Source organism: Peromyscus eremicus, chromosome 6 (assembly GCF_949786415.1).
Source record: "Peromyscus eremicus chromosome 6, PerEre_H2_v1, whole genome shotgun sequence".
Lineage (NCBI taxonomy): Eukaryota > Metazoa > Chordata > Mammalia > Rodentia > Cricetidae > Peromyscus > Peromyscus eremicus.
The window spans coordinates 94,558,400-94,630,488 of NC_081421.1; the positions used below are offsets into that span (position 1 = coordinate 94,558,400).

A 72,089-nucleotide genomic window follows, 5' to 3' on the forward strand; every position below is an offset into this window, starting at 1 on the left:
CCTCAGAACAAGACACTAGGCTCTTCAGGGAAGCTGCACTCAGCACAATTGTCTCCACGCAGGACTGTTCTTACCTTGGAGTTAGCCATATTAGGCCCCAGCTGTGACTGTTCTGAGTCCCTTGACACTGAACAACTACAATGCCCTTGTAGAACACCCTCCCCTTAAAGTAGCCTTTGAAAGCCTTTCTCTTTACTGTTGCATCCACTGTAGCTGTGCAGCTGTATTTAACAAGCTCATCTCCTGCCTTTTTCATGATTTTTTCCCCCTATTACCCAGGTTACCAGCCTGTGAGTAGTTTGCAGGCATGGCATCATATCTGTGGACATCAGCACTTCTAGTTCTCTTAGTTCTCAGGCTTTCAGACTCTGGCCAGTCTCCCTGGTTCTCTGTCCCTAAGGTTTGAACTAGAATTCAAGCTTTTCTAGTCTTCAAGCCTACAGTGGATAGATGATAAGACTTCTGAGTCTTGATATGTAAGCCAATTCCTCATGCTAAATTAATTTCTGGCTGTCTGTCTACCTTATCTACCCTGCTCTTTCAAGAACTTTGCCACAGTAATACATAACTGATTGGCACATAAGAACAGCATGAAGGCTAAATCTCCTATTGATAACTGGATTTTTTTAGTAAACTGATGCTCACACTTTGGAAGTTACTAGAAATATGTAAATGGAACTTCAAGGCAAGCTGCAAATTTGTTCTCATCAAAGACAGCAAAAGAGTAATCTAGTAAGTTCCTTTATAATTTCACACTTGGTTTCTAAATGTGAAATAGCTTCTGACAATTCCATTTGAATGACTTAGGACTTGGAAGAAGTTTTTAGGGAGACATTAGCTTCAAGTAACTTTCACCACCTACTGCCTGTTCCAAAGGGTGGGATTGTCCCACCTTTCCCTGGTCTTGGGACTCCCCTACCTCAGTTACCAGGACCTAAGAAAAAAATTTCCCCTTAAACTTCTTAACTTTATCTTCTGCACTCCCAGCATCCTACCAAGTCCAGGTGTCTCCTCAATCTGTATCCTGGACACCTTCGAAGTGGCTAGCCCCAGAGGTCCAACCTAACAGACTGCTTCAAGTAGGCCTGAATTTTCCTAGCTTCTAGCACTGGAGTAGGTCCCACAAAGCCCGGACAGCAGTGAAACAGCCAGCTATCCCAGGACTTGGCCAATCCACAGCCAAGCACTGGGCTGAGCTAGGGGAGCCTTGAAGAAAGGGAGGAGAGATTGTACGAGCTGGGCGTGGGGTGGGTCAAGGTCATGATGGGGGAACCCACAGAGAAGCTGACCTGAGCTCCTGTGTGTAGCCAGAAGTTTTCCTGTGTCCCACCCAGTCTGCAGCTGCTCAGACCCAAGTAAACACACAGAGGCTTGTATTAATTAAAACTGTTCAGCCATTAGCTCAGGCTTATTATTGACTAGCCCTTACACTTAAACTCAGCCCATTTCTGTTCATCTATATGTCGCCACGTTTTCTGTGGTTTTCCTTGTGTGCCATTACATGCTGCTCCCTGTTTGGTGGGTTTGTGTCTCCTGACTTAGCCTTTTTCTTCCCAAAATTCTCTTTTTCTGTTTATCCTGCCTATACTTCCTGCCTGGCTACTGGCCAATCAGCTTTTTATTTATCAACCAACCAGAGTAACAAATTCACAGCATACAGAACATCCCACAGCACCTGTGAGCACATGGACTCTAGATCAACAGTTAGGGAGCCTGCCAGGGACCGACCTGGGCCCTCTGCATGTTTGTGACAGTTGTGTAGCTTGGTCTGTTTGTAAGGCTCCCAGCAGTGAGATCAGGACCTGTCCCTGGCACTTTGGAAGTTCCCCATTCTGGATTACCTCGCCCAGCCTTGATGCTGGGGAAGGAGTTAGGTCCTACCCAACTTGATGTGCCATGCTTTGTTCAAGTCCATGGGGGAGGCATGCCCCTTTCTGAATGGAGACTGAGGAGGAGACGATGGGGAAGGAGGTAGAAGGGAGTGTGTGTGTCGGGGGAGGGAGGAACACCAGGGGAAGAGGGAGGGGAAACTGGTCGGTATGTAAAATAAAAAATGTTAAATAAAAAAATAAAGACAAGTCATTTTGTCTACCACACACTTACAATTCAACACACTTAAAGAGTCCTAAAGAAAGTTCATAGACAATTTCTCTATGAAATATTCTCCCCTACTTATTTGTTGATTGTCCATTTATAATACTCTAAGGGTACATCTAATCCAATCAATATCATCCAGGTCCAGTGACAACTACAGAAAATGGAAGAATCACTCAAAACCCTTGTTTCTAAAAGGGCAATGTGAGTTTCCAGTTCTAGTCTCCTATTTGCCACGTAGTCTCTGGCACTATTACACACAATGACGGTTCTGCAAAAGAAAATATTTGTTCCTCTTTCTGTGATTTTCTCTCCTGTTTTTGAATAATATGCATCTTCACAAGAAAAGATAAAAATCTGTCCTTGTTAGAATTCTGCCCTCACTCCAGCTATATGACTGCACATGCGCACTTCAGGAGTTAAGCAAAGGGTCTTGCGTCTTACGTCATCAGTGGGTGCTGGTGACTACATGTGTGTGATGTGGTCATACAATCTGCACCTTGAAAAAGCCAGATGTAGACCCCACTCTTACCTCTGCTCTCCCCGTGCCCCCCCCATCTTCCTCTCTGCCCTCTGCACATGCTCTTTCCCAGGCCTGGTCCTTTTGTCTCTACTGTGCCCCCTGCCCCCTAATTCCTCCTAATAAAGCTCTCTGTAACTAAGCAGTTGTGGCCGTGGCTCGTGACTGTGGCTCGTGACCTTCCGCTGGTAACCCATGCCGCCACCAGCGCCATTTATCATCCTTTCAGTCCTCAGTTGCTCTTCAGACTCTCTTTAGGAAAACCCAAATGGGGGAAAAAAAGTTTTACCTATGTGATTTTTTTCATTGTGTTTGTGACCTACATACTCATTTTTCTCCTTTTTTCAATAAAACTGTATGTTTTATTTATTTTTAAAAAAAAGTTACAAGATGTAAAGAGCTCCAGGAACTAGGCCACAAACAAGAATACATTGGAGGTCAGTGCTGATAGGTGAACTGTTCTGTGACAATGTAGAGCTTAAGCGTCAAGGCCAAATATTTCTTCAAGGCTTCTTAGCCAAGAATGGATTTTGCTTTTGCTTTTACATTTTCTTTTCTGAGTCTCACTGTTTAGCCCTATACACAGGGCTTGCCTGGAACTAGCTTTACAGGCCAGGCTTGCCTTGAACTCAGAACGATTCACCTGCCTCTTCCTCAGTGCTAGGATTAAAAGTGTGTGCCACTATGCCTAGCTGATTTTTTTAAAAAACAATTTGAGCCGGGCGGTGGTGGCGCACGCCTTTAATCCCAGCACTCGGGAGGCAGAGCCAGGCGGATCTCTGTGAGTTCGAGGCCAGCCTGGGCTACCAAGTGAGTCCCAGGAAAGGCGCAAAGCTACACAGAGAAACCCTGTCTTGAAAAACCAAAAAAAAAAACCAAAAACCAAAAACCAAACAAAACAAAAAACAATTTGAAGTGACTGGAAAACAAAATAATTTCATGACACATGAAAATCACATGCAATCAGATTTTGATGCTAATAAAGTTTTATTAAAAAACAGCTGTACTCATCCATTACAAATTGCTTATGGCTGTTTTCAAACCAAAAAGCTGTGTAGTTGTTAACAGAAATTTACTGTCCACAGTCCAAATCATTTACATCTTGCCCTCTATTGAACAGCCTCTAATTTCTCTGGGAACTGTGACTCAGAATTTGCTGGGATTTAAATCTTAGGAACATCCTGGGATATTTTATGACCTTTATTATTATTTTTTTGCATTTCCCATAAAATGTGTAATGTGCGGAAGGAGACACAGTTCATAAATGCAAAAAAAAGGACCAGCTATATTAGCTTAAAATTGAGTCTCTTAATTTTTTTTTGAGCCAGAAGAAATTGATTTCACATGAAAATAAATATTCTGGAGATAACTATTTGAAACATAATTGCATTATTTAAGAAGTTACAAGCTTATAGCATGGAAACATTGATAAAAATAGGCACCAGAGAAGATATTTACACAATTGGCCAATATGTACTGAATCTATTCTGTGTTGAATCAACACATGGCTAGTTTCTACTTTGGTCAGTATTATATAATGCAGAGGGTTTTAACTAAATAGTTCATTAATTAAAGTGAGAAACAACATTTCTGTTTGCAAACCCAACTGAGTTGAAAGTACATCTATGAAACTGCTGTAAAACACAGAAATTGGTTTAATGTTTCAAATAATACATTCCCAACAGGGAATATGGACCAAATAGAAAAACTTTTTAAACTTAAAAATCTTTAATAAGCTATTAAAAATAACTGAAAATCTTTTCTAGTATTTTACAATGTTATAAAAGCAAGAATTATAAACATTGACATTTCAAATACAATTTTACAAATTTTACATTATTTACAAATTCTCTATACTAAAAGCTGTTAAAAAATAAGCTTTCTTTAAAGATCAATTTTAACTTGATATTCAAGTGTTTAAGAGAATACAAAGTAATGACACCAACTATCATGGCTGGAAAAGAGCAACAAAAACAAGTTTGGGCCAAGAATTGGTAACAGCATGAATTCAGACTTTTATAAGCAATTTTCAGTTTACCTAAAAGTACTTTTCTTAAACACATTTTGGATTTTAACAACATATGGTGGGCCTTGTCAAGCTACTGAGTTTATCAGTTTACTAAGTTTTAAAGTAATTATTACAAAACTTACTCATTTAGAGATATTATAAAGACAACTAACTTTGTAGCTGTCAATTCTCTGGAGTAGGCATTATGAAACTATTCTAAAGCCCAATCAGTTTATTGGCTTGTTACAAATTAAAATCATAACTAATAAGGCAATTCAATTAATAATGAAAAGTCCTTTCAATATAAACTCAACTCCATGGCAGTAGTGAAGATCAAATTACCATTTTTTAAGAGAAAAAATGAATAGCATTTCATCAAGATTAAACCTTTATATAAAGGCAGAAATTTAACTTAAGCATTGACAATCTTTAGCAATCTTTAAGTAGTGAAAGCAGCAGTTACAGTGACAGTCCCAGTAAGGAAGCCCAATGTTAATTGTAACACTGGTTATTAGCAGCCCAAAGTAAATCAAACCAAAGGGAAGACCTTTCACATTTCATACAAAGCTAGAAAACAATTTAACAAGATAAAGAATATACTGTAGTATTTTTATGTTTAACTTACATGACCGAAATATTTTTTAGTACAAATTATAAGGGCTGATTTATGTTAAGTAGATATTCTGAAAAGTTCTAGGAACAAATTAAGTTGAGATTTTAATTAAAAAAATGTTGATCATTAAGGCAAATGCTTTCCAGATGATAGCATAACAAATCCATGGGTATTTTTAAGACACTTGAAGGATCACACATACTAGACTATCACAGAAGTCAAAAGTATGTGGGTATAGCCATTTTTTGGTTACCCACTAGAAAGTGCTCTGCAAAAAGCAAATATTGCTTTCCCTAGACAAACTGAATTTCTTAATTAGCAAAATGCACCAACCTACATATGAATACAGGTTAGCATAATACTTATACATCTACTAGCCAAATAACAGGAGACATGGTGTTTGCTCAACTGTTATATACAGCAAAGGAATTATATACTCCCTTTCTTACTTTTCAAGGTATGCCAAGACCACTCAAAGGAAATTTCCAAAATATTTAGTAAACTGAAATATGTAAGGTTAACCTGGTTAATAATTTTTAAAATACCAGTTTTTGTTTTATATGTCTTTAGGTTTGGTCAGTTTGAATATTTTAATGGCCGGCTCATTTATCTTACAATGCATACCAAGGTTTATATCTTTGTTTAGAAGGCAGCATGAATCAAGATGACCACTATGTAATGGACCCCTCTACTTGCTCAGTCTGAGATAGTGAATTATTACAATGGCCACTGCTCTCTGGGAAACAGAGCTTGGGTCTTTGATGATATTTCAATCTGTATGTATCAGTCATGCAACTATCAACTGAAAAGTAGGTAGTTAATGAAACTGCTTCATTTGGGCACACAGAACTAGAGTATTGATCTGGTTGGCAAGGTGCATCAACTACTGCTTTTGAGTTTGCCTGAAAATCACTAGTTGCATAACTGGATGGGTAGTTGTTGGCAGCATGCTGCTTCACTTGAACAGTTTCTTTATCTCTTTCATGGATCATGTACGCACTCCCTTCTAAACTTGGTCCTGATGTAGTACTCAAACTGTGTTTTGGAAGACTGGAGGAATTAGCTTTGAACACCTCTGTAAGTCTGGCATGAGGTACAAATTCCGCTCTCTCTAATTGTGGCACACTGGTCGTAGAATATTTCTTTGGCGGCAAAGGGGGTGGGGAGCTGTGGCAATGAAGTTTTGGCATCTGACAACTACCAGTGTAGCAGGCTGACTGAAGTGTATGTTCTCTGGACAGAGAGTTCTCAGAGTTACACTGTTCTGGGATGTTTTGTTGTGGCCCAAATACAAGGGGTCCAGGTTCTGGCTTTAGCTGAGCAGTTCTCCCGTGTGAGGACAATGGAGATGGCGAGACGGTTTCATTACTGTCGACTCTCTTTCCAGGCACAGAACTATCATCAATGGGAAACAGCAAGCCTGTTGTTCCTTCACAATTTTCTACATTATGCCATTCAGAAAACTTGGTCCCATCAGATTTTTCCACTTTCTGTTCATTTGTCTGATAGACAGGCTCTCTTGCAATATGGTCCTTAAATGTTTGTGGGCTGGCTGAAGGAAACAACTTGTCATGGGTTTCACCAATATGTGACCTGAAATTTGAAAATAAAAATAAAAAATAAAGCCAAATAGCCACATAGGGAAACTAAGTATTTATCTTATAGTTTGATTTTCCCAATTTATGGTCTATAGTTTTACAACACAGCAGTAGAAATGGCGACTATTTTATAGCCATTAATACTTTCAGTTTCTCTGATCCTGGATCTATATCCCAGAATAGTATATATATGACTACCAGAAACATTCGTTACTTTTAAGAATCCATTATCTTCCTCTTTGTATGACAGGGTTGTGGAAAGAGGCTGAACCCAGGGTCTGCAGATGCTAACCACGCACTCAACCATACCACTATGTATCCAATCCCCAAATCACATTCCTAATAATTAGAAATGTGATCTTAAAAACTCATTTCAAATTAAAAACCCTGAAATTACATTTACTTATGATAAAATATAACATACAATTTAAGGGAACTGTTAAAATCAAACAATTCAATACTTTAAAACATTTCCTACCAACATTACAATGCGTATAGGCAGCAGAAGTAGAGATACTTAAATTCTGATATATAATGTAGAGACAGTATAGTAATCTTAATTTAATCAATACTATCTTGAGGTGATCAGTGATTTTAAGGTAAAGAGAAATAAAATTATTTTCTCCTATTGTAAAGCTATTTTTCTTTTATGAATTATTTGAAATTGAAACAACAGAATGGCAGGACTCCGTAGATACAACTATGACGAAATCTCAGTTCCACTGCTTTGCATATGTCAATTTATCTAAATTGCAAATTTTGTTTCTTTTGTAAATACAGTAGACCCCCTTTATTCATGGTTTTAGTTATCCAAGGTTAACTGCATTGTGAATTATTAAATGAAAAATTCCTGAAATCATCAATTCAGTTTTAAATTGTACAAAACTCTGAGTAGCATGCCACTTAGGATTTGAGCCATCCTTTGTGCAGTCCACCCATGCTGTTTCTTAGTCCTACCTACTCCTCTATAGCTATTAGACTGATTACTGTTGTGTCCTATCCAGTGCGTGTGCTCACCTAATCCTGGCCCGGAAGTGCAAGCACTGTGACTGATACCAGCTCTGAGATAACAAAGGAAGTGCTTTCTTTAAGTTCTAGACTTAGGGAAATTGGAGACTAGGCAGATGTTCTAATATCTACAATAAGAACCCAAGACCATGAAGAAGGAAAATGAAAGCTGGTTTTGTTTACACCTCAAACTGAAAAATGCCAGTGTTATAGGGTAAATAACTGCTTAGTGGAGATGGAAAAGGCATTAAGCATCTCTAGGTAAGTATAAGAAAAAACTAAGGACATTGGTACTATCTATGTGTTAAAATAATTAAGTATTGTACTCAATGGTTTGTAGGCATTCTACCTTAGGTCTACATGCTATTAAATAATACTGATAAAACAAGCATTGTAATGCTTTCAGATTAGAAATACACATGTATGCCCTTCTGCCAGAGTTTTAATTATACATGAAGTTAAGAACTGAAAATTTCTTATTTCTCAATATCTATGGTTACCTTTTTATCAAATGGCTTTTTATTTGCAGATGTGATTCTGGGTGGAGCTCATGACGTTTATCACCTGCTTCCAAGTCCTGGGTTTTTTTTCTAAAGCCTGGGGTAGGAGTGGGAGGAACACAAAATTGTTTAAATGATCTTATAGACTCTATCCCATTCATATTTACATTTATGTAAACTATCTAAAATATGCAATTCTTTTGCCAAGTAAGGAACAAAAAGTGCATTCTTCAGAACAACTGAAAATAAGACACCACCACCCCTGATACACACGCAATTGTTCTGTTTGTTTAATGAATTCTTTTATGCAAGACTACTTGTTCTTAGTATGTCAGCAATCCCAGAGCATTGTTATTCTTGGTCATGTGTATTTCCCCACTGCATGACCTTTACTGAGAAAATGTTGCAAGGGAAAAATCCTGTATCTGAAGACACTGTAACTTTAAGCAGGCCTATTACCATTTACAACTGCTGCCTTTATGTGATGAGATAAGAATCCATTTTACTTAGCTCATAGGAATGTTTAGGGACATCAATTGAGTTAAAACAGTGGGATGGTATTAAAATAGCACAGAAGACAAACTCCTATCTATCAAGGTATGTACATTAATCTTACTATATTATCATCTTCATGTAGAAACAGACTTTGCAAGGCTACATAACTTGCTCCAGATTATATAGGTAGCAAATGCAAAACCAAATCTGTATAATTTAAGCCTGTGCTTTTTCCTTTCCAGTGCTGGGGATAGAACTGAGGGCCTTCTACACACTAGGCAAGCACTCTCCTACTGAGCTATACCCAGGCTCATGTCCACACTCTTAACCATGATTCATATTTTGTCCTGTGTGACTTAACTTACCCTCAATTCTAACAATGACTCAAGTTGTTTGAATGTTAAAGGTGTATAAAAAATAACTTTATAATCTAATTTTGTTATTTTTAAGTAACACTGTAAATTTCAAATTCCAAATTCCTATTTTACTTTTTAAAAAATATTTAGTACCTAGAAGCCAATATTGTACCATGTAAAAGATAAGCTCTACCTCCCTCAACTTCCTTCTAAACATTGGTTCTTGGAAGACTGTCCACTAGACAGTCTTTAACATATTAATGTTCAGAGTAAAGCATCTGGGTATCTTTCTACATCAGATTACTTTAGAATAGCTCTAATAAAAATAACTTTCACCTCTATTCGACTGCATACTAAAAATTAGGTTTGTGATGACAGAGACTGGGACATCTGCATTTTTATAGCAGTTTACCTAAGAACATCCTGGTTCCTGATCCAAACGTTTCATGAACCTGAGAATTTGAACCACAAGAGACTTTTCTTTTGCTAAGCACAGGAGATCTCAGGCAGACAGGAAAATGTCAATAAAACCACAAGGACAAAATTATAAACAAAACACGGAAGTAACTTTGGAATTTATTTAGTAAACTGTTTTGTGAATCCCCTAACGTCAATAGCTGGAACTTGTGCTCATAGTAACCATGTCGTTCAGTTGTGATTCTTAAAAAAAAAAGTTCAATGAAGCACTGGAGGCTGGCTCAGAAGCTGACTCCCTTGACCCCAAGTCTGAGGACATGACTTTCATCCTGGGACCCATGTGGCAGAAGGAGAGAACTACCTCCCTCTGTAAGATGTTTTGTGATCTCCACATGTGGGCTGTGGCCAGGATGTGCATGCGCATGGGCAAGCACACGTGCGTGCAGACACGGCACACACACACACAATGTAAATAACAAAAATTTTCAATGCAATAGTAAAGTTTATTGTACAGATTTAATTTACATATTTTTATTGTCCATAGTTTAATTATGAGAAAATTGGATGCATAATGGCAGCATATCCAAGTATGATAGTTATTTTTAAGAAAAATAATTTCTAGGATTGAGTTTTGGGTTGAATTATCTGATCTTATCATGGAGTCATTTTTATCTGATGACAGACTGTGGTACTGAGATTTGAGTTTTGGCAGAAATAAGTCTTGAATAAAAAAACTGAACCTGTCACTTTAAGAAAAATAACTAAGGAGCTGAGATACCCCAGTTAGTAAAGTGCTGCCTTTTCAAGCATAAGGTCCTCAGTTTGCCAGGCTCAGTGGCACATGCTGGTAGTCCACTGCAGAGGCAGGCACAGGTGCATTTCTGCAGCTCACTGGCCAGCAGGCTGCCCAGCCTACCTGTGAGAACTCCAGGTCAGTGAGAGACCCTGTCTTAAGAAACAAGGTTGACAGCACATGAGGAATGATACCTGAGACTGTCCTCTAACCTCTATACACAAGTGGGTACATGTATGTGTACACACACATACACACACACACACACACACATACACACACACAGTTGGTGATGTTGTCAGTGGTAAAATTTAAGCTTTTAGATAAAATTTTGGAAAACGTTTATCTATCATGATCTTCTTTGTAACTTCCTAATACTCATACTCATGGTGATATTAATAAATAGTTATAGGATAAAAAGTATCAACAGATTAAAGATTTGAGTAACTTAGCAAAGCAGTCATTTTCCCCCCAAATGACTATGTAGATGTTACATTATCACGCTCAAATAAAATGCCCCTTTAAAGTTTAGGTATCAGTGATTTTAGTGAATGGTGTATAAAGTGTAACCTACTCTGGTTTCACATTTCATATTGCAAATATCCTTGAAGAAACCACCACTTTGGTATATAGGGCCAAAGAAGAGTGGCGGCTATTTCTAGAACAAACAAAACCTGACATTTTTCAACTTCTTATCTTTGTGAAGCTAGATTTTCTCTTCTTTTTTTTGGGGGGGAGGGGTGTTTCTGAGACAGGGTTTCTCTGTGTAGCCCTGGCTGTTCTGGATCTCACTCTGTAGACCAGGCTGGCCTCAAACTCACAGAGATCCACCTGCCTCTGCCTCCCGAGTGCTGGGATTAGAGGTGTGCGCCACCACCGCCCAGTGGATTTTTTAATACATGAAGAGACCATTAATATAACAACAGTCTGAGTGCAAACTGCTCGAAGCATGCAGCCAGGCATTACAACCACTCATTCCTTTCACTGTTCTTTTGTTTTTGGAAGCACTCTTTTAAAACTAGAAGTTCCCCCACCCCATTATCTATGTCTGCCTTTATTCATCTTCCTGAAGCTGGATCTTCTGCCTCCAAGAAGTCTTGTTTATATTAGCATGTACTAGATTTTTCTCTTTTTTTTTTTTTTTTTTTTTTGGTTTTTCGAGACAGGGTTTCTCTGTGTAGCTTTGCGCCTTTCCTGGGACTCACTTGGTAGCCCAGGCTGGCCTCGAACTCACAGAGATCCGCCTGGCTCTGCCTCCTGAGTGCTGGGATTAAAGGCGTGTGCCACCAGCACCCGGCTCTAAGTGAGTATTTTTATTAGCACAGGAAACACTGATAAAATCCTCAGAAACAAAATCCTGTTGCAGATCAGTCCTCTTTTAACATTATAAAGATGTTCCGAAACACAAAATTTGCCACATTCCCTGTCCTAGTTGATTGACAATAAATAGTGTCTCTTTTAAAAATGCCAGCCGTTAACTATTCTGTAAAACAATCCCCTTTCCCACTGAGGGGATGGGCTGTGGAAGTTAGGAAACTTAACCAATGTTACAGGGTGACAGGAGAAGCCTTGTTAGCTGGAAGCCACTGCTCTTCTCACTCCCTGTGAGCTCTCATTTGCACACACCATTAATATCTCAGCCCCAATCACCTCTCATGCTGATGAGACGGAGACATCAGTTTAAGCACGACATAACATGATCATTTTATTTATTTGTTTATATATATTTTTAAGGTGCAGCTTAGGCAGGCCTAGAACTCATGATTTTCCTGCCCTTGCCTCCTCAACACATCTCACCAGTATATGCCGCACAACAATATTCTTAAACAAGGTAATACCACAGCAAATACCCAAATACCTAGAATTACAGTTCACTGTACAACTGAAAATTCTCGTTTTCTTTTGGACTTTAGTTGACATTTCATCACCCATTTATCTGTTCCCCTTCATTCCCCGGGTTCTAATTTATCTGTACATCAGCTATATGAATTGAAGGCTACGAAGAAAGCAAAAGAAAACTAAAAGTTAAGTTTACAAATCATTGAATTGCTTTAACTTAGGTGGCCTTTTAATCCCTACATAGAACTTCTTGGTACATTATAAAACAAACAAAACCTGATCATTCTAAATTCAACTGGAAAGTACAGTGGATTAAGATAAATGTTATTCTAAAAGAGATCAATATTTATGATCAGAAAGTTTAATTTTGGAAGTGACTTAAAGGTGTGGATTAGCATAATTTAATCATTTCACACTGATTAAAATTCATTTCACTTTGTGCCCAGTAAATACAAATATTATTTGTAAATATATAATAAACATTTAAAAGAAAAAACTTAATTACTTAAAAGAAAGAACTCTTTCCTTGTACTAATCATTCACACACTAAGCAGCAGGAGGCAGCAGAGGGCTTAGAAACATATCTGAAAATTTAATATCACTGTGGCAGGCATTCAACCCAGTGGTTTGAGATCAGAATTCCAACTAACTTAAAAATAGATGTGTTATTTCTCTCTGCTGCTGACACAGACATCCACATGTCTTTACAGGGAGTTTTAACTCCAAGTTCTTTGTAAATCTGACAGTCCAATTTTAACACCCACCAAAGAAGAAACCTCAGTACTAAGGCAAGCGGCTCTAACTAATGTTAACTGATTCTGTAAGAACTCCACAACACAATATTCCAGAAATTGACACATATGCTTTGTCGGAAAAGATGGTTCGGGTTTAGAACACGTTCATGGAAAAATACTCTCAAATAAGCCAAGATAGTACAATCTTCACTCAATGTAGTGAGATTTGAAAACACAATGGTAATTATTACAGTTCTCAACTTACACACTTATTTCAACTTATAATCACAAATGGTAAGCATTCAGAACAGGAATCTAAACACTGACTTATTTACAAGTAAAATGTAATTAAATACTTCAGAAGGATCATGAAATTTTTAACTTCCTAAAAATATTTCTACCATATACTAAAAGATATTGAGATAATTTAGTATACAGCAATCTGTGCTACATCATGCCTAAATTTTGTGTGATGTTATAAACTAAAACAGTAGAAGTCAATAACTTCCTATTTCACTGGGATTACATTTTAAAGAAAAAACAAATTTTGTTATTTTGTTATAAATGAATTCCAACACTATAAGTTTAGTTTTTAAAAATGCACAGATTATATTTCAAAAAGTTCAGAAAAGATTAAAAACTAAAAGTGGCACAAAGAATACACAAATGCCCCTCACATAATCTAATATTACCATTTTACCACCCCTTTAAACACCTGAAAGTAAGTTACATACATTATTGTCTTTGACTTCTAAACACCTCAATGCTATCTCCCTCACACCATTTCTGCCATTCTCTGTTACATGACTAATGACTTACTGTAAAACCAAGCTGGTACTTTTTAAGTTCTGTTTGTGTTTGTTCTTAAAGCTCTCCCTCTCTCTGGCTCCTCTCCGTAGGGCCCTCTCCTGTTTTCTTTTATACTTTCTCAGCTACTGAGACTCGGCCATTCGGCAGCTCTCCTTCCAGAGGCTTTGACTCCCACTGTTTCTCTTACTCAGTTCCTTTGCTTTTTTGTCCTCTTGCTTTGCAGTTTCCAATTTTCCTGAATGATTTGTCCAAATATAAGGTATTCAATTCCATATGTGATGGTTTACAAAGCACAATTTTTTCATGATTTCTAGACTTCATTCTTCACTGAACAATAAAACGTGTTTACCAAGGTGATGAGCTCAACAAATTAAAAATTAGCATAGTATCCCTTCCTTCATTTCCCCACTTCTTATTTCCCATTTTAGTAAATGGTGTATCCAGTTATGGTAAGCTCAAACATGGCTTCCTTCCCTTTTTCATTATCTCTGCCTACCCACTTAAGTCATCCTTCTGCACACTGGTACTGCCTTAGTTCATGACCATACATTTGTCTTTTAGGTTAAGGCAAAATTCAAATAATTTTCTCAGTGCTTGAAATTCACCCTCTTTGCTGCTGCCACAGAGCACAAAGCTGCAGCCTGATTTAGGTCCTATCAATTCCTCTTGCAATCATCTTGTGACTTCCACATCTATATCACTCTAGCCTTGCATATGCCAAATTTCTTACATTCTTCATGTATGACCATTTCTTCTGACAGCATACTCTTAGAACATATTTCTTTTCATTGTATTGGAAAGAATTTGAAATCTCATTAGGAATTTAGAAGAGAGGCTAAAAATTTCAAATGTCACTATGGCAACTTCTGGAATATCCCTGTATTTGCAGCAGAACTCATCATATGGAGAAAGGGCTACATAGAATCTCTAGTAATAAAAAGCTGATGTCCTTTACTGGTCTTAATAGGCAACCACAACATGTGGCAGATATTCATAGACACACACAGGAACACATAAAAACGGATTTAAAAAATAAGAAAATTTTAAAAAGTGAACTACCACAGGATTTGGCAATTGCCCTCTGGATATGCACTTAAAAAACAATCGTGAAGATGTCACAGTAACTGTTTACAATAGGCAAAAGGTAACAACTCAAACATTCCATCAACAGATGAATGGATAAGCCTTAAGAAAATGAAGTTCTTGGGCAGCAACAGAATGCCATCATGCATGGGGAAAGCTTAGGAGGCCTCAACCCTACACAGAGAACTACAGGCAACTAACGAAAGCTGAGAGCTAGAGAAACAGTCTTCCCCAGGGAAGAGCATGCCAACTGGTTATCCAGTACCAAATAGTCAGCCCTGAAAACATACAAACAACATTCTGGACTCAGCAGATTGCATTTAAGTGCTTAGGAATATATATGTATATACACCTATGTTTGTAATAACTTACTGAAAAAGAGAGTCCACGAATTTGAAAAAGAGCAAGGAGGGACACATGCGAGGGCTTGGAGGGAGGAGAGGGAAATGAGAAATGATGCAATGATATTATTATCTTAAAAAATAAAAGAAAGAAAATGAAGTTCCCGTGTGTGTTACAACATGGATAATCCTTGGGGTCATTATGAATAAAATAACCAGATACAAAAAGATAAATACAAGCCTAAAAACAACTACACGAGGCACCAAGGAAAGGCAAAGCGGGTGACCAAACACACACAAGCGGAATGCCGGCAGCAGTTTAGTTTCTGGAGGGGAGAAGGGAAGAGCTGTTTGGTGGGTAGGAAGCTTTGGTTCCGATTGGAGCAGTTTGGGAGATGGAGCTGGGATACTTAATGACACAGGAACTAATCAGAATGATGTTTTGTTATGTGTTCTTTCCTGAAATAAGAAAGTAGTGGAACACACTCACACACTCACAATAAATGTGTCAACTCACTGCAAACAATGAAGTCTTCATCCTCAAAATCTCTATGACCTTGTGTTTTCATAACCACCAGGAAGCAAGGAGCACTGACTGAACTTGCAGTTATTGTTCAATTTACTGACTTCTGCTGTGATTTCTGGCCAACCTTTGACTGTTTCCTGTAATACTTGTTACTTAGACTTTTATCAGGTTTTTAAAACAAGCCAGGCATTTTAATATGGGAAGGGAAAGTTACTTCCTTAATCTAAAGTGTTTCCTCCTGATAGCATACGTTTGATGAAAACAAAATAGATTAACAAATAATCATATTCAAGGCCTGTAACCTGAAAAATAATGTCCACAGAAACCTTAAGAAGGATAAGGACTACAGTGTTTTATGCTTGGTTCTTTATGGCTGTTCACTGTGAGAAGTTACACTCTCTTTCTCTGAATTCTAAAACCTGTATTTCAACAGCACAACCCATTTTCTCCCACCACAAACCCATTTGTTTGTTTGTTTGTTTGGCTTATAAGCTGCTATATATTTTTGGCAAATCACCTATAGTAATGCCACACCATTATATTTATTTCCAAACTGAGCCTTTTCTGACGACTGCTTGTCAATTTTTCCTCCTATGGTATCACTTCAGTATTACACATACTTAATTCAGCTCTAGGTATTTGTAAAACTACACTCTCCCATTCTCCCTGTTATCATTACAGATAGTACACATACTTAACTCAGCTCTAGCATTTGTAAAACTACACTCTCCCATTCTCCCTGGTATCATTACAGATAGTACACATACTTAACTCAGCTCTAGCATTTGTAAAACTACACTCTCCCATTCTCCCTGGTATCATTACAGATAGTACACATACTTAATTTAGCTCTAGCATTTATTTGTAAAACTCACATTCCCGTGCTTAAAATTAGGCCTGCTTATAAGAGTTATCATAGACAATGAGGTATGAGTGGGGATGTATGTGCCACTTCTAGTGTGACATTTGAAGAGCCCAAAGATGATTTTCCATGCTGCATGTTCCTTTTATCCCTACAATCACAATACTGCTTGTAGGAGCCTTGACTGACACCTAGGAAACACCCCCATGTCAACCTTCACTGCACAGGTATGAACAAGGTATTCACTTGTGACAGGACACTGAAATCTTGACAATATTACCACTGTGTAAATGTGATAGTTAATACTGCCAACTGACAGCACCTACAATCAGTTAGGAAATACATCTCTCGACATGAATATTAAGATTGGTAAACTGATGTGGGGACACACATACTAAATATGGGCAGCGCATTCCACGAACTGCAGCCCTAGACTCAATACGAGCATTCATCTTTCCCCACTTCCTGGCTACAGATGCAATGTGTCTCGGTTACTTCCAGTTCCTGTGGTCATGCCATCCTTGCCATGCTGAGCTATAACACTCTCAAACTGTAAGCCAAGATAACTCAAGTTTCTTTGTCAGATATATCAGAGCACCACGAATATTAACTAATACAGTAAGCTAGAGCCTGTGTATCCTGATTGATGCTTCCCTTTCTCACTGCCTGAAGTAGCTAATCCCATTCTTTAAAAGCCTTTGAGCATGAACTTCTCTTATGGCAGGGAGCCCAGCTCTGGCTTGCCATTTGGAAAGGGTATCTGGTATCTTGATCTCCGTTCTGGTTCACAATTTAAAGCAGGGGGCCCATCTAACTTCTGGCCTCAGTTCTGGTTTGCCATCGGAGGGTAGGGAGTGCAAAGACTTGAGCCTCCACCCTAGGTCATCCAACAAGGTCAGGTAATCAGCAAAGAATCCAGTCTCTACCAGTACTTATTCCCCTCCACAGTTCTTCCCTATTCATAGACGACATAGTCACTGTGGCAGGCCACTCTGGTTCCTCACTGTTCATTTCTTCCATATCCTATCCAAACTGTCCCCTCCAAACATTACAAAGCTCAGTGAAATGACCTAGATAAAATTTCTGACGTACAATTGAAATGAACAATTTTAAATATGTTCATGTAACTCAAAGAGGACATGAATATATTCAAGAACACAAACAGCTGGATAAACTGAGGAAGTCAATTCAGGATATGAAAATAGAAGTCAATATGGAAGTAGAAATACTGAAGAAAAAAACCCTGAAATGACAGAAATGAAAAATACAATAGGTCAAATAAAAATTCAGTGGAAAGCCCAGCCAATAAAGTGGATCATGTGAAGGACAGAACTTCAGGACTTGAAGGCAAAAGAGAGGAACAGGATCACTCAGTCAAGGTCAACGATAAACATAATGTTTATGTTTATATATATAATACACATTAAACAGAAATCTTTGGGATACCATGAAAGGCAAAACTGTCGAATTATGGGTATGGAAAGAAAATAGGAAATATTATCAGTAAAATCACAGAAGAATATTTCCCAAATCTTGGGAAAGAGATGCCAATCTAGATACAAGAACATCATATAGACAGGACAAGAAAAGAAACCCCCATGTCATATAGTTAAAACAGTAAATATATAGAACAAATAAAGTATACTGAAAGCAATAAGTGATAAGGGCCTACTTACATATTAAGGCAAGCCCATTAGAATAATTGCTGACTTCTCAATGGAAACCTTAAAAGGCAGAGGACCTGGAAATATGTAATTCAAATTCTGAAAAATCACCACTGCTAACCCAGCTTAATATACCCAGCAAAGCTCTGTCTCAAATGAAGGAGAAAGGAAAATTTACCATCACAAAGGCAAGATAAGGAATTTATCATGTAAGAGCTAGCCCAGAGGATACCAGAAAGATTTATTTCAGACACAAAGGAAAGATAAAAGGCCCACAGAGAAAAACAACAAGAAGACAGCAGTTACACAAGAGGACAAACAAAAACTTCCAAACCTCCAAAATCAGAATGAAAGGAATCAATATACACTTTTAAATAATAATTAAATATTAATGGTCTCACTGTCCTAGGCAAAGACAGAATGTAGCAGACTGTGGGGCGTTTACCCAACCACTCCCACAGTTCCCCAGAGTTTTCTTGAGTGCGAGCAGCAGGAAATATTAGATAGAAGGATTTATTGCGGAGAATATCGCGGAGAGAAACAGATAGAAAATAAAGGATAGCCTCGAGAGGGCCTGGAACCTATTCCAACGGGCCCTGACTGTCTCTGCCCCAGGGTTTTTATAGAGACACCAAGGGGTGGAGCAAAAGACCTCCTCCCCCAGCACAGGCAAATGCAGACCATCTCAGACACCTGCACTCAGGCCCGTGGTCTAATCATCCTCTATGTGGACCTGCTGGGTAAAGCCACGAGGAACCCGAGAACGGGTTCCCACAGCAGACTGGATTAGAGAACAGAACCTTTCCTTTTGCTGCTTTCAAGAAACATACTTTACCATCAAAGACAGTGTCTTAGGGTAAAAGGGTGGAAGAAGTTTTTCCAAGCAATTAGGACTGAAAAACAAGCAGGCATCCCTATTCTAATACCTGCAAAAATAGACTTCAAAATCAAATCTAGTCAGAAGAGATAAATACAGTCACTTCAAAATCTGTAAAGGAAAAACCCACCAAGGATACTACAATTGTAAATGTATGCACTAAACACAGGCATACCCAATTTCATAAAACCACACACAAAGACTACAATATATAAAGACACACATTGATCCCAACACGGGAATAGTTGCTGACTTCAGTATCCAACTCTCACCATTACAGAGATCAGAGAAAAATGGGTCCCACACAGAAAGAAATGAAAGCAGCCAGGGGGCTTGTTGGAAAGAAGGCTCCACTGGAAGAGAGGGGTATAAAGGAGGGAATAAGGAGTGAAGCTGCCTGAAATCAGATCGTTAAGGGCACATACCACTCTTGCAGAGGACCTCACTTTGGTTCCCAGCTCCCATGTCAGGAAGCTTCAGAGGAACCAAGACTTTTGGTCACCATGGATACCAGCACTCATTTATATATTTAAAATAAACAAATCTAAAGAAAACTCAAAAGAAACCAAACTTCCCAAAATCAATGTGTTCAAAGGCCCATCAAATTAAAACCTAAAATCAAGCTCCTCTTGGGATTGGAGGGCCAGGACTCAAAGATTTCATTATCTATATCGAAAAAATAAATGCTCGAATGCTATTAATACTACAAAACTGAAGACATATGTGAAGGGTATGTCCAGGGCTAGTGAGGCGGCCTGCTCAGTGGGCAGAGGCGCTTACCATGAAACCCTGAAGACCTACGTCTGACCCCTAGGACCCACATGGTGGAAGTAGAGAACTAGCTCTGAAGTTGTTCTCTAACCTGCACATGCATAGTGGCATGTGTACATGTGTGTGAATGCACACAGTCAATAAATATAAAAAAAATTTTAAAGAGTATTTTAAAAGGCTACAAATTTCAAAAGCATAAAAAATTCAAAGTGATAACAAACTAAAATCAATATTGTGAAGCAAATGAAAAAAGTACAGCATGAATAGACAGTATACATAAAAGTTTGATTTCTTTTTCCTATACATTATTATGATACATGCTTAAAATAAAATCCATTTATTGGTATAATAAAGTTATTGTTTTTCTCCTTCTATCAAGATGGCCACAAATACAATCCTTGTACCTTACTTAACTTCCTGAGTGCAGGGATTAAAGGCATAAACTACCCAACTCAAGTCAAAATAATTATTTTGGCCATATAGGGTTTTCTAAGGCATATTGGATAATCTTGTGTCAAGTTGACACAAGCTAAAGTCATCTGAGAGGAGGGAGCCTCAATTAAGAAAATGCCTCCATAGGATCAGGCTGTAGGCAAACCTGTATAGCATTTTCTTAATTAGTGATTGATGTGGGAGGGTCCAGCCCATCATGAGTGGAGCCAACCTTGGGATGGTGTCCCCGAGTTCTATAAGAAAGCAGACTGAACAAGCCATGGGGAGCAAGCCAGTGAGCAGCAACCCCCCATGGCCTCTGCATCAGCTCCTGCCTCCAAGTTCCTGCCCTGCTTGAGTTCCTGTCCTGACTTCTTTAGATGATGAACAGTGATGTGGAAGTGTACCCAAACAAACCCTTTCCTCCTCAAGTTGCTTTGGTTGTGGTGTTCCATCACAGCAACAGAAACACTGACCGAGACATAAGGTCTATCATAACAGCAAACAGTAAATCACTGTCATTCACCCTTTACTGAAACCATTAAAGCATATTTAAGTGCAATTTTTACCTTCTAAGTGGTCTTTGCTCTGATGAGATACACACTCCACAGTGTTTATATTTAGATCACCCATCTTAACCTGTTCACTGGAAAATAAAACACACACAGCAAGTACATCAGTTCTTGCAGATTATCTTAGTTTAAGAAAAAGGAAAAAAAAAACCACCTGTTAAAACATTACTACATGCTAGTCTAAGAACTTAATGTAATTTTTGTTGTTGTTGTGCTTTGTTTTATAGTTCAAGATGACCTAGAATCCGCAATCATCCTGCCTTTCCCTCTGAAGTGCTAGAATTAGTGGCATGGCTTAATGTATACTACATTTATATTATATACTAAATTTATAGCATACAATACTTGAATGTAGTTAAACTCCTTATGACGGAAAATTGCTTTGTTAGTCAAATTTAATTTGCCCAATAATTAAAATGCAAGTTTATGTCTTTACAAAGTCCTGTTCTTTCCACTATGTGTGCTACTGCATTTCAAGACGTGTTATGAAGTTTAGTGCTAAGAAAAAAAGTTCCTCTAATTCTTGATGGAAACAATTATTTTAATGGAGCATAATAAGCAGCCGATTCAAACAAATCTGATTTTTTAAAAATGAATTAATGTGATCAAGCACTAGGTAAAATTAAGTATGTTTTTTAAAAATTAAAAACAGGAAAAAGTAGTAAGAATGATATAAAGAAAACATCCACTAAACTGAGATGAAGCATGTTTGAGAGATTACAGAGAGGGATGAACTATTGCTAACAATAAAAAAAAGTATTTAGAGTTAATTAACTGATCACAAATTTACTTTACTAAATTCTTTTATATTTGCTTCTTTGGAACTGGGTTGAAACAGAAACTACCCAGTTCTGAGATACAAATGTCAGATCTCTGATTATATATATATATATGTATATGTATATGTATATATGTATGTATATGTGTATGTATATATATATATATTATTCAACAATGAATTCAAACAATTCAAAGAATTCAACCATCAGCTTAACTAAGATACCAATTGAAGTCAACACTTTAAAGCCTGCACCAAAAAATCGATAGTAGAGGACTGGAAAGCTGGCTGGGGGTGAAGAGCACTGGCTGTTCTTCCAGAGGACCAGTTCAATTCCTAGCACCCACATGGCAGCTCACAACTGTCTGTCACTCCCAGATATCACATACATGTGGCACCAGAGACACAAGCCAATCCCCCATACACACAAAAACCAAATTTATTTTTAAAAATCAAGATAATAATAATGAAAATAATGCTGTATTTCTGTAGTTCTCAAGTTTCCTAAAAACAGAGAGCTGTTATTTTGGAGTTAGGAAATAACTATTAAAGTTGACAATATGAACCATCAAACAAGCTGTCATATACTACTTCTCTTCACTCTAAGTTCATATTGAATGCAAACCTGTAAAATGACTTCAAACCATTACCAAGAAGGATGGTGAGTGCTGAGGGGCAGCTTGGAGGAAGACTGCTTACCTAGCATGAGCAAATCAACACAATTAAATAAAAACAGAAATCTCACTTGTCTAAGTTCAATCCAAATTTACATAACAGTTTCAAAGCAGGAAAACATCTCTAAAAAAAGATAACGAAGAGGGTCTGGACAGATGGTTCAGCAGTTAAAGGCACTTCTTACTCTTCTAGAAGACTAGGGTTGAGTTCCCAGCACCCCTATGAGGCTAGGTCTATAAATCCAACTCTAGGGGATCCACTTTTGGCCTCCATGGGCATACACACATGTGGTCTACATCCCCACAAACACACACATATATACACACAAACAGAAAATAAAATCTAACAACAAACCCCAGAGAATATTGGGGGAGAAACTGTTGCTCTGTGTATTACCTGAAGGCTTTACCACCAGTGGTCTCCATTACTGTCCCACTTCCATCAGTGACAGGTGAGTCCAAATTAGCAGACCCATTACTGACGTGATCGCTGCTTTCATACCCAGACTCTGTCCTTTGCATCTGCCAGCTGTTACCAGGGCCTCTGCTCTCTGTGATGCTTGTGTTTTTCTCTGCTCCTTTCCCATTAATTTCAAGGGAACTTCTGCTTCCTGCCTCCTGCTTCATTTCATCTTCATATATGGTCATTAACCCTTTCTGCTTTGGGTTTGCTTTTGGCCAATTGTTAAAACTCTGATCTTTGCTATATTTAGGTCTGTTACTGGCATCTGACTTATGCCTAGGACTATGTTGCCTTTTTTCACTTTCACTGAAAACACTATCAACATTTAATGTTTCTCTCATGGGTTTCCAGCCACGGTGGCGGCCTTTAACCCTGCTACTGCAGCCGGCCACTTTGTCCCTTGAATCTTGACTGCTATCCGTATCATACCCAGCGCCGCTGTCACTCTTAGATCTGCCTGTGGTCTTCTCTCCAGGAACAAGAAGACTCTGGGATTTGCTTGAACTAAACAGTTTCCCAGAAGTGTGGCTCTCATGGGCAGCTCGGTCATGTTTACAGGGTCCTCTGCCTTGGCTATGGTAGAGATGAGGGGTCCCCTGTTGTCGGAATCCATCCGGGGCAGGAGGTGATCCAGACTTGAAAGATGAGACATCTTCATCAACCAAATCTTAAAAATAATAATAGTACATAAGACCCCTTAGGGCAGCTCAGTGATCACAAGCCAAACATCTTGTTGGAAAATGTTAAAGCAATCACATGTAAATAATAAAAATTAAAGTATATCACATACTGATTTAGGATTAAAAAGGGCATTATCTGCAGTCAGGTGTGGTGGTACATACTTGTAGTCTCAGCATCTGGGAGGCTCAAAACAATGAACAAGAAGATCATGGGTTTGAGGCCAGCCTGGTCTATACAGTGAGATCTCATATCAAAAACCCAACCAACTCAACAAAAACAACGCTTCACCATTTATTTACAAATAACAAATATTTATAAAATTAACTTCACTCTAAAAAGTTTTTGTTGTAAAAGATTTAAGCATTTTGTCTCATTTACAATTAACAAAAATCATAAATACATTTCTCATATCTGATGTTGGTAAAGGTTTTCAAAGTGAGTTCAAGAATGAGACACAATGTCACTTGACTTGAGAGGTGCTGTCTTAGTCTTCCAGAAGGAACACAGAGGGCATCTGTCCAAACCAGAAACCAATACACCCTGATGCGGCATCCACCTCAGGAATGTCATGCCACACCTACACACCAAAATATATATAAAGGTGCACGTGACAGGATGTCACTGTAGCAAACCCCTGGACTCAGCATTTAAAATACAGGTAAAGTTATATTATATCCATGAAAACACCATAAAAGTAAAAAAAAGGTTAAGTTTATAATGCACTGAAAGCTTCTGTATTAATAACAAAAAGAAGTATGGGCAGTGAGAAGCCCTTTCTAACTTTCCTTCTTGTTTTAAGTCCTGAGGATCAATTACAAAGCCTTGAACACACTAGTAGACAGGTGTTCTATCAATGAGCTACTTCTCATATAACCTTCCTTCCTAGTTTATTGTATGATATGAGTGAATTGCATTTGTAAATAAAAGTAAAGTAAATAGAACTAAAAATATTAAAACATGAACACTAGTATCTTGTGGTGATTTGAGTGAGAACGGCCCCCACAGACTCCTATGTTTGAATGCTTGGTCCCCAGTTACTGGAACTGTTTGGGAAGGATTAGGAGGAGTAGGTGTGTCACTGCGAGTGGGCTTTGAGGTTTCACAATCCCATGCCAGGCCAGTTTCTCTCTCTGCTGCTGCCTATGGATCAGGATGTAAAGATTTCAGCTACTGCTCCAACACCATGCCTGTCTGCTTCCTATCATGATAATCATGGACTCACCTTCTAAAACTATATGTAAACCCCCAATTAAATGCTTTTATTTTACAAGACTTGCCCTGGCCATGGTGTCTCTTCACAGCCATAGGGTAGTAACTAAGACATATCTCAAGATTACAATTAAAGAATAACTGGAAAATTTTTTCATTTTTTTTTACATTTAGTATAGAGGCATTCAAGAAATCATACTGAGAAACATGTAAATATATAAAATGTAATATGTAAATATACACCATATACTATAAAACTCCATTTTAAAATAAGATTTTTTTCTGGTTCTTTTTAAAGTGAATGTTCTAAGAACTTACCCCTGTGTCGGCCTGTATCTTTCCTTTGCCCCTTTTCTAAATCTTTCCGTTGAGAAGAAAGTGCATTTTTCTGTTCAATGGCTTTCAGAGCACATTCTCTGGAAATATCTTTTATCTTTTCTCTTTGATCATTGCTTAACTTAACTGTAAAAGAAAATATTCTTATAATGATACACGTCATTTTTTCAAGTTGTTCAACAAAAGTAAACCCAGAACTAAAAAACAACAACAAAATATATACTTAAAAAAGTCATGGACCAGTGAGATGGTTCAGTGGGGCGGAGCACTTGTTGCCAAGCCTGACAACCTGAATTCAATCCCTGGGACTCATATGATGGAAAGAGAAACAATTCCCCAAAGTTGCCCTCTGACCTTCGCACACACAGTGTCATGCACATGCATATGTATGTATATAGTGCGTGTAAGCATGTACACATACATAATTTAAAAAAGCGAAGTACATAAACTCAGTTTTATGCTTAACTAAGTGTTCAGCATAATTTTTCTTGACATTGGAGACCCACATTTTCTTTAAATACATTTGATATAGTCCCTAAAGCATGTGTAAAGAAAAAAGATGAAAACTGCTATTGAATGAAGAGGCAGAAAGTATTTTCCATGTTCTAAGTATTTTTATTTATTTCAATCTCTGAGGCAGGCACCGTAACTATCTCCAACTCATGTAAGAGATGTAAAGCCTCACGTACTTAGACGCTGGCCCAGGTTTACAAAGCTTGTGTGAATCCATGCTGTCTTGTGCCATTGCACAGACTGTCTTGAATTGGTCAGTAGATTATAACTCTCAGAGAAATGTGTTCACAAGAAGACACACATCTACCTACTATTTTCTCTTCGTGGGCAGAGCAGGGCAGGGCAGGGCAAGGAAGGCAGTTTAGCCTTTCTGTTCAGTTCTCACCAGGATTTACAGGGTCGGTAACTAAGATAAGAGTGCTCAACGGTTTACCAACAATGTACACTGGGCAATTTAAAACATACCTGCTCCTCTCCTTCCACTTGTCTGTATTTGGCTCCGATTAAATGATGAAATATTATCAGCTTGAAATTTGTGATTTTCTCTTTGTTTTGCCTGATCACTAAATCCATTTTCCTTTGAATTATCTGGTTTGTAGCTGACAGGCTTTCCACATCCTTAAAAAGACAGTTAAAAAAAAAAAATGCATCATTCCTTTCCTTTCCATTAGAAGATGTTTAGATCACTTTTAAGACATTTTTAACACTCTAGATAAAATAATTAACCCTTAAGGGGCTGATGTCACTCAGGGATTGTGTGCTTTGCTGTTTTGGACCTTCTGGTCACTAAACTATTTATAATCTCAGAGTTCGCTCTTCACCAACTAGCCTCTCCTGTGTTATGGGTGCATCACACTGGGTGACTCCTGATAGGGCTTCTGAGGCTACTGGCAAAAAATGTTTCTTCGAAAAATAAACAAAATATAGTAGAATTATCCTAAATTTCAATATAGTAGAATTATACTTGATTGAAACTCAATTTTAAAATATTCTCAACGTTCATGTTACATTCAGCATTAACTCTTAGTTTATTTTAATAGTAGAAAAATTCCAAAAAAAATACTTTTTAAAAGGAATTACCCATATTTTCTGCAACCGATTTGTAATGTGACCAGTGGACCACCTGCCTGAGTGCATCCTCAGTCGAGACAGCTGTGCCATCCGGGTTTGCATAAAACAGCAAGAGTGGCTGTAAGTGGCATCGTATGCACTTGGAGACCACATCTTTCCATCTGGTTCCAACCTTTGAAAGAAAAGCCACACTAAATAAACACAAACCAGTTCCTGAAGTGTGCAATACAAACAGGCAGAGACTGAATTTGCATTTCAAAAGACTTTCCTAAAAAGACTTTCAGGTGCTAGCAGTCCAAGTATCATAATAATTTTAAATAACTAGCCCAAATAAAAAATTTCCAGATTCTCATTTTTAAAAATATTGACAGGCAAGGGCCAGTGAGATGGCTCAGTGGCAAAAGACTCTTGTTGCTAAACCTGATGACTTGGTTTACTCCCCAGGACCCACATGGTGGAAAGGGAGACCTAACTTCCTCAGACTGTCCTCTGACCTCACTCACACACATTCTGTAGCATGCATGTTCCCTCTCCCCACATAAACACACAACAAATAAATGTAAAGAAACATCAACAGGCAAAATGATACTTTCCATACGAAGATTTAATTATTAAATTTTATTTATAAACACATCTCAACCTGTACCTACTTGAACTCATGGCAATCCTATTTCAGCTTGTCAAATGCTGGAATTGTAGGTGTGAGCTATCATGTCTGGCCTAGTCACTAAACTTTAAGCAGCTTTTCATATACATTGTTGACTGACTTTTTTTTTTTTTTTTTTTTTGGTTTTTCGAGACAGGGTTTCTCTGTGTAGCTTTGCGCCTTTCCTGGAACTCGCTTTGGAGACCAGGCTGGCCTCGAACTCACAGAGATCCACCTGGCTCTGCCTCCCAAGTGCTGGGATTAAAGGCGTGCGCCACCACCGCCCGGCTATGTTGACTGACTTTTAACAAAGCATCCAAAGCAATTCAACAGAGAAATATGAAGGAGTTTATTCAACAAGTGGTGCTGGAAGGCTGGATAGCTCAAAGAGAAAGCAATTTCCACCCAGGGCCCATAAAAGTAAACATCAGCTCACGAAAACCAAAGAGAAAATTCACCAAACAAACTCAGAGAAGAAAAAAATTGTAAAATGGTCATCAACTTAAGTAATAATATCTGTCTTGGAAAGATGTATCATTAGGAAATTGAAAGGAGCAAGGTGTAGTAGCACACACCTTTAATCCTAGTACTCAGGAGGCCAAGGCATGAGATGGCTCAGAGTTCAAGGCCAGCATGGTCTACATCATAAGTTACAGGCCAGTCAATGTTGCTTAATGAGACTCTGTCTCAAGAAGAAATTGAAACTAAACATATAAATAATCAAGGACTTGTGCACAGATTAAAAAAATTCCTAGAACTCAGTAAGAAGATTTGAATTGAAAAACTGGTAAAACATGTGAATAGACAACACACACACACACATACACACACACACACACACACACACACACACACACACACACACACACATCCAATGAGGACATGGAGAGAATGCTCAAACTACTATTAACCACAAGGGAAAACATTTAAACACTACAATGAGATATTTTATACACAGCATTCCAAGAGCTAGAATTACTAACACTACCCATCTGGATTACAGGGGAGGGTGTGAAGAGGGATTCTCAAACACTGCTGGTAGGAACAAAATCAGTACAACTGTGATAAAATCAATTGGCAATTCCTTGTAACATTTAACACATATTTATCACATAACTCAAAAATTTTACTCTGGGTATTATCTAAGAGCAATGGAAAAATATTCACATAATGATGATGATTTTTTTATTTGGTTTTTCAAGACAGGGTTTCTCTGTGTAGCCCTGGCTGTCCTGGAACTTGCACTGTAGACCAGGCTTACCTTGAGTTCACAGAGATCCATGTGCCTCTGCCTCTGAGTGCTAGGATTAAAGGCATGTGCCACCACTGCCCGACCACTTAATTATTTAAATCACCATAGGTAAATTGAAAAACTGTAGAACATCTACTAAATGAAACATGATAAAAACGAAGAACAGATATGAACAGTATGGACAGATTTTAATGACATTTTGCCGAGGGAAAGAAGTGAGACAGAACAGTAAATGCTTTAAGAACCCCTTATATAAATTATAGGAAGGGAAAACTAATCTAGAGGAAGGCCAGTGATGTCATGTCATGGGCCTGAGATGGTGTGGGAAGACTGATAGCAAGAGCCATAACAGAATTTTCCAGGGTGATGAAAATGTTCTCTATACAGTCAGAGAAAGGACAGCTTAAAGGCAGAGCACTTGCTTAAAACATATGAGGCCTCGGGTGGTTCAAGCTTAGCAATGTCAAAAACATTTATAGTTGATTATATATAGTCTAGTTATAGTCAATTTTAAGTGTGCATATTTCTCAAAACTCAAGGTGCATACTTCAGTATATTTTAATGTTTATAAATTAAACAAACAAACAAACCCCCCAGGGTTTCTAATAACTGGAACCCTGAGCTTTTCCATGACTTCTGTTTACCTCCTTACTCGGCATGAACCCATCTGAAACAAACAAACAAACAAACAAACAAAAAAACAAAAAAAACCCCTGCAGATGCTTAATACCTGATAGTCCTCCAATTTTTGATAATTTGAGTTATGCAGATAGCCAGTCTGAACTCCAAAATATCAAGATGGAATTTCTTCACACTTTTGTATAAAAAAGCACTAGGTATTAAAAAAAGTGATTTTTACAAATACCAAATGTTTTCCATCAATTTTATGGAAGTAGATTAATAAGTTTGGTCTATGGCAAGGCAGCTTAGAGGGACAGGAAGAAGGTAGGAGAGACACCAGTGAGCTGCCCAGGGAGCAGGTAAAGCCACAGAACATGTGGCAATACACAGATTAATAGCAATGGGCTAATTTACCATATAAGAGCTAGCTGGCAAAAGGCTTGAGCCTTGGCCATGCAGTTATAATTAATATAAGCCTCTGTGTGTTTACTTGGGGGATACAAGTGGGAGAGATTTGTCCCAACCACTGGCAGGCTGGGACACAGGAAATCTTCAAACTACATATGGCGCCCACATGTGGTGGCAAGAATTTCAACCTAAAACCTGAGAGAGCTTAAGAAGAAATTATAAATGTAGCTAAGAGCACCTTCCCAGTTCATGTCACTCATGTTGGGTCTACGTACAATGGTGTGTCTCCTGGCTGTGGAGGGTTTGCAGCACGAGGGCTGGAACTACAGAATGGCAGATTCCCACCGAGTTACCCAGAGGTTTCTGCAAGCCGTGCAGCATGGTGCACAGTGGATTTAGCTTTTGTTAGTACAGACCAAAAAAATAAAAAAATAAAAAAAAGGTTTCTGGGCTACATGCTGCTTTGATGGAGCCATAGACCCACTGCTTCCAAGAATTGGTAGTACTCACGGCTCCTAGAGCTGGGTAAATGTACCACCACTATATTGGGAAGCTGAAGTGGGTAGAGTCAGCAGCCAAGGCTTCTGTTTCAGTACTAGCCACTGCAGTTTAAAGCACAACAGATTCACAATAAGACAGATTCAGATGGGATAAACCCTAAACAGTTTACAGTGTGTGTAAAAATGTACATAGGCTTGTAAGAGAGAAGTAAATGAATATAGACAGTTATATAAAGAAATAGTTTCAAATAATAAAGTCTTTAAAGAGACAATAAAGGTAATATAAAAAATAAGCCACGTAAAGATGGATATTACACAGAGTCTAGATTATGTTGTCTTTGGGGTTTTTAACTGCAGAGAGACATTTGATTGTAAAAGCTACTCAGTTACAAAATAATATAAAATATGTATATTTTAAAGGTATCTTGACTTCAAAATTTGGATCTAAGGATATGTTGCTTTGGAAAGGAGGCTCTGCTTTTGTTTCCACAGGAAGCCAGAGACTATGGATTTGTTCTAGGTTAAGATGGATCAGATTTGATCAAGCCAAACCTCCTGAACCTTAACAGATGGTACCTATCAACAAATATTATAGTGGTCTTCCCAGAACTTGAGCATTATCTTGAATTTTCTCAGGATCCCCATAAGACTACCACCAGCCTCTATCAGCAGGAAGTAGCCTAGAACACTAGGCCCACATTCCCAAAAAATGGATTATGGATGTTTGTCTTTGTTTAGGTTGTTGGTTACAAACTGTTATTGGTCATAGTCAATATTTTTCTAAAGAAAAAAGGAGGATATGATAGGATAAAAGGATGGATTGTTGAACTACTTTTAAAAAGCAACTTGTTTAAAATGTTTTACATTGGTATAGATTTTAGTTTATTGATACAAATTTAAAGTTAATTTTGTTTTACTGTATGTATATTTCTATTCTTGTTTAAGGTATTATGTTTGTGCAGCTCATTTGAAATTGTAGTGGATAATTAAGAAATACAGACTAATAATTAGTCTTCTATGATAGTCAAACTTATAGTCGTGTTAATTAAGTTTTCTAGATATACACATATATATTTCAATTAGGTAGATAATCTTCAAACACTTCAAAGACCTACAGAATATGGCATTTAAAATGTTTTAAAACTTAGACTTTCTGGACATGAGACACATCTGCTCCTGGCGGCACCGATTTACTTCAGAGAGAAAGATGGGCATTGAAGACACTCCATATGGAGTTTACCTTCTTCTTGGCAAATGTAGCCATTTGGGCAAGAAGGTGTTCTTGCCTGGACTGCTTGACAAAATGTCATATCAACTGGACATGCAGGACCCATAGGAAGGTGACCACTGAACTTTTCAAGGCGAGATGGTCCTTTAGGTTCCTGCTTCACAGAAGAAACTGACAGACATTCTACAGGACACAGAGAGAAGCAACTGAGAGACTCTAGGCCTGTAGGCTAAAGAATGGATGCCCCAACATTGCAGAAGAACTTTGGGTAACTGTCCAGGTAGCCAGCTATCTTTGTTATTCTAGATTTTTGGAAGTTGCTTACAATGTTCTTCCTGTTTACTTAGATAATATTGTATCCTTTTGAGGTCTTTGATGTAGTTGAAGACTAGATAATTATAATTATGGTTTTCCTTGGTTATGATAAGAGATAAGGTAGATATGAAACCTTAGACTCACAAATATAGGATAGATAGGATATCTACTTTAATTTTGCAAAATACAAATAGATTAGATATTATAACTGCAATTCTTGCTTGATATATGTAATTTTACTAGGTTAAAGTTAAAACCTTCCTTTTGTTTAGAAAGAAGAGGGGAAGTGATGGGGGGATGTCTTTCTGTATGCTGTGAAAAATATGTTGCTCTGATTGGTTGATAAATAAAGCTGTTTGGTTAATGGTGAGGCAGAATAAGGTTAGGCGGGACATTCTAACTGGAGAGGTAGGGGAGAAGAAAAGAGAGCTGAGGAGACAGCTGCCGCCATGAGAAACAAGATGTAAAGGACCAGTAAGCCACAAGTCACGTGGCAAAGTATAGATTTATAGAAATGGGTTAATTTAAGATATAAGAACTAGATAACAAGAAACCTGCCATGGCCATAGTTTAAAAATAATATTAGCCTTTGTGTGTTTATTTGGTTCCGAGTGGCTGTGAGACCAATGGGTGAGAGAGATTTGTCCCGACCGCAGGCCAGGCAGGACACAGGAAAACTTTCAGCTACAAGTTTTCAACTGTGTCAGGTCTAACTCTCTTGTACAACATTTTAAAATTCTCAGATACCTGGCCCTCTACTAATTAGTGAAGAATTCCAGAGTCCAGCTGAGTGTTAATACAAAAGCTAGCACTGAGTCAGCAGATAGACCAGTGGGTAAAAACACCGGTGCCAAACTGACAACCTGTGTTTCCATCAAGGAACCCTCATGGTAGGAGGAGAGCACTAGTTCATGTAAACTGACCTGACCTCCCTCCCCTGTGGCACATGCACACACAAGCATACATGCAGGTACACACATACACACAAGCACACATGCACACTGCAGCACACACACATGCATATACACATAACAATAAACAAAGTAATTTCTAAAATGCCAGATGTGATGTATTACACCTATAATTTCAACACTTAGGCTGAGACAGGAGATTGCTATGAGTTTAAGGCTAGATTGGGCTGCAGTGTAAGATATTGTCTTAAAAAAGCAAATGATTTATCAAAAGATACAACATATGTATAACTCCTTATCACATACACCAAATTTTAAAAACAGTGCCTCAATTTGTCCCTACCCCAAAACATATTATTCTAGAAATGGACTAGATTAAAACTTAAGATGCAAAATAAATTAAAATTTAAAAAATTGTAATAGTAGCTTATCTTTACTGTGGTGGTATTGTGTTCCTCAAAATATTGTGCACCCTAATAAACTTATCTGGGGTTAGAGACAGAACAGCCACTAGATACAAAGGCTAGAAACTGGTAGTACTCACACCTTTAATCCTAGCATTCCAGAGGCAGAAATCCCTCTGGATCTCTGTGAGTTCAAGGCCACATTGGAAACGGCCAGGCATGGTGACACACGCCTTTAATCCCAGGGAGTGATGGCAAAAACAGAAAGACATTTAAGGCATGAAGACTAGAAACTAGAAGTACTTGGCTGGTTAAGCTTTCAGGCTTCTAGCAGCACAGTACAGCTGAGAGCCACTTGGATATGAGGACTCAGAGACTTCCAGTCTGAGGAAACAAGACCAGCTGAGAAGTTGGCCAGGTGAGGTTAGCTGTGGCTTGTTCTGTCTCTCTGATCTTCCAGTGTTCACCCCAATAACTGGCCTCAGGTTTGATTTAATTAATAAAACCTTTAAAGATTCCTGCTACACTTTACATTCATTTTTCTAATAATTATACTAATATCTTATAATTGTCATTATGTATTTCTACAGTGTAAAAAGTTACAATGATTATCACAGTTAGTGAAGGTCTCACCTCCTTCACGTGTGCATCGTCAAAAAACACCCACTTGGAGCTCTTGGTATGAAAAGCAAAGGCACAATAGTGTCGGCTGGTGTAACAGATCATACCAACAAGGTGAAGTTCACTGTCTGTGGCATTTTCATCAGTAACCCTATAAAAAAGCTATTTAAAAATATTAATGTATATTTACTATTGTCTCTTTAAACAGAGAAACAATGAATCACATATTTGAATTACTATGAAAATATTTCACATACAGATTGGCCTAAATCCAGCATTATTACTGAAGGCAGCACTGATACTGAACTGTGAACAGAGTACTTTTAGTTAGTTCACAGAACCTTAAAGTCCCACAAGTTGAATTCACCATGCATTAGTGCAGTAACAGTTTCTTTATCAAAACACAAATGACACTTTACCTATATCCCAGATGTGAGATGAATTACACATTCATGATTAGATAACACATTTGAAGAAACATTAAAGTATTATCTAAAGTTTAATTATTTAAAATTTTAATTGAAGCCATAACAAACTCAAAGTAAATTTAAAAAGTAGCAATCAATTTTAAAAAGCAAGCATGTATCAGGAAGATCAATACATAGATTAGTTTTAAACCTTAAGCCCTTCCTAGATTAGTGTTTATCACATCCATGTCCAGTGACATCAATCATCATTCCAGGGAGAAAGAGCATGAGATGGTTTAGTCTGTAATTAAAAGTTATTTCTAGTCTATGGAAAAAGGTATTACACTTAGTCTGACTAAAATTATCTTCATCAGGACACATGGATATCAGTATTTCCTTTAAAAGATTTAGGTTCTATGAAGAAAACTAATTACATCATGATATATGAAACATCTGAAAGGAATTTAAAAGAAACAGGGAAAGGAATGAAAAGAGTTGTGATACCCCAGGAAGGTAGAGATGTGTGGCTAGACTTCGAACAACATCTTCTGTTAAGTCAGAGTGCTCAGAATCCCAGACTAATCCAATTGTAACAATCTCTGGGCAGTTCATTAAAACACGGCGAATTTTTATTTTTTGGCCACAGTTACTCTAGAGAAAAACAAATACAAAGGGCAAGTTTTAAAATTACCAATTACTATATTTAGCTTATATTATACAACGAAAATCAAAGTGTATCTGAAATTTGTTTTTTCAGTTTACTAGAAATTGACCTGTAACCAGCTATTTGTCTTTACTGAGTAAGCAAGAACTTAATTTTAACCCATTTTGTATTTTTAGATGTGTTAAAACAAATAGTCATCCTGAAAAGAACAACAAAAAGCAGGAAGAAAACCCTCAAGGTTGTTAGCAGGTAGATGTGGTGTTTGGGAGGCTGAGCCAGGCTCCACTACGGTATTATGCTCTGTCTAAAAACACTGAAGTCATTAACAATATTATGCAAGAAAAAAAATCATTTGTCACATTTACTCAAAGTAACAACAATAAAAGTGACTCCTCTGTAGTCAGGTGATAAATTTCAGAACTTTGACAGAATTCAATCAACACATACTATTTTAAATTTTTAACAAAGAGAGGTAGGCAGATCTCTGTGAGTTTGAGGCAGCCTGGTCTACTTAGTGAGGTCCAAGCCAGCCAGGGACAAGACTCTGTCTAAAAACAAACAAACGAACATTGAGGGTGGGGGTGCTGGAGAGTTGGATCAGTCATTAAGAAGCACTTGTTCTTACAGAGGACCTGGGTTCAACTCTCCACACCCATACGGTGGTTCACAACCATCTGTAACTCCAGTCCCCAAGGATCCAGTGCCCTCTGTGGACCTCAGTGGGCACCAGGTGCATATGTGGTACATACACATACATGCAGACAAAACATACATCTAAAATAATTGTTAATTTAAAATTAACAAAGCTAACAAGTGTTTGCTTTGTCTTTATGGTGGTTCTCCTACATTGCCCAGGATGGTCCCAAACCTGTGACCACAAGTGACCTTGCCTCAATCTTCCAAGAAGCTGGGACTACACATGTGGACACAGTTAGAGATTTTAAAGGAACAGCGTTAAGATAAATAGCTCATGTGATGTAAAGCTATCTCCAGTATCATTAAATAAAAGTTTTACACATGTACAATTAGTATTTACACAATAATTCTGAATGCCTATTTCAAGTTTACAAACGTAGAAGCACACTGATATTCTCCCACTACACTTACAGGACACTTCCGATAGTCATCGGCCGTATTTGCTGCTTGCAGCAATTCCGCAAACATCTCTGGTTTACAGCGTTCGTGCCTTTCCATCATTCTTTCAACTTCATTGCTACAAAAAAAAGAAAAATAGTAGGAGTCTTAATCTAGCCTGCCCTATGAACTTTAAGCAGATATATAAATTATATGTGAAAAAATAGGTATTAATATATACTGATAGGTATGCATTACTTTTCTGTCTAAAAACTTAACCATACAGTGAAAAAAATTACTAAATTTGGAAGGTATATAAAATATTAAGACAAATATAGGATCCTATGAGATTATCCCTTTTAATTACTTATTCATTTACTTTTTAAGATGGCATCTTCTCTAGCCCAGGCTGGCCTAACTTACTGACATTCTCCCACCTAAGCCTCCCAAACACTTGGATTACAGATAAGTATCAACATGTCCAGCTATGCTTTTGTTTAGGACTTCCTAGATGAGGATAAAAGGTTTTATGTGGAAGTAGTTCTAATATAAGTATTTTGTTTATTCTACTAATTAATAAATAGGAATTTGAATTTAAATTCCACCCTAGCAAGCACAAAATTGAAGACAAGTTTCTTTCTTTGGCCCAAAGTTCCCAGAGGCAAAGCTAACCATTTCAGCTAGGAGATGCTGGCTCCACCAGCTAAGTCTGAAGCGCTACACTTGTGCCTTTTCTCTTCTACTGTGAATACTAATGCTTTGTTAGAGCTGGGACAGGCATTTTCCTGCATTACTGGGTAACTACCCCTCACCTTTGAGAACATCAAGGCATGTGATATCTTAAAACATGTGATACCTTCAAGCATTTTCAAAAGGAACTGTTGAAGGTCAAATACCATCATCACTACTTTCCATCCTAGATGTTCTAGTTCTACTCGATGGTAAAATAACTACCTTGTATATGCTTCAGAGTTCCACGATCTTCAGTAACCAAAAGTCCTCCCCTAACACACTGCACAAGTGTACTAGACCGCACTCAGAGTCTGATAAGCATTCCAACTGCACATGGAGGTTTTACAGACCTGACAGTATCAGAGTAACCATTCTGCAGTCAGATAGATGTGGGTTTCAATCTTAATACATCTTCCTACCAGGTAGATTTACCAAGTTAAGCTCCTTACATTGATAAAGGACTTCCAAGTAACTCTGATTGACTGATGTTACATAAAGTCTAGGATAGATTTTGCATCTTATCTAGCTGTTTCATAGAGAAGGAGGGAAAAGGTGTTGGCAGACAGGCAGGCAGTAAGCACAACATAATTATAAGGTGACTGTTGAGGTCTCAAATACAAGGACCTACATAAGGATTATGTGCATGTTTTCCTTTCTTTTTACTTTACCCTAGCTTTTACCACCATAAAGGAGACAATGAAGGTGGTGGGAAACATGGCCAATACAAAGGGAACATCTTCATAAAGATGAAGATATCATGTGCAGTTCATTTACCAATGAGTGTCTCATTTCAAGCTCATTTTCACAGTTCCAAAAACCTGCTATAAATATAAAATATACAAATTCTGTACATTTTATTAAATGATGCATTTAGTGTGAAATGCTTCAAAATCTGAAATTTTTTGAGTGCTGAAATCATGTCATAATTGGTAAATTCGAAACCTAAGTTTACGTAATGGGTCACACTTAAGATGCAGGCTCTCTATAAATACTATATAAAATTACAATCAGACTATGTATATAAGGTATGTATTAAACAAATGAATTATAGTGATATATAATGTACCCTAATAAACTTGCCTCGGGATTAGAGGACAGAGCCAGCCACTAGATTAGACATAGAGGTCAGGCAGTGATGGCACACACCCTTAATCCTATCACTGGAGGCAGATATCCTTTTGGATCTCTGTGAGTTCAAGGCCACACTGGAAACAGAGCCAGGCAGTGGTGGCACACACCTTTAATCCCAGTGCTGGGAAGCACATAGGCCTTTAATCCCAGGAAGTGATGTCTGGGCAGAGAAAGGTATATAAGGCATGAGGAAACAGGAACTAAAGCAGTTTAGCTGAGATCCTTTCGGATGAGGACTGAGAGGCTTTCAGTCTGAGGAAACAGGATCGGCTGAGGAGTTGTTGAGGTGAGGTGGCTGTGGCAGCTCTGCTTCTCTGATCTCTCAGCATTCATCCCAATACCTGGCTCTGAGTTATTTTTAATTATAAGACCATCTAAGATGCAATGAATTTCATCTTTAGACTTGAGCTCCACCCCCAGGATACTATATTACATACGTGCAAATACTCCAAATCAAACTTTGAAACTTTAGCCAGGCACTTCAGGTAACCTAGAGAGAGCTAAACTCTAGGCCTCCAGCCGAGAAAGCCAGTTCTTAGGCTCTTGGGAAAGCACATTTGGTAGCATCAGAAGGGGAAATCCACACTGTCCTAATTTTACAGAATAAACGTCACTCCATTTAAACGTGCTCTTAGACTCTTAGTTAAATATGCTCTGAGAGGTCTTACCACAGGGCTGTTGTAGAAATGTACCGCACGAATTCCGTAAAGGGTAGAGGGTCTGAGGATGCTCCACAGCTGCGGCACACACACTACAGACAAAAACGTACGCTTACTTTAGCAATCCCGAGACAGAAGTCTAGTATCTACTCAGAAAAGGAGGACATTTCACCTGTTCATACAGAGTCATGGCAAACTTCTGATGAGTGACACACGACTTAGAGGTGCACATGTCTGCATCCCTGCTTGGCACCAGGTGAAAGTGAATCCTCTCCAATATGTTTTCCTAGTTAAAAAATTAAAGAACACAAATGAATTAAGTTGCTGATCTTGCAGTGACCACTTTAATATGTAACTACTTTTAACTGAATATTTTCCATGTGTAAATGCAGGAATGTCATCAATGCTAGCTTTCAATTTTCCTCTATAATCACTTCAAATGTTCAAGTATTTATCTCCTACAGTACTAGCTTAAAAAAATTAATGGGAAAAACATTTAAAGCCTTATTTTAAATCCCAATCACAGTGGTTGATATATAGAATTCAGTATCAGAAACATGTGCTACATTCCGAGCATTCTCATATTAAGTAAAATCAGGTTAACTTAAAAAAAAGTGTGTATATTCGAGTGCGCGTGCGTGCGTGCGTGCGTGTGTGTGTGTGTGTCCACACATGTGTGTGCAGGTCAGGAAACAACTTTAAGTGCCATCCTTAGGAACACCCACAAGATCCTTTGAGACAATGTTTCTCACTGGCCTGGAGCTCACCCATGAAGCTAAGGTGCTAGCCAATGAGCCCCAGGGATTCTCCTGTCTCTGCCTCCTTAGCTCAGGGACTGCAAGCGTGTGTTAGCCTGGTGAGCAATTTTACATAGAACTGAGAATAAACTCAGGTCCTCAAGCTTGTCAGGTAAACCACCTCAACTATGTTCCTAACCTGATTACCTTTTTATATTCCTACGTGGACCAACTAGTCTATATAACTTAAGTGAAACAATGGCTTTACTTATACCATAATTCAAGCAGTCCTTCGCAACAAATCCATGAAATTTCAAATGTATATCATGGATCAGTATATGGCAAATTTTTAAAGAATAAGTCTTTTTTACTTGCTGCACCCCTTGCTACACCCCTCCTCTTGAGGCAGGGAGCCCCAACTTGTACTATTCTTACTACCCACTCTGAGATCTCCTGAACCATGCCTAGTCAGAGAGACTAGGTTCCCCACTAAACTCAACTCCACCTACTTGGGCCAGCTTTACCTACCTCCATGTAAAGATGTGCTTCCTTCTCTAGGCAGACACCAGGCTCCTGCAGCCAACTCCACTCATCCCCACTACCCGAGGACCACCGTCTCTCCAGGGAAGGGTACTAGATCCAAACCAGCAATGCCACCCACCCCTGAAGCTTGCCGGAGGACCATCTATCTAGACTTGCCTTCCAGCCCTCCACTCTTTGCCTTCCTCTTCACAAAGGGGTCCCAGACAACTATCACCAATCCCACCAGTACCCACTACCTGAAGAAAAGCCCTGAGCACCTTCCTTAGACTCCTGAAGACTGGGGGCATACTCTAATTGTACAGAAGGTCTGCTGCTAGGTAGGAAATATACTTGAATTCATTAGCACAGTAAAAGACTTTATAAACAGAACATCAATATCACAGGCATTAAGACCAACAATTAGCAAATAGACCTCATGAAACTAAAGTGTTTCTGTACAGCAAAGGGCACCAGCACTTGAATAAAGAGGCAGCCTACAGAATGGGGAAAAAAATCTTTGCTAGCTATATATCTGACAAAGAGTTAGTATCTAGAATATGTAAGGAACTCAAATCGAGAAAGCAAACAATCCAACTTAAAAATGGGGCAAAGAAGTAAACAGTTCTCAAAAGACAAAAAATAAATGACTAAGAAACACTTTTTTAAAATGTTCAATGTTCCTAAGCTACCAGGGAAATACAAATTAAAAATGACTTTGTGATTTCATCTCTCTCCAGTCAGAAAGGCAAAAATAAATAAATAGATAAATGCTGCCCTGGATGTGGTGAAAGAGGAACACCTATTCACTGTTGGAAGTGCAAACTGATACACTCAATGCAAATCAGTGTGAGAATTCCTCAATGCCAAAAATAGAACTACAATCCAGCAATACCACTTATGGGTACATATACCCAAAGGTCTTCATATCCTACTCTAGGGATAGCTGCCCAACCATGTTCACAACTCATGATAGGCAGGAAAGGGAAACAGCCTAGATGTACATCAACTGATGAAGGATATTGAAAATGTGATCATTTAACAATGGAATATTATTGAGCTACTGAGAAAAATGAAAGTAGGAGGTAAATGAATGAACTGGAAATACTCATTCTGAGTGAGGTAATCATCCAGAGGCAGAAAGACAAATATTACATTTTTCTCACATCATATATTTGAGTCATAAAATATGACAAAGCCAAAATGGTATGAACCTGGAAGCTTCATCCCTACCGGTAAGCTAGCTTTCAGTGCTGGTAGGTACTATGCAAGCTAACTAAAGAGAAGAGTCAGCATCCCTTAGAGCCAGCTGTAAGTCCTGTAAGTTACACTAATGACTGGCCTAGCAAGACATGCCCACTGTGCAATAGAGATAAGAATTAAGGGAGCAACCACTTTTGATTGGATTTAAGACCTGCTCCACAAGATAAAACCATACCTGGCACCACTATCAGGCCAAGAATCAATGGCTAGAGAGGTCACAGGCTATAGGGGAGAACTTAATACTATTCATTATGCTGTAGTGACAGAAACACACAACTGGCCAAAGTACAGCGAGTAAGAGGCTACAAAAAGCTCAGTCCTAAGGCTCATGGATCATTGATAAGGCCGTAAGAGCCACAGCTACAAGGAAACATTGTCTTCTGGACACAGCAGAGCAGTTGCACATCTGAACTCAGAGATTTTGATAGAATACACAAAACCTGAGCAAACTGAAGCCAGATCAAATCTCAGCAATGGAGAGGGGAGATATGCACAGCATTCCACCCTTAGCCATGGAGCTCTTGACCACTGTCAGCTGCTGGGAGAGGGAGAGACAGTTTCCTCCAAGAGTATGGTAACTTTGTAAGTCAACCGCCCTCCAGTGGAACTACACACCCAAAATAACTGGGCAGCACAAACTGGTCTTGAAAGATTAAAAACAAAACAGGACACAAAGTCGGGTGGTTGATATATAAGTTATATGTAATATAAAAGAATTATATGTATTTTTTATAAACTAACATGTAGTAAAAATCAGTAAACAGTCAAAACCCAATATACAACATAAAACACAGAATGATTTAAATTCAATCATGAAGGATGAACAACATATATGAGGCACTAACCAGTTCTGACATTTTTGACTTTATAATTTTTGTCTTCAAATTTGCAACATATCAGGAATTAAAACTATTTCTCTAACCTCTTAACGTTTGTCAGCGGTACTTACAAAGCACTCGGCAGCATCATCCATGAGGCCAAGCTGAAATCTCTGCTCATCTTTGAAGCTTTCTGCAAGAGCATGCCTTATGTTATCTGAGGGAAGGGCTTTTTCGCGACTGTGTTGAAACTGTGCAAATATTGTCTAGAAATCAAAAGTACATCAGTAGGTCTAATGCCAACAACTTTATAAACACTAATAATTTCACAACAGAGAGACATTCAAAACAGTATAACCATCCCCAGAAATGAATGCAGAACAGCTGGTCCGGAAATTCCATACAAAGTTAATTATTCAGGAACTGAGGAGACGGCTGAGAAAGTAAAGCACCAGCTTGGGGGACTGGAGTCTGAACCCCCAGAAACCACACGAAAAGCTGGGTGGGCACAGAGGGCCTGCAAGCCATCCCAGGATGCAAAGGCAGAGAAAGGGAGTCCCTGGAGAAAGCTGGCTAGTCTGACTCCCCAAAATGGAGCTCCATGTTCAACTAGAGACCCCGCCTCAAAACGACATGGAAAGTGATTGAGGAAAATGCACGACACCCAGAGTCACCCTCTCCACCTCCAACTCCCAGGTCAATTCAAATTCAAGTCCTCCTGCTTGCACAACAAACTGAGCCATCCTTCCCTCCTGGGCCACAGAACTCCCCTTACCCCTGAGGCCCATCTCTCACCCATTTCTTTCGCTCTCAACGCTTCTGGTGCCCAGACGTATTTGGTGTTCACTGAACAACATTTTGAAATTGTTTCTATGTCTGCCTAGAAGGTTCTTCTCCCACAAGGCCCTTTACTGAACTCCATCACCTCTTCTAGGTCTCAAGTCACATGTACTTCTAGTTCTTTCTCTGGTTAGTATTTCCTCCTTGGCCATTCATGTCCTTTTTATCACCTAACATACTCTACATTTGGCGTACACATTGTCTTCTACTCCACAAAAGGCTTTATAGGCTCCATAAGAATAGGGTTTTGTTGTTGTTGTTGTTTATGTTAACAGGATCTAACTATGTAGCTCAGGGCGGCTTTGAACTTGAAATTTACCTGCTTCCACATCCCAAGGGTGGGAAGAAAATGTATTATTACAAATTATGCTCACTGAATTAACCCAGGTTATGCTCACTGCGTTAACCCAATAATGAGAGCAGCACTTAGAACTCAGTAATCGCCAAAAGCACATTCATTAAAACGATTAAACAATAATTACAAAGTAAAGAAAAATATTCTCAACAGTTTCATATTACTTAAAACATTAATTTTTAATTATCTAACACAATACCAGAAGACAAAATCCTGTCATATTTTAGGCATTCATCTTGAAAACTGTAAGTCATTTGACAATAAACTTCAGTCACAACCAAACTAAGCAGCCATCAAAATTAAAATTTTGAAGTAACAGCAATAATTATTAAATAGTTACCTTCAATGCACAAAATATACAGGCATCTCCCTGACAAACATGTCCAGTCAGAACTCTCAAGCTTCTTCGGAATATATCTAATTGCCATAAAACCTAAAAAACAGATTTGAGTGAAAAACAGAATGAGATTGTTCTCACTATGAAAAAAGGCATACTTTCACACTTTAAAAGCAGTAAAATAGTAAATGACTCCTTTAATTCCTGTACATAAATGGACTTGCATAATCACGAGAAACAATGGGAAGCCCAACACTACATAGAAGAAATTCCTATTGATTCACATGAAAAGCCACAGCGGGCACAGAGCACAGAAAAAGAAAAAAAAAAAAAGCTCTCAGTTAATGATCTTGTCAGACAGGAAACATGGGACACTACGTGGAGAACTTGGCAGAGACATGAAAGAGGAAGAGGTAATAATACTTAGAACCACCGGAAACCTAGGAAGGAAATAGAATTGGACTTTAAAGCTAGGATGTACTAAATAGTGGTCAGGGCGTCTTGCCAAGAATGGGCGACCAGGTATGTGTGTGGTCACTCATACTAAATGGAAGAGCCTTGTAGTAATGGGAGACACGATAAAGTGGAAGTCAAGCAGTGATCTGAGAATATTTGCTGTAATTACTTTTTAGACACTTGCTAGTAGAGAAAGGTAGACAGCCAAGTCTAAGAATTGAAATAAATCAGTCCACTACCTAAAACCCATTTGTCTTTGCAATGTCTAATCCATTTGTGGTACTGTATTTCTATCTCAGACATTGATTTTCATTAGTAAATATTTGATATGTGTCTTCATAAAACAGCAGGGCCTGACACATAACTGGTATACAAGCAATTATAGCAAAAAGGTCATCAAGGTTCCCTGTATCTAAAACATCTAAATTCTCTTGACTAAAAACAAGATATTAGTAAAAAGTTAATAAAAACAAAATGAGTGTTTTGCAAAATATTTGGTAGAATTTAACTTTTTTACATATTATCTCTTAGCATATCATAAAAATACAAGATTGATAACCATTTTCAAAGGACTCAACAAAGACAATGAAGGTTAATGATAGAAAAATGTCTAGTAACACAAGCTCTGAAGGCAGATGGCCTGGGTTCCAGCTCCAGCTCCAGCAGCTCTTGAACTGACAGACAAAAAGTTTACTGTAGCATCTATCACTGAGCGTTGTAAAAGTTAAATGAAATAGTATATGTAATAGTCAGCAAGGATCTAATACAAAATAAGTGCACAGCAAATGTTAGCTATTAAATATAACTTTGCTTCTAACTCAAAGACTTTACCAGCACACTAACATGCAAAGGTGTTTTAACTATATGTTTTCTTGTCACATGAAAATTTTAGATTATTCAGTTAATAGGACACCCTCTAGACTCTGTTCATAAAACCAATAATGTCTTTCAAGTTTCTTTTTTTAAGAATTTGAACAGAAGTACCCTCCATAGGTGGCCTCCAATCCTGTTCCCAGAAGAGATTACTTAATGCCAATCTCAGTGCCAGGCATAGATGTCTCCCTACCACCGATTAGTCAGGGAGTCCCTAGAGGCACCCCAAAACACATAGGTATAATAGTATCATTGCTTTTGGTTGCCCACCATAACTAGATGATAAGACATTAACTGCTGAAGACACCACTCACTTCCATTGCAGGACACAGAGAAACCACCATGCCAGACCAGGGACCCCTCTCCCTCCTGGCTAGCTTTCACAGTGCTGGAAGGTACTATGCAGACTAACGAGGAGAGGAAAGACATCATCAGTCTTACTGGACCCTTCTAGTTACAATATTGATCTGCCCGGCACATTGAGTGCACTTGTGCAATAATGGCATGACAGCTATTAGAGTAACCAACCGTTTTCTGATTGGATACAAGGTCTGCTCCATTTCATGCCTGGTTCTGTAAACTTGTCAAAAGGCCATGACTAGGGCTATCATAGGCCCTACCGTAAGGAAAACTCATACTAAATGGTTACGTTGTCAAACTGACTTCTAATATCTAAGTCTGTACCCATAGATTAGTGTTGCTCTCAGGGAAGTTTCTTTTTGCAGTGGGTAACAATTAATGCAGAGTCTCATTATCTGGTCAATGTACCAAGGGTAAATAATAGTCAGTACTAAGCTGCCAGATGAGGAAGAGAACTCTGAAATGCAGACTTCTGGATATGACATGGTTTTTGCAAATGTCATCTCACAGTACCTGTGGTAATCTGCAAAGAATAGCTATAAGATCAAGCTAGTAAAACTTCTGGGATGAATAGGGAAGGAGCTACTGGAGTCACAACCCCCCAGCAGAGAAGCTATTGACAACTGATGGTCACTTTTGGGGGGTGGGGGAGGAGTGGTCTCTAGTAGGTTGCTCATGCCACAGTGAATGGCCTGAACCCATATATATATATGGGCAGTACTATTTGGACTAAGGAGGAGAGGAAGAGGATGATGTCATGAAACTAGGAGTCTCAGAGAAACTGGAGGAAGATAGTGGGGGATGGATATGATAAGAATATATTGTATATATGAAATTTTCAAAAAATATTAATTTTTTTCTGTATTCAACACAGTAGTATAAAGCCTTGAAAATCCTTATCACAAAATTATTTAAATTATAATTTACCCTTATCCTCTTTCACAAAATTATATCCTATCACCTGTTACAAAATAAGTCTCAGCTAATTGTTTTTAGCAATATATACTCCTTTTTAATCTCTTGCCTGTAGTTATTTAACGTGAATCCTAAAAAATGTATGTAGTTTTTTACATTTATATAAAACAGCCTAAGTAAGCCCCCAAATCCATGCACATAATCATTTAAGTTTAACAAAGGAATATAAACTTTGATCATATTCCTCACTTTAAAACACTATAAAAATATACTGAAAACGAGAAAAGGTGTATAAACTCATTTTCTGCTTTACACTGGACCCAGACCTTTTCATAGCTGCATTTGAAATTGGTATGGCCTCACAAGATGTATTCCTCAATTTATTTCTGAGGAAGCTTTAAAAATAGCCAGGAAACTGATTATTAACAAGACGTTTTCTGACAGAAAGTCTACTTGAGTAGCGGTTTTGTCAGTGAGAACTGGCTTTGCAAAATGGCCTGTAGCAAGACCTGAGCACTGGAGGCTGCTAGAGCATGCAGGGCAGAGTGATGCCGAGTCCTCACCAGGGACTGCACAGGCACCCTCCAAGTAGTCCAGTAAGTACAACGGGGAAGTCCTCTTGACGCAGAAAATGAAACACCCAAACTAGAAGAAATCATGCTCAGAGCTCATGGAGGACCAGGATAAGACCTATCCACCAACACCTATCCATCTATCCACCAAACAGTCAAGGTAGAAAATTTTAAGTTCACAGAGCACTAGCTGAAGAAAAGAAGCGTCTGAAAAGAAAGTAACCTTAGGAGTAGATAAAACTCTCCCTGTCCAAGAAACCTGAACACCAAAATGATCAGACTGGTTTCAACAAAATTAATCTTGCCCCAGAATAAAGTTCAGAATTATCTTTAGGAATCCTGAAATACGTATAACCCTACAAGGTGAAACTTCTGTGACATCCAATAAAACTTCTGTGACATCCAATAAAAATTAGTGAGCATTAAAGCAAAGCAAAAAAAAGAGGGGAAACACCCATCCCCCACCACACAAACAAAACAAAATTAGTAGACAAGCACAGGAAAACAATTCATAGACTAGAGGCTAAGACTGAACACATGATGCCGAGCCATGAAGACACATATCAAATGTTTACTAATGGAAATCAATGTCTGTGATAGAAATACAGTACCACAAAGGGATTAGACATTGCAAAGACAAAGGACTTCAAGATACAGAAAGAGAATCACAAGGAATGACCCAGAGGGAAAAGACTAAGAAAATGAAGGGCGCATGCGTGAGCTGAGGGTCACTCGAAACAGCCATGCATGTAACTGGAGCCCTCCAAAGGAGGGACAGACAGGACAACTGCCTGAACCAATAATAGAAAATGATTCCAAATTTGATTAAAATGACAAATTGACAGCTTCCAGACTCAACAAACTCAACCACGAATGACACTAACAAAACTGTAGACACAATGTTTTAAACCAGGGATAAGGAAAAAAACCTTAAGAGCGGCCAAAGGAAAGGGGACACAACACACAGAAAAGCCAAGATCAGAATAACCGGTTTTCATAGAAACAATGAGCATACAGAAAGAAAATTACAGGAGGCACTGGGAGGCCGTCTCCTCTCCCCATTTATGATACACCTAAGGCTGGTCTTGGAAGTCCTGATCTTCCTGTCTCCACCTCCAAAGAACTGAAATTAAAGGCACACATCACCACACTCAGCTTTAATCCATTAATCTTTCAAACAGAAATGAAATATTTTTTTCAAACATACAAAAACTAGAATAATACATTACTAATAGGCCAGCACTATAAAAAAAAGTTAGTAAAGGTCCTTCAAGCAGAAAAAAAAAAGATTCTACAATGAAAGGTAGTTCCATTTAACGTAGCAGGAAGTACCATAAACAAACACTATAGAGAAAAACAGTCTTTATGGCAAAGCTCCATGGAATGTCCATTTAAAAAGAAAATATGTTACCAAGAGAATATTTCTACTTTCTTGACTACAAGCATTTCCATACTTGGAATTTGTTGTCATAACATGCTTTTGTCTCCCTAAACCACACCTCACACACCCTCCCACCCCTCCCCCAACACACATACACAAATTGTGGGAACTAAAGAAAAGGAAAAATGTAAAGTAGAAAACAGGAAAAGACCTGAATTGAATTGACAGTTGGACCCAATGAAAGCATGTGGTGCTTGGATTTCCTCATACCCACTGCCATTGAGTAAGTATTTTCTTTTCTCTTAACAAGACCAGCAGAACATCTGAGTAAGTGGAACACTGCTGTTTAAGGTGCAAAGTAACTAGAATCAATGTTCTTAATGCCTCTGGTTCCCTTTCCTGGATGAGTTAAAGAACTTTCAGAGGAGACATCTGTTCCAGGTAGAAGGCAACTGAGAACAAGGTGATTCAGAGGTTGGAACGTGTGGCATATCACAGATGTGTATATTCATTAAACAAACTGGATATGGCTCTATCTACCATTAGTGTTCAGAAGAAAACATCTGGAACTGATAAAAAAGTAAAACATATTATACAGAAGAAAGGTTATTTAAAATAGCAAATTTTACATATTTATTGAAATAATTTTAAAAAGGTATGAAATAGATGAAATAATCTTTAGTTAATCTAAAACAGTGATACTCAAATTATAATTCCAGAGGCAATTTAAGGGTCATTGTGAGGTGAAGGGAGCTGAACTACGGAAGTAAAATAAATTTGCATTATTTCAACCTAAGCAGCTCATTTCTTTTTATCCCATCTACTGGGATCTACACTAGACTTATTTTTACAAGAAGATGCAGGAAAGTGTTAGCTAATTAAAGCAAAAACATTCATTTAAAATATTCTTAATTTTAAATTAAGCATTATGAATAAAAATGTTCTTTACCTCAGAGCAAAAGTATCATTCTGTAGAGAAACATCATTTCCAATATAAATTATAACTCAGAATGTTCAGCGAGATTGTCTCGTGTGTCATTAAGGTACACGAAGGTATTCCAAAGCTGAGCAGAAGGCTCAGTTGGTAAAGTGCTTGTCATGCATGCCTGAGGACCTGAGTTCAGATCCCTGGACCCATACAGAAACCAGCTATGGTAACATGTACGTAACCCCAGCTCTGGCAAGAGAAGAGGGACAGACAGTTCCCTGAAGCTCAATTAATTCATTACCCTCGCTGAATGGATGAGCCGCAGGTTCAGTGAGCAACCATGCTTCCAAAAATGTGGTGGAAAGCAGCTGAGGAATGAGACCTGATGTATGACCTCTATACATGTGCATACATGCATACATACATGCTCATGGATATAAAAACAGGTACATACACCCCCAACACACACACAGAAGTCATTCCGGTCAATGAGGAGTTAAAAGAATCATTAAACAACAGAGTCCCTTAGATATACTTTAAAGGCTGAAACAAGTAATTACTGTTCTCACCTGCACAGCACTATTAAGGAAGCAGCTGTTTTGTCCTGGTTCATTTAACAAGCCTACAGTAGGGGCTAGGGACAGCAAACTTCCAGCCTGATAGGCCTTTCCAAGATTACCAGTAGGTTTCCGTAAGAATTTTACCCAGGCCATTTTCAAGCAACTTCTTTTGCATTAAAGCTAAGTAATAAGCTCATGTGGTATTTTGGACAACAAAATGGGTGATGTCTTGAGTTGTCCACTTAAATCCACTGCAATCCACGATAAAACTGTATGCGTCCAAGTCCATATCTTTCCTGAAAGTCTACATTTCTGAGGACTTTGATAAGAAAAACAAAGTAAATGTTGAAGTTCTGAGTGCTAAAAAGCAAGCTATTTTAAACAAAGCCTTACAGGTTTTATAACTCTTAAATTTTATAAGTTGTACATATTGATGAAAAATAATTTTAACTGCTAAAAATAATATGATGAATGGATCATTTTCTTTAATGTGCAAGTCATTAGTCCCGATGGGCTAAAACTGTACAGAGAAGATCCAAGGTGCAGAGCTGGCATCTGCAGGGTTCCTCTGGTCAAATACTTCTTTATGTTTCTCTAATAACGCAGCTTCTCTCTGATCCAGGTGAATTTATCAAAGGTGACTCCAGATTTCATTGGTGTAACCTCAAAGAAGGTCTACCTAAAAAAAAAAAAAGAAGAAGAAATGTTTAAATAAAAGCTGATCAAAACTTTCTCACTTACTATTTCACACAATCGCTGAATAAAGAATTACAACTCATCATCAGAAGGACTGGAATAGTATTCTGAAATATGAACATGAAAACATGTCATTTAGATTTTTTTTAAGTTGATAGAACATTAATTACTACCTATCCCAAGACTGCAATGTTCAGAGGAAGGTCTCATAAGAAAAATATTCTCTAAAAAAAACTAAATTAGATCTGAGGTGGTATTCTGCATTTGCCAACAATAGATTATTGTATTAAATAAATATGTAGTCTATAAACAGACTATTTTTCTAAGAAAGTTAGAGTTTATGTAAATTGATATCATAACTGACAAACCAGAGTAGATAAAAACCTCTAGTGAAGTACTCTATTTTTTTTTCCCACAAATGTGTGCTCCTGTTTTAATGGACTTTACAGATTCAACTCCGAATTAAAAACCAAGTCCTCGCTTTCAACACTTTGTTTAATCAACTGAATTTCCCTCTTGCACTCCTTCATTTAATAAACACTTACCAGTCATGAGCTGTACTGAGCACTGAGCTAACATAGTGAAGCAGCTCAGACATTGCTTCATGCAATGTCAACACATTAAACTATAGAGTGCCCTGGAAGAGCTGTGTTAAGCATTAATTGCGGAGGGGTAAGGAAGCAGGATGGGATGTGCACCTAACATTTTAAGCAAGACCATGAGAAACGACTCACTAAGAAGCTTATATCTACTTCAAGATTGGAAGGAGGGAAAGAACCCCAGTTAGCGTGGACAGCAACTTCAGGTACTGAGCCTGGATCATATCTGGTACGGTAGAGGAACAGAAAGAAGCCCAGTGTGGCAGGGGAAGTGCTGAGGAGGAAAGCATGTGCAAAGGGACCACAGGAAAGAGACCGCATGCATGGGGTCTTAACCACTGCCGGGTTAAACTCCAGGTGACAGTCACTGAAGTCCACCTTCACAGCACACAAAAGATGAGAGATGAGGTCAGTCTGCTAGCACTGATCAAATACCCACTCAGGTAACAAACAGGGAGAATAAAGAAGAAAGCCACCAGTCTCTAAAGAATCAGTCAACAGATCTTGTTTCCAGGACAGTCTATCAGCTGCCTGCTCTCAGGTACACTCTTCCCATCCCAGAGTCAAGGCTTGCTCACCTCATAAATGGATTAACATTAACTGTCCTGCCTAATGAGACTAAACAGTTTTAAAATTACAAAGTATGTTAGCTTTTTTCTCTATTTAACTCTATAGTTTGGAACCTCCTCTTAAAGAGATCTAAATAATTCGGAAACACATCACATCTACTGTTTTTAATAAACTCAGCCATGTTTTTACAGCATTAAGGGAGCTCTTTATTGGTAGCTGTGGTGACTGAAAGAGAATGCCCCCCATAGACTCACAAGTTTGAATACTTGGTCCCCAGTTGGTACAACTCTTCCCAGTTGGGAAGAAGTAAGAGGTGTGGATTTGTTGAAAGAGATGTGTCACTGAGGGTGGGCTTTGAGGTTTCAAATGCCCATATCATCCCCACTTAGCTCTCTCTTGTCTCCTGTAGTGGATCAAGATGTGACTGCTCTCAGCTGCTACGCCATGCCTGCCTGTTCACTACCATATTCCCCATCATGATAGTGATGTACTGCTATCCCTCTGGAACTGTAAGCCCCAATAAGCCCTGCCTTCTGTAAGCTGCACTGGTCATGGTGTTTTATCACAACTATACAAAGTAACTGGTACAGCAGCGAATTTCTATTTTTATTTTAAAATTTTTTGTGTGTGTCAGGTCTGGGTCTGTGCTTTCTGCCTTGCTCAAGACAGTCCTGTTATTGTTTTTCTGCTATGTAGGCCAGACTAGCTGGTCTGTGAGCTTCTGGGAATTCCCCTGCCTCTGCCTCTCAGCTCTCTGTAGGAGTATGAGGATTCAACACTTGTGCTACATGTTCAACTTTTATGTGGGTTCTGGAGATTCAAACAAAGGTCTACACACTTGTACAGAAAGCATTTTTATTACTAAGCCATCTCCCCAGCCCATAAATTTCTATTTTTAACGGAAAATCCTTTTAGAATTCTATTCTTTCACCAAAACTTAATTGCCACCAATTCTATACTATGAAGTAAGACATGTGAAACAATTTAGGAACTCAGGTTTGTGAGGGGCACAGACACAGATACTTTAAAAATGCTGTGCCTTCCATTCCTATGTAAGATGTCAAACGTGTATGTATTCCAGTCTTTCCTCTGACTCAGTGGTTTTTAACCTGTGGGTTATGACCCCTTTGAGAGTCAAATGACCCTTTTACATGGGTCACCTAAGACATTTGGAAAATACAAAAATTTACACTATGATTTTTAACAGTAGCAAAATTACAGTTATGAAGTAGCAATTAATTTTATGGTTAGGCTCACCACAACATGAGAAACTATATTAAAGGGTCGCAGCATTAGGAAGGTTGAGACCCACTGCTCTAACCTATCCCTAAAGATCAAAGGTTAGTCACTTTAATGAAAAACAGGGAGAAAGTCTGGGAATACCAAAGGTGACTGGCTCCTATTGGAGGAAGCAGCTAAGAGATGGAGAGCGCCAAATACTACAGACCATGAAAGACATTTCTAGTTGTCACCTTCCTATTCCAGAGAACTCTGAACCCACACAATTCAAAGACAGGAAAGTAAAGCGACCCAGTGCCATCTGGGGGTAAGGGCGATTTTCCATCAAGACTGTATTACAGCAAAACCTGTTTGTGACGTGGTGACTAGAACAGGCAAAGCTCCTTTGTGCTCTGTCCTACCCCTACTGCAGAGATTATGTTCTACACTACCATTCCTGTAAGCAGGCAATAAGGAGCTCCTTGGGAAAAATTCTCAGACTTCATCACTGAAGTCGCTCCATCTCCTCTCTACACCCTGATATCAGCTCACACACATATTAGAGCTTTGTCACCTTGCTTCACCACAACAAACAGGACTAGCTTATGACTTGGTACTCCTCAAGTAAATATTACTGGACTCTAAGAAAATGTGAACACAGCAAATGCAGGCCAGTGAGATGGATCAGCGGTTAAAGGTGCTTGCCAACAAGTCTGACAACCTGAGTTTGATCCCTGGAATACACATGGTAGAAAGAAGGAACCAATTCCCTTAAATTGTCCTCTGACCGCCACATGTGTACATGTGTGCTGAGACATTCATATATATGAAATATCTCTCTCTCTCTCTCTCTCTCTCTCTCTCTCTCTCTCTCTCTCTCTCAATACATAAAGAAATAAATATGTAAAAAAGCAAATAACAAAAAACAAAAAGGTAGGGAACTGAACCCTCTATAACATAAATGTGAGAGTTTTAATGCAATTTCCCTGCCAAAGCTCATAGAGAGCAGCACTATCAGGAGGTACAGCCTTGTTGGAGTAGGTATGTCAGTATGGGGGCTAGCTTTGAGGCCTCCTTTGCTCAAGGTTGGCTCAATGTAGAGTCAGTCCACTTCTTGTCACCTGCAGATTGAGATGTAGGGCTCTCAGCTCCCTCTCCAGCACCATGTCTGCCTGTACACTGCCATGTCCCACCACGATGGACTAAACCTCTGAACCGTAAGCCACCTGAATAAATGTTCTCCTTTATAAGAGTTGCTGTGGTCATGGTGTCTCTTCACAGCAATAGAAACCCTAACGAAGACAAAAGAAAATGAAAAAAAGAGTTAAGACAAATAATGTATTATCAGCTAGTTGACAATAACGTATAAATTAAAAACAAAAATAAAAAATTGAAGGAATGGCATAAAAAAAGAAGGAATGGAAGAGAAGGAAATATTTGTGAGCAATAAATTCAGGTTACACCCATAGATTGATTCAAGTCTCAACCCCCATCAGAGAAGCTTCTGTTTGTAGTAGATCGGATTAACACTGAAGCCCACAACTGGCAGAGGTATAGACAATAAGGGACCAAAATGCTCAGCCCTAAATGGAATGGACATACTGCACCCCCTCCAAAGGCTTAGGGACCACTGTGGAAGAGGTAGAAGAAAGTGTGTAAGAACCAGATGTGGTCTGTGACTTGAAGCAAACAGTATCTTCTAGACAGTGCAGGGAAGCTACATATATGCATGCACAGAAATTGAGACAGTCCACACAATCCTCTGCAAGCTCAAACCATATCAAATCCACAATGGAGAGGGAGTTGAGCAGGAAGTCCCACCCTTAGCTCAGGAGCTACTGACAACTGACAGCTTCTAGGAGAGAGAGAGTCAGTTTTTTCTAAGAATGTAGCCCCTGGTAAGTAGATCACACTCCAAAGGAAGGCAACACAAGAGTATTTAGGTAACACAAATTGGTCTTGATGGGTTTAAAAACAACAACAGTACAAAGTTGGATGGGTGGGGAAGGAGGTGGATCAAGGAAGAGTTGGGAGAGTATAGTGTAAAACTCTAAGAACTACAAGGAATATTTTTAAGTTCATACAAAGCACTACAAAGCAATGCAAACACACACAGAGCAGGATTTAAAAGTCAAGAAGCTGAGTGTACTCAGATTCTATCAATGATTCCTAGAAAGAAAAAGTAAGCCAGGCAGCGGTGGTGCATGCCTTTAATCCCAGCACTCGGGAGGCAGAGCCAGGCAGATCTCTGTGAGTTCAAGGCCAGCCTGGTCTACAGAGCGAGATCCAGGACAGGCACCAAAACTACACGGAAAAAACCTTGTCTCGAAAAACAAAAAAAAAGAAAAAGAAAAAGTAAATACTTATAGAAAGAGGTAAGAATTTCAGAGTTCAATTTGAGAGTTTAGAGCAAGCAAAATGGATAACTTAAAGTCCAGATATAACATGAAGAAAGACAGGAGTGGAACAAAAATTGTCAGATAATGAATACAACTATGTTTCTGCAAAAACTACTACATTAGACAAAACTTCACAAGGCTGATTAAAGAAAAGGGAGATATAAAACCAACTGACTTGATAACAAGAAAAGACCATAGGTATGTAAGCAGTGAAAACATCGTAAAAGAACTTCTAAAATAGCTCTAAAAATTTTAAGGCCCAGATAGCTGCATGGGAAAATATAGTCCTAAAATTAATCCAAGGAAAAGTATAAAACAAAAAGACTAAGTAGTTGAAGACAAAAACCGAAGAGATAAGAATTCTCCCACTGACAGTGGCCCCAGAATTAGACTCAAAGTTAAAGGTTACCTAATTTACAAAGACCCATTACTTCTCAATACTAAATTATCATAGGCCACAAGGAAAATAAACTACATTTTGAAATAGCCCTGCATATTCAAACATGGTAAACTTCAGACTAATTTGACAGAAGACTGTAGCTGCTGGAAATTTATAAATAAAAAGGTGTCAAAAGAATGAAAGGTAGAGTTTATTTCAAATGGCAGTCTATATCTATGCCTAAGTAAGTACTGGGGAGGCTATGTAGAAGTAATACACTCTTCATAATAGCTGAAAAGTGGAAAAGACCAAATTCCATTGTCTGATGGGTAAATGGATAAACAAAACTTGGTGTGGTCATACAATGGAATATTACTGGTAACATGCTACATGGATGAAAACTGGATACAAGCTGTGAAAGATACCAAACACAAAAGACCACATCCTGTGATTCCATTCACACAGCACATCGAGGGTTGCTTAGGACTGGAGAGGTAAGCAGAGACTGTTGGGTCTGGGGAGTGACAGCTAAGGGGGACAAGGTTGTTTTTCTTTTTCTTGGAGGTGATAAAATGTTCTAAGATCACAGTGATGGGCGTACACTTGTGTGAATAATTAAGGACTACTGGCATGTACTTTCAATAGGGAACTATACTGTACATAACTCTATTTCAAAACAGAAAACCTAAGATGGCAGGTCTGGCTTACCCTGGTCTGCTTGGAAGGCTGGCCTCTGAGAACTTGAGAGGCTTCTTACCCCCTGACTTACAAGAGTGAGACTGCACTAAACTACAGACAACATGACTGATCTCAAACATCTATTTTCCTTCTGGAAGGCTAGACTTTGGGTATATTCTCAGTAGAGAATGACTATGTAAACACCCACCAACATAAAACAGTCTCTAGTGGGCTTCCTGGGAGCCATTTTATACATCACTCTAAGTCACTGCTGGAGGAAGGAGTGTCCTGCATAAACTCACAAGCAGGAGGTCCTGGAGACTTCACCTTCTGTGTGCTTACTCTGCTTTATATCCTTTCACTGGAACAAGGCCTACGATGAGTAAGACTACACACTCAGCCCTGAGTCCTGCTCTGGAATAGCTGGAAAAAGATTCTCCAGTTTCTCCAATTCAGAGACAAAATCATGCAGTAGTTAAGAGCCACCAACCTGGCAAAAAACTTAAAAGTAAGTTTTGTTGGTGGAATAAAAGAGAAATGGTACTTTCTTTTATTGTTGATTAGTTAAATACACACACACACACACACACACACACACACACGCACACACACGCATATCTATTATCATGTCCTCTGGTAATAAATCTATCTGCCAACAAGCATTAAAATTGAAAATGTAAAACATACTTCAGGACTGGAGAGATGCCTTAGCACTTAAGACACTTGCTACTCTTCAGAGGACCAGAGTTCTGTGGCCAGCACCCCAGCCAAGCAGTTCATAACCACCTATAACAGCAGCTCCATGGTACCTAACGCCCTCTTCTGGCCTCCACAGGCAGCAGCAGCACACACACGTGACACATACATACAACACACACACACACACTCCCCACAACAACAAAAACTTCACTCCCCCCTGAAAACACCAACACTGAGAGTTGAACACTGCAGGATAAAAGCATTACTTTGTCCGTGTGTGCCGGGTAGCAGCAGTAAATCACGAAGGAAACCAAAGCATGCATCAGCAGCAGAGACACACTAGCTTAACAACATACTTGCAGAGGCTCTGCATCCATTCTCAATGTGAATGGCCTTTCTGCTATGAGAGGTGGGGCTTCTTTAACCCTCCACAGCTCTAATTCGCTAACCTCCTCCCACTTACCAGTGTGGTAGATACAGGTCCTTATCCATCCTATACATTTGCTTCCTGCTGACTACTTTCTTATGGGGTGGCTAGATCCAATGCACTTCACTTGCTCAGGTCTCACACTCTGAAAAGACTGGGCAGCAAAATGGCATGTCCACCTCAGTTGTGGTGTGTATAACTCTATGGAACGTGTAGCAGGCTGTTTCCAAACCACTGGACAAACTCTGTGGAATACACCACTACATAGCATCCTGGACTCCACTCAAGGTTTGAACCCACAGGTCCTCCCTTCCTGGTCCTCATCCACTACTGGGGGTGCGTACTTAGGGGTACCTCTCCTTCCTGCTGGCCCAGCCCTCTCTTCTCTGAGTCTGAAAATGATAAACTGCTTCTGTTGTTCCATGAGTTCTAGAGAAGCCTCCTCTGTCTAAACACACTCAAACTGACTGTCTTCCCCTTAGAGCTCTAGGCTATCCTAAACTGGACCCAGGTTGAGCAAGAACCACAAGGGTATGTGCCATAAGTAACCTCCCAGTGAGAGGAACACCTGGGCACACACAGGTCCTGGATGCTGAGGCACTAGGCTATACTCCAAAACAAGAATATCATGAGAAATACATAAGAACCCCTGACTCAAATCGCCTAAAGTACTTTCAGGGTAAGGCTTGTTTACAGCCACTCTCCAGAGAAAACTTGGGACCAAATTAAAGAAGAAAAAAAAAAAAAAAAAAGCAACAGTGTTTTTATGTAACAATGAGCCCATTTGGTAAAGCAATGAAGTGTGGGAACATGTATGTTTTATGTGAATGAACATCCAAGCAATTTCATTTGTATTTGAAATGGGGCTGATCAACCAACCTGGGGAAAAGGAGGGAAAATACCAAAAATAACTATGATGTGTAGGCTAGACACATTTATATAATTCATAAAGTTATCTATATATATGTTCACAAATGCAAAACAATAAACTAAATCTAAAGAAATTTAATGCAACAATGTTAGAATCATGCAAAATTAAAGGGACTCTCAATAATTTCAATACCAAATTGTCATGGAGAATGTTGTAGGAATTAGAAGTAAACAACAAACCAACACTTTAAATAACAAAACATGAGGTTAATATATAGAACTCAATGACAAAGCAATACACATCAAGCTTTAAAGCTGCTAAAATCTAAAGTTCTGAATGCAACAGAAGACAAAAGACGATTACAAATCACTACAATTCCAAGGACTAAAAAAAATAAGAAAACAATCATTCTCTCCAAAAAGAAATGAGACAAAGTTGCAATGACTACAACCAACAGAACTCACAAAGAACTGCTGAAGGCTAAAAACAAAACAAGTTATACACGTGGGAAAAAGTCTAAGACTACAACTTAACAAATGGAGAAGACTAAACGGCTAGGAGGCACACACTTCAACCTTGGTACATCACCAACTGAAACACAATACTATATACCCATCAAACTGGCAAACTTCATACCAGGACTGCGGGGCTCCTTGACTAAAGGGCTGTTTATAATAGATGGGTATTTTGTAATAGACTAATGATAGGTAAGGAAATGAGTAAGTGCATAAGAGCAGGAAATCAGGGGATGGAGAGATGGCTCAGAGGTTAAGAGCACTGGCTACTCTTCCAGAGGTCCTGAGCTCAATTCCCAGCAACCATATGATGGCTTACAACCATCTATAATTTGATCTGGTGCCCTCTTCTAGCATGTAGGCAGAACACTATATACATAATAAATAAATAAATAGACTCTTCTAAAAAAAATGTAAAAAAAAAAAAAAAAAAGCAGGAAAAAAAGGTCTAAGGCTGGGCTGGCCGTTAACTCTTGCCTTGTATTAATCCCAAACTTTTTACACACACTTCTATAGTTTTCTTACTCTTTTATTTTTCTCTTCTGCTTATACGGTGATCAGTTTTAGTATTCAATAAGATAAAAATTAAACAGTTTGGATGACACTAGTATCAATTTATTTCAACTATTAGTAACTTTATATCAAGGACTTAAAAACTAGCCTGCTATTCTGAGTCATGGTTAGTCAGTAAAATTCATTCCTCTAATGTACAGCTGAGTGAGTTTTGACATGTAATCACTACCACGGCCAACTGTTTCCAATCCTCTGAAAGCTCTCTCAAGCCTCTTCACAGTCATAACCTTTGCCAGTGTGGAGAGCAGAAGTAAAATAATGTGCACACATGCACGAACACACGTATACATACTCAGACACTTTACACCCTACTCTCCAAAACATGAAGACAGGTGAGAGCAATCCATTGAAGGTATCTACATTTATAACACAGATGATGACAGCAGATTTTTTGGCTGGGCCAATCTAATGATAGGAGCCCTTCAAAGCAAAACAGGGCGCTCTTTAGCTTGTGGGGAGTAGGGAGAGGGGAGAAGGTGGACAGATTTTATTCCTGCTGGGTAACAAGGGTGTGGAGCCCACATGAGGAGTGTGGGGAGGCTTCAGGACCAAAGAACCGAGATTTTATTCCTACAAGGCAAAGAATCTGCCTGTTAGCAGATTCTTCCTGAGGACTCTGCCAGCCAGAAGCCTACCCAGTTGATACTCTGACTTCCGCCTTGGGAAATCAAGGACAGAGACCCTGTTGAACCCATCTGGACTGGCTCACTAAAAACTGTAAAAGAATTAATAGGAATTATTTTAAATTGCTGAATTTGTGGTAATTTGTTACACCATAATAGAGAACTATGACACCCAGCTGAAATAAACATGCATCTGCTTTTTGTTTCCATAATTTTAGTTCTCTAGACTTGCACACAAATGAAACTGTATAATGTTTATTTCTATTGGACAGATGTTGAGTTTCATCAATTTACTGCACAATTCAGCAACTGTTTCACTCCTTTTTATGATTAAGTAGTGTTGTTGTGAATTAATATACCAAAATTTATATTTTTGGATTGTTTCCATCTTATAGTTATTATAAATAAGCATGAACATTTGAGTACAAGTCTTTTATAGTCTGTTTTTTGTTTGTTTTTTCCCCATTTCTCTTGAGACTATATAGACTGGGATTACTGGGATGTATACCTGCTTATGTTTCACTTCATTTAAAAAAAAATCACCACAGTGCATTGCAAACTTTCAAATATTAGTTTTAAATTCCTAACACTTGCATTGGAGAGATGCATCTACACTAGGTCTTCACCAGCAACAGTTAACCTCAATGGCTCTTATTTAAAAGATACTGTGGTTTGCATTGTTACAATGTGGCTGGCACACACATTTCTAAGACTAGTGATACTGCGCAACTTTTCACACCCTTACATGCCTTCACACCTCTTGGGAAAAATTATGTTCAATCTTCTACTCATTATCTTACTGGGTTGTATGCCTTACTGACCTTTAAGAATTCTTTAATTTTGAAGTTTTAAATTTTGATGAAGTCTAACTTATCAAGCTTTAAGATTTTACGCCTGGTTTTTTTTTTTGGGGGGGGGGTTGCTTTGGCTGCTATAACAAAATACCATTGTTTAGATATTATAAATAATACAAACCTGTCTTTCCCAGTTTTGAAGGCTGGGCATACCAAGATAACAGGGACTAGTGAGGGCTTACTTTCTTCTTCATCCACACATGGGAGAAGAGTTGAGCAAGGTTACTCTAGCCTCTTCATTCAAGAACGTTTTGCTTTCCTGACCTAATGACCTCCCCCAAACCTCACCTGTTAACACTACTGCATTGGGATTAGCTATCAACTTAGGTATTTTAAGGGTTCACAAACATTTACACTACAGCAACTCTACTAATACACCTCCATCCTACCCTCTAACCTCACTTCTAGCTACCTGACCTTCGGCTTTTTTCCATTCCAGCAGACTGGCTCCTTGTCGTTCTCCAACAAGTATCAAGCAAATTCCTGCTCTCTAGTGCTTGGCGGTGGTATCACTGCCTGGAATTACTAGTGTTTCCCCTGACCCCCAGGGCTTTGCCTTCCCTCCTTTCTAAAGCCTTGTCTTCCAAATATAGCCTGCAATTATTTAAAGTTGCAAACCACCATGACTTCCACCTTACTTTCCTAACTCCCCGGCTCTATTTTTCTCTACCTTGGTACTTTTTACCTTCTAGAACACTATATAATTGACCTACTGTGTGTCTTTCTTACTGTCTCCTCTCAGTTCTCTGAAAATGTAAAGCAAATACCAAGCATCCTCAGTACTTATTGAATGAATCTGAGGGAGACAGGAGAAGTCCTAAGTAACAAGGCCTCACAAAAAGTGTTCCTAACAAAGATCACCTTTCAGCGTCCCGCCTTTCGACACTGGAATATGATGCTATCATCTACAAACATGCCCCGTCACACTCATAGCTAGGCTGAGCCCAGACTGCCCATGGGCTGCAGGACAGACAAGCCTGATATAGGCACTGCAGATACAGGACAATCTCCTAACCTCTGGCAGCTAGGTCAGTGTTGGTACTATGGCCCCAAGGACGTAGTATTACACCATGCCTATATGGCAGCACTACATAGGAGGGGAGATCTTGTAGGCTCAAGCAATTATCTAAGATTGGGGAAGTTATTAGGAGGAGAGAAGGGCTTCATTCAATATTCAGAAAAAGCCTAAGCATGAACTACTGATGGGCAAGAATGTCTAGACTGACACTTAACTAAGATGGAATCCATGGTCTGATATTTACCTCATAAAATAACATGAAGATGCACCTAGTCAGAGAAAGCAATAGAAGAGGCGCCTTGCTATGGCCTGAAATGCTCCTCAGTTTGCCTTAGCATCTCTTGTCTGCTCAGTCGTCTTAATCTTAAGACGGTGGTGCACACAGCCTCATGTTCCCTTAGATATTCTGTGTGCTACAGCAACACCGTGGTCCCCAAATGTAGCTCAAGGATGAAGGGGCCTACCATCCTCTGTCAAACCAGAATCTGCTTCCGCAGTGTGCTGTGGCTGGAAGTTGAAAGAACAGAAAGAGAAGCAGAATCTCACAAAAGTAAGGGAACTAGAGAAAAAAACTAGCCTACCACCCTTTCAACTTTGGAAACTCAACGGGGGAAGGAGGGCATGGTTAGCCAGAAATGAGGCTTAGAGGAGGAAGAATTCAGGGTTGGTGTGGTTGCTCATGCCTACTAACTAGCACAGCACTCAGGGGGTTAAAGCCTCCTGGGTTTGAGGTTGCTTAGGCTACATGGTAGATTCCAGAACACACTGAACTATACAACAAGACCTTGTCTCAAAAAGCACCCCCCCACACACACACAAAAAAAAAAGATAAGGAAAAATTCTGACTTATGATTACTTAAAATTTTATTAATATTTGAATTTCTAGTACCTAGAACATGGAGAATGTTAGAAAAGGTTTACTTGAAAAAGCAGAAAAACTCAAAAGCGAAGTTAGAAACAGTATTTCTTGAGGCTAGAGAGATGGTTGAGCAGTTAACATTGGTTGCTTTCCCAGAGGATCTACATTCAGATTCTCAGGACCCACGTGGCAGCCAGAACTGTCTGTAACTCCAGTCCCAGGTGACTCACACCAGCTTCTGACCTCTGTGGGTAACAGGCACACTGATGGTACACAGGCAAAAACACCCATACACAAGAAAAAAACAAAAAACAAACAAACAAAAAAACCCAAAAACCCAACGTTTCTTAAACCTTCTGCTACCTGTAATTATCTTTTACTGTTCAATATGATAAAACTTCATATTATCAAAAGGATACCATTTTATTTACTGGAATACTTAAGATGGGAGTGACGCTCTAGAAGCTCTGTCGTCACAGCACTGGCCTACCACGAGGATCTGGTTCAATCCCCAGCACCAAAAACCACACACACACACACACACACACACACACACACACACACACACCCCAATAGTGAAGGTTTACATAAAATTTTATTCCCCAGATTACAAATATGAACACATGAGGCAATTTGAACCCTGTGGACACTTCTAGTGGCCTAATACAGCCTCCTCTGATAACATCTTTTTGAAAGAATAAGGTACATTAAAAAAAAAAAATCAAAGTCACACAGAAAACCAGTTATATTAAAATTCAATTCTAAGCCTTACATATAGTGGTGCATACCTATCATCTCAGCACTTGGGAAGCTGAAGGAGGAGGACTGTAAATTTGAGGTTAGCCTAGGCTACAAAGGAAGACAAACAAATAACTAATTCAATTATAGGCAAACACTTCATCTGTGATCATGGACCACATAAAGAATTGGTAGAGAACATGAATTAACTTGGAAAAGAATAGTACAAATGTGTTTGCCCATTCTATCTATATATGTAGTATACATAATATTCCTATTATTAAAAAAGAACAATTACTTGCAATGGTTAGGGTGTTATATAAAGTTACTTAAAATTTCAAAAACTTGTAAGGATTTTTAATGTAGAGCAGTTATACTTATTTCTTGTTTCTATTATATATATACATTATAAACAAACACTTCAAAAATCATTTTAATACAAAGTTAATAATCTACCATACCACTACTACATTTGTATTATCACTAATTTCTGCTTTTCCAAGATGACACATGTCCTTCCTTAACACAAGATCTCATGAAGAGCTTCATACCTTGGCAGACTATGTTCAAAATGTTTGCACATGCAATATACAAGCTACCAAGCTTTCTACAGATTGTCATTAGGGTCTATAATTAGGACATACCTTATAGTTAAACCTGTGAAATAACAAGTCTGCTAAGTATCTTAGTAACTCAACACCTTTGCCAGTTAACGTAAATGACCACTGTATGGAGAGAAAATGTATTTTCAGAAAGTTGTAGAGTCAAGCAACATTCATTCCTTCTACAACTAGAGTTCCAGCAAGTCTTGGAACAGAGCAACTGACTTTAGCTTCCAAAAGTGCGTTATCACCCCTTAAAATAGATTAAGTTTTTTTCATTTTTTAACTTTGTCCTATTAAAATAAACTTCCAAGCCACCAGACATCAAAACTGCATTTGACACTAGTGAAAATAAACTTTTGACAGTAAATAATATAAAAAGTATCTTGAATCAGACAGAGTTCATTCTGAAACTGGAAGGGCATTGTGGGTTTTCTTTTTAAAGGACAAGAATAAGTAAAAAATGTGTCCTAGCACTAAAATGACAAACTTTTTATTAAAAAAAAAAAAGACGTGACATCTGCATCTTTTAGAGAAAATAGTAATGATCGGTTAGTGTCAAGTACCATGAGTTGGATAGAACCTACAACTTTATGAATTAAAAAAAAAAAATTCCTAAGGAAAAGGCTTGCTTGGGGGTCTCTTGTTTTTTTAACCCTTTGGGAAAAAATATGTAACTACCACTGGCTTGATTTACAATCTAAATAAATCGCTTTCATAAGTGTATAGTCAGTAATCATGAACCTAGACAAGTTATCCAAAGGAGCACATTTTAAAAGCCTCTAAAAGATAAGGCGAAAACCTTATTTTTCATACTACGGCTCCCACCCACGGTAAGTCTATTTGAAATTCTTCTGACAATAGCAGATAAATCACACATTACTTTTGAGGAACGTTTTCTTCATTTTTTTCTTATTAATTTTTCCTTAACAGGATGAAGGATCGTCATCACAGACTTGAAAACAAGAGAAAACTGACACGTTATCAGTTTAACCAATTCTTTCCATCATAACTTTGTGCCAGCACTTGTTACACCTTTTAATGTGAAAATTAGCATGCATTTTTCCCCCAACGCTTCAGTTGCTAATCACAAAGAACTTAAGTTGACAGTCAATGTACCTCAAAGTAGCCTTCAAAATATCGTGGGGGTGGGGGGAGAGACTATATTTCCAGATATGGAAGACTGCAAACAGATTAAGACGTGCGGTTACGTTTTGCAAGCATTTATCAAGCAAACCTCTGGACAATAACAAAACCTCCAAACAGGCTCAGATTGCAGGCTTTCCGATCCTCCCAGTTACACCTGTGCAGGCACTTCCTGTTCTCCCGCGCCGCTGACGAGTAGTTTGGGTAATTGTACCGTAAAGCGCCGTTTAGAAGCTAAACATTAACTTTGTACATCTCTGTCCAGCTACCGAGAAACCACCGACCCAAGATTCCAGCACATCCAATCCAGTCTGCTCCCCCAGGATCACGCTGGAGCCCCGGGCAAGGCTGAGTGCCCTGGCGGCAGCGGGGCTGCACCGCGAGGGACAGGAGCTAGGACAGCACATCCAGACCCAGCCGGATCCCGCCCTCAGCCCGCGGCCACCCGGGTCAGCGCGCCCGAGCGCGCGGCCAGGCCGAGGGGGGCGCGGGTTCTCCTCCCAGCTGGGGCTCCCGAGACTCACCCCCAGCTCTACCTCCCGAGCGCCGCAGCCTTCCAGTCCCGCGGGCCCCCGGCTCCGCCTCACGCCGACACCCACAACGTCGTGACAGCCGAAGCGACACGCACAGACGGACAGCTCCAGCCGTTTTCGGCCGCCCGACCGCGGAGAGCATGCGCGCACACCCAAGACCCAGGGGCCGGTCCGGGCAGTGACACCTGCGATCAACAGGTCTGGGGACCCCGCCCTCCCTCGCGTCAGGATGCTCCGCCCCCTGGCGCCGGACCCGCCTCCTCGCCGCGCCCCGCCCCCGCACGTGAATTCCCAGCTTTCCTGCGGGTGATGCTCCATTACCGCGGCGCGAGATCCCGCGAGAACAGGACTTCGGGTTTTGTTTTTTTTTTCTTTTTTGTTTTGTTTTTCTTTTTCTCCGACGCGGGGGTGGCGTGCGGGGCGGGCTGTGAGGACAGACGTGGCGGTCCCTGGAGCAGCCTTGTGGGCTTAGGGCCGGGACTGTTTGCACCGCAGAGGCGGTGGTTCTGCTGATCCCCGCCTTGGTTTGCCGTTTTGTAGCCCGAGTGCGGCTCCACCAGGAACTGAGCCGAGGTTCTGTAGGTCCGGCCCTTGCTGGGTCGGCACCCCAGGGTTCTCGTGGCTTGCTGGAGTCGGTACGGTCTGTTTGCAGTTGAATGGTTTCCATTGGCGTGAATGTATTTTCCCTAGCTGGTGGTTTCGTGACCATTCATAAAATGAAAGTCTTAATCAGTGTGTTGACCCGGTTAATATTTGTCAGAAAATTTGGCAGTTTCGTTTCCGTGTTTGGGGACAGGTTTTAGGTTGCAAGCTGCTATTGAGAACCAGGCTAGCCTTTTGTTTGAAAAACTTTTTCTTAGGGATAATAGTGAAAAGGAAAAACAAAACAAAACAAAAACCCTGCCCGGCCATCTCGCTATCAAAGTCTCTCAAAGGTAGATGTAGTTTTGCAAGCTGTTTCCAAAGTTGGTGTGCGTAGACCATAGTGATAAAAATAGACTTAGGTAAACTCATAGATGACTCTTTTTATCTGAAGAAATGGGATGTGGAAACCTTAGATGTTGATGGTGACATGCGGCGAGTTTATTGTGCTTGAGATTGGATCACTGAGAATTTATTGAGCATTTACCACAAAAGAGAAGTAAAAGGAAGCTACAGACGCCGTCCTTCGCATTAAAGTTTGGAGTGGAGAGGCGGGAGAGGAACTAGCTCTTTAGAATTTAAAGTAAGTGGCACCGTGCCATTGCCTCCTGGTTCTGCAACTACCTCTCTGATGTACTCTATAAACTTTTCCTCCTCTGTGGATCCTTTATTCGCAGCACTCCATTTTGTGGTGTTATTTGATATTAAATCTTAGGTCACCTGTTCCCCGTCACGGACTTAACCTGTCAGCTGTATTATATACAAAGCACTCCCAGATGGCTATCTTTATGTTGGATCCTTCTAATAGTGTCTATTTGGATTTCACACGAGTGCCTTAAATATGTCCTAAAATAGACTTGGACATCTTTATCTTATCCTGATAGCAGGTTTCTCCCCACTCATCTGTTCTTCAAATAATGTCACCCCACTGCCTTTTTTTCCATCTACACTATTGCTCCGTCATATGGACTCACCTCCCTGAGTATCTCTCAAACCCACCTGTTGTAATTCTCACTCATCCTTCAAATGTTGGTTTTATCTCCTAACTCATTTCCCACTCCAACCTCTCTAACATGAAAATGACCACAATAACCCCGATAGGAACTTTTTCAGACACCTTCCTTCCATCATCTGCATTGCCCTTCATGATCTTACCCCAATATTGATAACCTCACCTGACATTTCCCTATTTTCTGCCTGCTCACTGTTCTGCCATCCTACCAGGCCCTCATGATCACCTCAGTCTCAACTGGATACTTCCTTTCTTCCTTAGACCTTTTCATAGCTTCCTGAGACAAACATGCCCCCCCCCCATTTCCCCATTTACCCTTTTTGGACATCTTTTTTTCTTTCTTTCTTTCTTTCTTTCTTTCTTTCTTTCTTTCTTTCTTTCTTTCTTTCTTTCCTTCCTTCCTTCCTTCCTTCCTTCCTTCCTTCCTTCCTTTCTTTCTTTCTTTCTTTCTTTCTTTCTTTCTTTTTGGTGTTTCGAGACAGGGTTTCTCTGTGTAGCCCTTGTCCTTGGAACTCACTCTAGAGCAGGCTGACCTCAAACTCACAGAGATTGGCTTGCCTCTGCCCCCCAAGTTCTGGGCTTAAAGGTGTGTGCCATCACTGCCGACTAACATATTTCTATTATGGCAGTTATTTTTCTGATTCTCTTTAAGTACTAATTGGAAGAACGACTGTGACAGTCATTCTTGAGAAGTATAATATGAATTGGGGAAAGCAAGCAGTCCACCTCTGTTTCTGAGTTAGAGATTACAGAATGTTCCTCAGTTTGCACTGCTCAAGAATTTGACCAAATCCTGACTGTACACGTTTTGTCATACAGTCTCAAACATTGAACAAATTTTAGTATACCTAAGTACTGACCTTTAAAGGATAGTATTGTTGCAGCTCCCCATTGAAGCATCAAGAGAAAAGAGCCTGAAGCAACACAAAAGAACAAGATCCAGACTGTTCCCAGAAAAATTTGTAGTTAGTGAGGTTGCAGTGTGGACTATACATGTACTGACTCTCAGAATTAACTATTTCTATTTGAGAAGTCTCTGTGTGTAGTGGGAGTTAGATTCAGATAGTCCCTGAGTGAGCAGACCTAAATTATGAAAAACAATTCTTGCCTCATTGGTTAAGGGATCATAAAAGGGAGTAGCTTTTCAATGATCTAGTATTCTAGATCATTCAGGCGAAGTCCAAGTGAACTGCACAGTACCAGTGTAACTCTATTATTATGGGTTGATTATAACTCAGACTGGGGAATACACTACCCTGTGGCTAGATTCCTGCCTCTGTTGACTTGTAGGAGTTACAACATTCTGTCCTGAGCAGCTGGGATCCAGTAGTTCCTGGAAGTCTTTAATAGTTATAGGTGTGGTAAGTCTTGACAGAACTGGGTGGAGTAGCATGAAATGTGGTGTCGAAAAATAACAGCTAAAAGAATGACTAAAAATAAGTTACTAGACAAAATCCTCTTTTCCTCTAAATGCATTCATGAGGAGATCTGACACATAATTATATATTAACTAAGCCCTAGGGAGTAGGAACTATATTTTTTCACTGTAGCTTTAGGGCATAACTGAGTACTTGGCTGCTGTGGATATTGTTCTGTATAAATAAAACACTGATTGGCCAGTGGCCAGGCAGGAAGTATAGGCGGGACAAGGAGAGAGGAGAATTCTGGGAAGTGGAAGGCTGAGTCAGGGAGACACTGTCAGCCGCCGCCATGACAAGCAGCATGTGAAGATGCCGGTAAGCCACGAGCCACGTGGCAAGGTATAGATTTATAGAAATGGATTAATTTAAGATATAGGAACAGTTAGCAAGAAGCCTGCCACGGCCATACAGTTTGTAAGCAATATAAGTCTCTGTGTTTACTTGGTTAGGTCTGAGCGGCTGTGGGACTGGCGGGTGACAGAGATTTGTCCTGACTGTGGGCCAGGCAGAAAAACTCTAGCTACACTTGGCCCTAGTGTTTGGCAAGTGTACATTTAGTGAATGGAATGAAGAGTTTTAGCTGATTTTGTTTCTCAGAACAGAGACAGCTGTTTGGACAAAAATTAGAGCTACTGGGGATGCGTGAAGGAAGAGATGTGCCTGTTCAGAAAGCCAAATTTTAGAAACAGAGTAAGGCTAGTGTGGGGTTGATGTAATGGGAAGCCTTTGTAAGTTCTTGAATGGTATGATTAGTTTGTAGTATGACTAAGAATTACTGGGGAAACTAAAAAGAAAAATTTCAGAACATGACTTATGGATGAGCCTCCTAGAGAAATCTAGTCAAAACTATTTCCTCCACACACATCACAATGTTTGTGACATAGTCCTTTCCTAGATTTCCTCCTACTTCAGCTTTTCTCGATCACTTTACAAGGCTTTAAAACAGTTACTTCCATTTATATTTGTGTATATATGTGCACATGCTATATCGTGTGTGGAGGTCAGAGGACAACTTATGGAAGTCTGTTTGCTCCTTCCATCATGTGGATCCCAGGAATTGAACTTGAGTCATCTGTCTTGGCAGCAAGTGCCTTTACCTGCGCTCTCTTGCTGCCCTCTCTCAATCTGCTTTAAATGATGATATCAGATCTCATTTATTCTCATGGTTTTAAATCCATTTTCACATAAGCCATCAAACTAGTCTATTTAGAGTATATTCATGTTCCCAACTTAAAATTGTTCAATGATTTATCATTTATATGAAATAAAATACAAAATTCTTGCCAATGCCCACAAACCCCTGATCTCTTTACTTCCTTCACAATATCTTGGTATCTCCTACTAGCCAATACTTTTCATTCTTTATTTCCTGTGTACATCTCAACTGTGATATTTGACTTTATTTCCTATGTACTTCTCTCCTATGGGGCATTTAGTGATGGCGAGAACAGTTTTGGTTGTGATGGTCGGAGTCAAGGATGCTACTAAACAACATAGGACAAGATTGCCTCCCATGACAAATAATCATCCAACCCTAAATAAAAGTTTCCTGCTTTTAGTAAAGATTCTTTCTACTTAATCACAGGATGGGCATAATCCTAGGTGGGATATTTTTACCCCTTTCTGTTAGGCAATTAATGGGCCAGTGATTCTGCCTCCTTCCCAGCAGTTTTCATAGAATTTTCAGGAAAGAGCCTTTTCTTTTCTGACTTCAAAGCAATATAGACATACACTGGAAGCTACTGCAGCAATGTCCCTCGGTATTTGGTTGTCACTAGCCTAAAAGAATAAGGTGAGAAAGAGCCCCTGAGAGTTATCTTTCCCCTTTCAAAGAAGTCAAGGGTTGAATATTCACTGGATGCCCAAACTCTCAGGCATGATGTTTTGATAAACACAAGAAGGTCAAATTCAATATCCCTGGCATCTTACATAGCCTTCTTTGGTTTAAACACCATTGGCTCTACACCCAGTTTCTCCAAAGATCTGCTATTCTGAGAAAATTGGCTGTAAGACACCAAGTGATTTAAACTGTGGCCTCCTTAAGTTTTGCTGATTAGTTAGCTTAGCCAATGTCATATTCTTATGTTGTTATTCTACTGTGAAACATTCTGATTTTCTTATCTGTAAAAACTGGGACGAGAAATAAACACATGGTGTCATTTGCTAATGCTCTAGATAAAAGCAACTATTTAGGACTACGCTGTATTATGACCATTAGTGCAGTTGTGCTGATTACCAATACTGTGTTGCCTGATAGTGTAACACTACAAGAAGTTAGGTGCTGTTTTCCAGCAATATGCCCTCAGTTCAGACTCTCGTTCATGTAAGGATCTGTTTCTTCTAATTGAGAGAAGGGAACCCATTATTTCCTTTTTATGACTTTCTAACTCTTAAGATGTATCTATCACAATGAGTTGCAATCCACCTCCCAGTAATTTGCACCTACTGCTCTTATTTTTGCCCTTTACAGCAATGGAATTTTATCTTCAATTTCTCTTAAGACTCCACTTCATGTTGAAAATACTTCTTGTGCTCTCAAGCTAAATATAATCTCTCCGTTTTTGAAGGCCTAGTGAATATTAAACTAATCCATTTTTTTATCTGTTGTGCTTCACCTTATTCTGCAGCATACTTGAAGTGAATTCTAGCAGAGCATATAAAATAGTGGTCAAATATAAACAAAGGAAAAGAAGGAAATAGTATGAGTAGAATGTAAAGTATGAAACAATAACACACAAGTATGCATTAGATGGGACCTCAACCTTCAGTTTGACTTTGAAAACAAAAAGGAATAAGATATTTAAATAATAAATAATAGGGAAACAGTTTTCTGTCTTTATCTAAAAATGCACCTCCCCCCTGAAGTGGATCTTCATCTCAGGAGGCTTGTGTGTTATGAGGCTCTTATCTATATTTACTGACAGACACCTTATTAACATGTTCCTGATTTTTAATCAGAGTAACTCAACTAGGGTTGTTTTAAAATATTTTGTAACTATGCTGTTATCCATTGTAACTTTATATTCAAAATAACCCATGTTTTATTTGATTTCTTAAATGAATTTATATGAAACTAAATTTCTCAGATCACAATACCCTCAGGTTCTTCATAGAATGTGTTATATAGCCTCAGAGAACAACATCTTATTAGGTTTTCAAGTTTTATTCCATAACTTATAAAAAGGATTCTCTGTTCTGTCTAGATTTTGTTATAGGTGTGTGTTTGTAGACATGGTCGTATGTAGCTTACTGTCCTCCAAGCTATGTAGCTAATGATGGCCTTGAACTCTTGATCCTGCTGCCTCTACTTTTCAGATGCTGGCACTACAGGTGTACGTCCTCATGGTGAGTTTCTTCCTAGATTTTTGTGTTACCAAAATTAGTACTATGTTACTTATCTTCAGCAGTGTCGAGGCGAATGCTGCTGAAGGCCTTGGGACTCCGAAGATTCCAGCTGGATTTGACCTGATCCAGGGAAGCGCTAGCTTTCATAATACCTGAAGATGCTATACAAGCTGCCCAGGGAGGAAGCAATCAGCAGTCTACCTGGCTGATGCCTCTGAACCACAGCACTGCCACGTGGGTGGCGAGCTGTCCCTGATGATGCCCTAGAGACACTTATATCTTGGCAATACTAAGAGTGGTCTAATGGGACTTAAGGTCCATTCACCAAGAGGGAACTCATGCCTAGTAATGGAAGCCTAGCCATCTACATGGAGCTGTTGATGTCATGAATCATAGAGCAGAACCTACTGCTGCCAGTTTATTAGACCAGCGTAACTCCTAACCACATTCTACATACTTATCCTTATACCCATAGATAAGTGTCTTCTCTTACCCCTCATTAAAGAAGCTTCCCTGTGTAGTAGATAGAGACCATTACAGAAACACA

The 72,089-nt window shown here is 39.0% G+C and overlaps 1 protein-coding gene across 2 annotated transcripts; it reads right to left on the reverse strand.

Moving 5' to 3' along the window:
* Window positions 1–3,582: 3,582 nt before the first annotated feature.
* On the reverse strand, window positions 3,583–49,683 carry Usp53 (ubiquitin specific peptidase 53). 2 transcript variants are annotated; one of them, XM_059266191.1, is made up of 15 exons: window positions 49,135–49,683; window positions 43,084–43,176; window positions 41,680–41,814; window positions 38,384–38,497; window positions 38,221–38,303; window positions 35,723–35,828; window positions 34,456–34,602; window positions 33,557–33,706; window positions 26,648–26,810; window positions 26,033–26,185; window positions 25,037–25,180; window positions 22,763–23,495; window positions 20,911–20,987; window positions 8,342–8,438; window positions 3,583–6,828 (listed from the first exon to the last, which is right to left on the reverse strand). In XM_059266191.1, the coding sequence occupies exons 1-15, from the start codon at window positions 49,276–49,278 to the stop codon at window positions 5,907–5,909; spliced, it is 3,261 nt and encodes a 1,086-aa protein (XP_059122174.1). In that variant the 5' UTR covers window positions 49,279–49,683; the 3' UTR covers window positions 3,583–5,906. The 2 variants fall into 2 exon arrangements, with proteins under 2 accessions (XP_059122174.1, XP_059122175.1); XM_059266192.1 differs by lacking the exon at window positions 8,342–8,438 and having other exon boundaries at window positions 6,677–6,828.
* Window positions 49,684–72,089: the final 22,406 nt, after the last annotated feature.

Excerpts from the sequence above, each read along its gene's own strand:
- Usp53 (XM_059266191.1), bottom strand. The coding sequence starts at position 49,278 with ATGGCCTGGGTAAAATTCTTACGGAAACCTACTGGTAATCTTGGAAAG. Across the intron at positions 41,815-43,083 it reads GTATATTTTGTGCATTGAAG|ACAATATTTGCACAGTTTCA; the intron begins GTAACTATTTAA and ends TTTGATTTCTAG. Across the intron at positions 8,439-20,910 it reads GAGCAAAGACCACTTAGAAG|GCTTTAGAAAAAAAACCCAG; the intron begins GTAAAAATTGCA and ends CTCCTACCCCAG.